The 72,089-nt window shown below is 38.2% G+C and overlaps 2 protein-coding genes across 2 annotated transcripts; both read left to right on the top strand.

Moving 5' to 3' along the window:
• Positions 1–20,106: 20,106 nt before the first annotated feature.
• Positions 20,107–23,136, top strand: LOC122052131 (aldehyde dehydrogenase family 2 member C4-like). Its single transcript, XM_042613535.1, has 10 exons — positions 20,107–20,238; positions 20,372–20,514; positions 20,630–21,013; positions 21,086–21,175; positions 21,355–21,528; positions 21,623–21,760; positions 21,835–21,972; positions 22,053–22,114; positions 22,257–22,594; positions 23,004–23,136. The coding sequence occupies exons 1-9, from the start codon at positions 20,160–20,162 to the stop codon at positions 22,528–22,530; spliced, it is 1,482 nt and encodes a 493-aa protein (XP_042469469.1). The 5' UTR covers positions 20,107–20,159; the 3' UTR covers positions 22,531–22,594; positions 23,004–23,136.
• Positions 23,137–57,625: 34,489 nt separating this feature from the next.
• On the top strand, positions 57,626–60,345 carry LOC122052145 (aldehyde dehydrogenase family 2 member C4-like). Its single transcript, XM_042613538.1, has 10 exons — positions 57,626–57,821; positions 57,951–58,093; positions 58,197–58,580; positions 58,683–58,772; positions 58,890–59,063; positions 59,160–59,297; positions 59,379–59,516; positions 59,598–59,659; positions 59,802–60,095; positions 60,178–60,345. Exons 1-9 carry the CDS (start codon positions 57,743–57,745, stop codon positions 60,073–60,075), a joined length of 1,482 nt encoding a protein of 493 aa, XP_042469472.1. The 5' UTR covers positions 57,626–57,742; the 3' UTR covers positions 60,076–60,095; positions 60,178–60,345.
• The last annotated feature ends 11,744 nt before the right edge of the window (positions 60,346–72,089 follow it).

A 72,089-nucleotide genomic window follows, 5' to 3' on the forward strand; every position in this document is an offset into this window, starting at 1 on the left:
TGATCCGTTACAACAGTATATCTTGACAACCTCATCAAAGCCCTAAGTCATAAGTGACAAAAGAAGTACATCTGTGAGTAGTAAAAAAATTCCTCGGACTATCATTGTCGATCACCTAAACTGTACTCTTTCCATCACCTAACAAACTCTGACACAAGGGGTCACCTCACGATTACGGAGGTTATGAGAGGTGGTATATAAAGGGGATCCTTTCTGTTGGCAGGGTACGTAATTCGCATAATCCAGAACTTACTCTAACGTATATCCATTACTGTTCTTCTTTTTCACCCATTCGCCAGAAAGTGTACTGATTTGAGTGTCGGAGGGTCTTGTCAATGATATTTTCTTGGTCTTTGTGTTAGTTAGAGCCCTAGAGCCAATCATTTGATGATTGTTATATGGACTCGTTGTATCATATGCTTGTATATAAATAAAGGCATTTGTTTTGGTTATTATACTTACTTGTATTGGTGCCAAATAACTAAGTATAATAGCGTCCTTGAGTAGAAGGTTCTTACCTATATCAATCGATTGGTTGAATTGATAGTGAGATGATATAAGGAACACTACTCTTAATCATTCCTAGTCAAGTATTAATATTCAGGGGCAATGTTAATGCGACGAGACTAGCATGTAGGTCAACTCGATGACTTGATCTCACAAGTCATGGATATGGAGATATCAAGTTGAAACATGGGTATGCATTGAAAAATGTATACTGAATGACCCACCATGAGAAAGTATCATGGATCGTTATATGAGTGTTATATACTTTCTCATGTGGCTATTAGTATGACTACTAATCCTTGGACTTGAAGTCACCATGGTTCCCTACATAAGGAGTTACATACTTTGACTTCGTCAAACGTCACCCGTAACTGGGTGGACTATAAAGGCGATTACTGGGTATGTAACAAATTATGCGGAGGGATGTGAGTGATGTAGATGGGATCTATCCCTCATATATGACGGGAGTGACATCGATATTCTTGATAGAGTGAGACCACTAAGTGCATGGCCATGCCCAAATGAGTCAATATGAGATATTGAGCTCATTTGATTGAGTGAGTCTACTTGGAGTTCAAGATTTAGATTGATTAAAGGATGACACGGTCTATGCCTCATATTGATCAATCTAGATGTCTAGGATAGAAGGACACTTGTCATATATTGTGAAGAGTCACAATTAGTAGTCACAAGGTAATGTTGGATCTCAACATTCTTATAACTTGGGTAGTAATGATGTGTTGTTAGATACCGCTCATTACTTATGCTTCTAAATGGGTTTAGGAGCATTGCCAACGTTATAAGAACCTATAGGGTCACACACAAAGGGCAATTAGATGGAGATTAGGTTCATTTGATGAACCTAAAGGATTAGGTCCATGTGATGAACCAAATTGGATTAAGAGTAATCCAAATTGAGCTAATTGAGTTGGACTCAATTTGGTTCATATGTTAAGTGAGTCTAATTTGGACTTAGACTCATTTAATTAATTTAATTCAATGAATAAAGATTCATTAAATTAAAATTGACTTGAACTAATGGTTAGATTAGATCAACCAAGGGAGAGAAGTGGTCAAGTTTGACTTGACTTAAGTAGGAAGATGAAGAGTCAAGTTTTGACTTGACTTTGACTTGACCAATGTCACATCATCAAGACTTCTTCATTTGGTCAAGTTTGACTTGACCAAATGCCACCTCATGGAGGAGATCAAGAGACTTGACTCTTGATATTCCATGGGAGTTAATAAGCCTAAAGTGGCCAGCCACTTGGGAGTTACACAAGGTGAGAATTCATTCTCATTCATTTCTTCTTCTTCCTCTCTAGGTTTCTTCTCTCCCTCTCCCTCCTCTTTGGCCGAGCCTTACAAAGGTCCTCTCTAGGTTTCTTCTCTCCCTCTCCTCCTCTTTGGCCGAGCCTTACAAAGGTGCTAGCACACCTTTGTGTTAGGTTTCTCCATCTCTTGCTTGTGTGGATACACATAGAGGAGTATCTACTTTGATACTCTCGAGATCCGGCGAACCGTGGACGAGCGGGATTAAGCGAAGGGCTTCGCATCAAGGGTAAATTCTTATCTTGTAGATCTAAAGTAGATCTAGGCTTTGGAAACTCGTACGTGAAAGTTTTATGAAATTTTATTTCTTCGCATGGATCCGTGGCATGGGAATTTCGGGGTTTCCGCAACGCAAAAAGTGGTTTTTGCGGCCCAAAAAACCCAATAATGGTATCAGAGCCACGTGCGAAGCGCGTACAAGTTTTATTTTGAATTTTATGAAATTCTACAGATCTGTAAGTTTTTGTGTTTTTATGATTTTTATAAATTTTATGGGTAATTTTCTCGTAGAAGCGAAGCACAAGTGTTTAGACACTTGTAGGCTTCGACTACCGAGAAAATATTTCCGAAACGGCAAGGTTTCGCCCCAAATCGTTTTGGGACAGCGGGCTAAGACGCTATAGGATCGCTTAGGAACACTTGCGATGATTATATCGCGGGTAGGGGTGCTGCCCCTAACCCCGCAAGAGGCTTCATTCCGCGATTGCGCCCGAAAACCATTAAACGGGACCGCCGGGAATTTTTACTCATAAAAATTGTAAGAAAAATTACAGAAATTTATAGAAATTACATAATTTAGAATTATGTATTATTTTGTGATGATCATGGCCCAAAAGACCTAATTTGATTGGATATTATGTGTTATAATTCATAATACGGCCTGTGTGCCGTCATGTGATTATACGTGTTGTATATTTGATACGCGACCTGCGCGTCATGCCTTTCTATTTATTTATTCTTGTTGTAAATAGTTTAGACTCGAATATAACTCGAGTTTCACTCTTTGTAATGTACAAAATCAAGGTGGTGGAAGGTCCACTCGAGACGGAGTTACGAGGAGGGCGCGAGCAACACAAGGTGGTCAAAGGAAGGAGCTTGAGAAGCTGTTGACCTTAGGTTGACCATCCGATCTTCTCATTGGCTTGAGAAGATCGTAGTAGGGCCATGACTAATCACAAAATATTTAATTAATTGCTTGTGTGTGTATATGTGATGCATGCTAGATTAGTAATTAATTAGTGCCTTAACGATTAGATTAGATCTAAGTCGCGCACATGATGCACCTCCACGATTAGATTAGATCTAAATTGAGTATATGATACACATCGTCGATTAGATTAGATCTCAATCGCGTCAACTCAAAATGCCTACCATGCCGTGATACCCATCACTACCTCGATCACATGTTGTTGTTGAATCTGCCAAAGCGGAGCAACACATATTATCTTGGTAGGGTGCGGAGGGACAATCTTAGTCCCACCTATCAACGCATGGGTGAGTACAACTCAATTAGATTGAGTAACTAGTTAACTCAATTGGATCGAGTTTAACTATAGGCATTTTTCAATGGTTGGTAGATAGGTCAAAATCACATTTATATTAACTCTTGGGCGTATTAGCCAAAGCTAACTCGAGTTTTAATATAAATGTGGATCTTGATCCTATAAACAAGAGTTGCATAGAGACGTAATTGGTAATTAGTTACCTACCGATCATACTAAGTCTTGGGCGATTTAGCCAAAGCTAACTCAGGGCATAGTATGATGTGGATCTTTTTTCACATGAATTATAGAATTCAGTGGGAGCATCATTTAATTAAAAGCTTAATTAGATGATTAATAGAATATGATATTTATTTTTCTGTATTTTTCTGTCGTAGATAATCATGACGTCAAATACGAACTCTTTCTCCCTGCGTTCCGTCCTTGAGAAGGACAAGTTCAATGAAACTAATTTCCTGGACTGGTACAGAAACCTGAGAATCGTTCTCACACAGGAACGAAAACTGTACGTCCTGGAGCAGCCCATTCCTGAGGCACCTCATGCCACTGCCACGCGAGCTGATCGAGATGCTTACAAGAAGCATCAAGATGACGCATTAGATGTGTCCTGTCTCATGCTCGTGACCATGAACTCTGAGCTTCAGAAGCAACACGAGTTGATGGGAGCTTATGATATGGTTGAACATCTTCGTCAACTATATCAAGGACAAGCGAGACACGAGAGATTCGAGATCTCTAAGGCACTATTTCAGTGCAAGATGCAAGATGGGACTCCCGTAGGCCCATATGTACTCAAAATGATTGGGTATATAGAAAACCTACAGAGGTTGGGATTCCCGCTTGGCCAAGAGCTGGCCACTGACCTGATCTTGCAATCCTTGCCGGATAGCTATAGTCAATTCGTTCTAAATTATAATATGAACGAAATTGACAAGCCACTGCTTAGCTGCTTAACATGTTAAGAAATGCTGAGCTAAACCTTAAGAAGGTTAAGCCCAACTCTATTATGATGGTTCAGAAACACAAGGGTAAGGGCAAGCCTAAAGGTAAGGGAAAGTCCCAAGCCAAGGGCAAAGGCAAGGCACTGAAACCCAAAGGAGGGGTCACCAAGGATGCTACCTGCTTTCACTGCGGTCAGACCGGGCACTGGAAGAGGAACTGCAAAATCTACCTAGAAGATCTTAATAAGAAGAGAAGTGAGACTTCCACTTCAGGTATATATATTATAGAAGTCAATCTATCTATTTCTTCATCATGGGTATTAGATACCAGATGTGCTTCTCACATTTGTACTAATGTGCAGACACTGAGAAATAGCAGGGCATTGACGAAGGGCGAGGTGGACCTACGCGTAGGCAATGGAGCACGGGTTGCTGCTGTCGTTGTAGGAACTTATTCTCTATCTCTGCCCTCTGGGCTTGTACTAGAATTGGATGATTGTTGTTATGTGCCTGCTTTGACTAAGAACATTATATCAGTTTCTTGTTTAGACAAGAAAGGCTTTTCATTTATAATAAAGAACAAATGTTGTTCAGTTTATTTAAATGATATGTTCTATTGTAGTGCACCTCTGATGAATGGACTCTACATTCTAGACCTTGAAAACCCTATCTATAACATAAGTACCAAGAGGTTCAAGTCAAATGACATTAACCAAACCTATATCTGACACTGTCGCTTAGGTCATATAAATGACAAACGCTTATCCCAACTCCATAAAGATGGTTTGCTTGACTCATTTGATTTTGAATCATATGAGACATGCGAGTCATGCCTTCTAGGCAAGATGACCAAGATTCCCTTTAGTGGACACAGTGAGAGAGCGACTGACTTGTTAGGTCTTATACATAGTGATGTATGTGGCCCTTTCAATGTCACTGCTAGAGGTGGTTATAGATACTTCATTACATTTACTGATGACTTCAATAGATATGGTTATGTGTACCTGATGACACATAAGTCAGAATCCTTTGAAAAGTTTAAAGAATTCAAGAATGAAGTACAAAACCAGCTTGGAAAAAATATTAAGATATTTTGATCAGATCGAGGTGGTGAATACCTTAGCCATGAGTTTCGTGACTATCTAGCTGAGTGTGGGATTCTATCTCAACTCACTCCTCCTGGAACACCACAGTGGAATGGTGTATCCGAAAGGAGGAATCGTACCTTATTAGATATGGTACGATCTATGATGAGTCACACAGATCTTCCTATGTATCTTTGGGGCTATGCTCTAGACACAGCAGCCTTCATTCTCAACCGAGTTCCATCTAAGGCTATAATAAAGACACCATATAGGATATGGACTGGGAGAGATGCCCAGGTGTCTTTTATGAGGATTTGGGGTTGTGAGGCTTACGTTAGACGTCAAGTCTCGGACAAATTGGGACCCAAATCTAATAAGTGCTATTTTATTGGATATCCCAAGGAAACGAAGGGATATTACTTCTACATTCCCAGTCAACACAAGATAGTTGTGGCTAAGACTAGGGTATTTCTAGAAAGGGATTTTGTTTCTAGAAAGACTAGTGGGAGTACATTCGATCTTGAAGAAGTTCAAGATGTGAACAATAGCACTGAAGCCTCGATGGAAGTTGAACTGGAACCACAAAGTGTTGTGGATGATGTTCCACAAGGAGTTGAGGAACAACAACCAGTTCTAGTAGACCTACCTCTTCGCAGGTCTGATAGGGTACGTCGTCAGCCTGAGAGATATTCATTTCTCTTGTCTGACCATGATGACGTTGTGCTCATTGAAGATGAGCCTACCTCCTATCAGGAAGCTGTGATGAGACCAGATTCCGAGAAATGGCTAGAGGCCATGAGATCCGAGATGGAATCCATGTACACTAACCAAGTATGGACTTTGGTTGATCCACCTGAAGGGGTCAAACCCATTGGGTGTAAGTGGATCTTTAAGAGAAAGACTGACATGGATGACTTATTTATAAGGGTCGTTTAGTAGCTAAAGGTTTCAAGCAAATTCATGGTATTGACTATGATGAAACCTTTTCTCCAATAGCGATGTTTAAGTCCATTCGGATCATGCTTGCTATTGCAGCGTACCACGATTATGAGATTTGGAAGATGGATGTCAAAACCACATTTCTGAATGGAAACCTGCTCGAGGATGTGTACATGACACAACCTGAGGGTTTTGTAGATCCACAGCATACTGGCAGAGTATGCAAGCTGCATAGGTCCATTTATGGACTAAAGCAAGCTTCTCGGATCTGGAATCTTCGATTCGATGATGCAATCAAACAGTTTGGTTTTATCAAGAATGAAGATGAACCTTTTGTCTATAAGAAGGTTGTAGGGAACATAGTTGTCTTCCTCATATTGTATGTGGATGACATAATACTCATTGGGAAAGACATCTCTTTGTTGCAGTCTGTCAAGACTTGGCTAGGGACTTGTTTCTCAATGAAGGACTTAGGTGAAACATCCCACATTCTAAGCATACAGATCTATAGAAATAGATCTAAGAGATTTCTTGGCTTAAGTCAGAGTACATACATTGACAAGGTATTACTTTGATTTGCCATGCAGAACTCCAAGAAGGGATTTCTGTCGATGTCACATGGTGTGAGTCTTTCGAAGACTCAAAGTCCTTCTTCTAGAGAGGAGAGAGACCGCATGGATCAGATCCCTTATGCTTCAGCCATAGGATTTATCATGTACGCCATGCTATGTACTCGTCCCGATGTCTCGTATGCTTTGAGCATGACGAGCAGATACCAGTCAGATCCAGGTGAAAGTCATTGGATAGCGGTCAAGAATATTCTTAAGTACTTGAGAAGGACTAAAGAATATTTCTTGATATATGGAGGTGATGATGAGCTAGCTGTAAAGGGTTACAATGATGCCAGCTTCCAGACCGACCAAGATGATTATCGATCGCAGTCAGAGTTCGTGTTTTGCATAAATGGTGGTGCTGTGAGCTGGAAGAGTTCGAAGCAGGACACAGTTGCTGATTCTACAACAGAGGCCAAGTATATTGCTGCATCAGAAGCAGAAAAGGAGGCAGTTTGGATCCGCAAGCTCATTACTGAGCTTGGAGTGGTTCCTAGCATAGCTGATCCCATAGAGCTCTATTGTGACAACAATGGAGCAATAACACAGGCTAAGGAACCTCGATCACACCAGCGGACCAAACACATACTACGGCGCTTCCATCTCATTCGAGAGATTATCGAGAGAGGATATGTGAAGATTTGCAGAGTACCCACAGAGGCAAACATCGCAGATCCCTTGACCAAGGCTTTGGCACAGAGAAAGCATGATGGTCACACTAGGTCATTAGGCCTTAGAGCCTATACTGATTGGCACTAGTGCTAGTGGGAGATTGTTAGTTAGAGCCCTAGAGCCAATCATTTGATGATTGTTGTATGGACTCGTTGTATCATATTCTTGTATATAAATAAAGGCATTTGTTTTGGTTATTATACTTACTTATATTGGTGCCAAATAACTAAGTATAGTAGCGTCCTTGAGTAGAAGGTTCTTACCTATATCAATCGATTGGTTGAATCGATAGTGAGATGATATAGGGAACACTGTTAGAGTGTATACTAAAAGCCTAGCTTTTGGTATAAACATTTATCTAGAAATAAGAATCACATTGGTCAAATGTCTACATTTATGATAAATGTAGTTGTTCAATTAATTTATATTGTAGATGACATGGTGTGTGGTGTCACACACAGAAGATCATGTTATCAATACCTTATAAATTATAAACAGTAGCTCACGACCATGATGGAAAGGAACAAACCATTAGAAGGTCGTAGTGTACTTAGGTATTAGTTTATCTTGACTATATAATTACACTAGTACACTCAGAGTGTATTGAGTAGGACCATTTGAGGTCGTTTCTTTTATACTGACTTTATAAAGAAACAAAGACCTCGGTTATTATGGAAGTGTGTGCTCTTAATCCTAATATAATAACAAGCACATATATTTGATATTTATTTCTTTAATTTATCAATGGGTGAGATTTAGTTCGATAAATCAATAAGCCCGATAAGTTGGGAAATGGTATCACTTATAGTGTGTGTTGTTGATTATAGAAGGAAACTGTGTCCTAGAGATACTAGGTTGATAATGTCCTCAAGAGGAGCTCATAAGGATTGTCATGTTAAACCCTGCAGGTGGACTTAGTCCGACATGATAATAAGGTTGAGTGGTACTACTCTTGGACTTAGATATTAATTAAATGAGTTGTCAGTAACTCACTTAATATGTGGACATTCGATATCTTAAACACAGGGAGACTAACACGCTCATAATAAGAAGGAGCCCAAAAATGTAATTTGGGATTGGTGCGGTAGTTCAATAATAGTTCTCTAGTGGAATGAATTATTATTGATAAAATTAAGTTGTGTGTTCGGGGCGAACACGGGATGCTTAATTTTATCGGGAGATCAAAACCAATTCCTCCTCTCGGTCCCTATCGTAGCCTCTTATTTATAGAGTTCTATAACCACCTATACCCACCTTCTATACCCACCAATAGGGGGCCGACCAAGCTAGCTTGGGAACCAAGCTAGGGCCGACCTAGGTATAAAATTGGGTGGCCGACCCTAGCTTGAACCCAAGCTAGTGGGGGCCGGCCATATTAAATTAAAAAAGAATTTTAATTTTAATTTTTATTATGTGGAAGAAATAATTTATTAAAGAGAATTTAAATTAAAATATCTCTCTTATAAAAGATCTACAAAAGATTAAAGAAAGAGATTAGATCTCTTTCCTTATTTGTAGATTGGTGAGATATTTTATTTTCTCTCTAAAAAATTATTCACATGTTGTAAAATTAAAATTATAGAAATTTCCTTTTATCAACCATGAAGAGATTTTTGAAGAGAAATTTTAATTTAAAATTTCCGGAGATAAATTAGGAAGTTTTAATTTGTTGATTGAAATTCTCCTAATTTTTCTCTATTGATTGTAGCCGGCCAATACATGGATAAAAAGGAAGTTTTATTTAATACTTCAAATTAATTCATGTCAAGGAAAATTAAGGAAATTTTATTGTAATTAAATTTCCTAATTTGCCTAGGCCAAGGAATATAAAAGAAGGGGTGAGGGTGCCTTCATGGGTAACAACCTCTATTATTTTTCTCCCTTTTTTCCTTGGTGTGGTCGCCGGCCCTTCCCTTTCTCTCTTCTCCTCTTGTTGGCCGAAACCTATCTTCTTGGTGGAGTTTTTGTTTGTGGCCGGATCAAGGAAGGAGAAGAAGGAGAGAAAGCAAGTCTCATCTCTAGCATCCCTTGGAGCATTGGTGGTGGCCGAAATTCTTCATCCTTGAAGAAAATTATTGTGGCCGACCATCCTCTTCCTTTCTTCCTCTTTTGTGGTGGCCGAAACCTATCTCTTGCTTGGAGTTCTTGTGGTGGCCGGATACTACTTGGAGAAGAAGAAGAAGAAGGAGAGAAAGCTTGTATCCCTTGGAGCTTGGTTGGTGTTTTATTCTTCGTCCTTGGTGAAGCTTCTTTCTTTGTGGCCGAACCTAGCTAGGAGAAGAAGAAGGTGGTTGGTGGTTTCTCATCTCGGAAGATCGTTACCCACACAACGTCTGAGGTTAGAAGAGGAATACGGTAGAAGATCAAGAGGTTTTTCTACAAGGTATAACTAGTAATTTTTCTTTCCGCATCATGCTAGTTATTTATGGAAATAATACCAAATACAAGAGGCTTACGTTCTAGAATTTCGAATATGTTTTTCGATGTTGTGTTCTTTTGTTTTTTTCTTTTCCTTGTGATTTGATTGTTCTTTTTGGTTAACCTAAAGTTATTTTAGGAAATTAAATATTAGATTTCTATAAAAGGTTTTGTCTAGTCGGTGGTGGTTGCTCCCATATCCAAGAAGGCCGTGTGCCTCGCCACGTCAGTACTAGGAACCAATTATGGAAATTAATATTTAATGGAATTAATAACTTAAGGTGATTTGGGTCGAACGTGTTAAGTTCCCCAGGAGATCCAAGTCAAAACCTAAAAGAACAAATAGATTAAGTTTTGGATCAAACGTGTTAAGTTCCGCAGGCGATCCAAAATTTAATTTAAAAGAACACATGGTAGCTAGGAAAAGGTTCAGACCTTTGTACAAAATTTTTGTATAGTGGAACCTCTAGGTTTTCCGAGTAGCAACCAAAAATTGGTATCAGAGCTAGGGTTTTGCCTCTGTGGATTTGGTATTAGTTTAATTATGCACATGTCATACATAATTTAGGCAGGTTAATAGTAGGATGTGCTAACTTTGTGGATACAAGGATCCAACTATTATGGCTTTTAGTTATTATGTGTGTGATTGGACCCTTGGACATGTCAAGGGTATTTATATGTGTGTGCATGATTGTATTATAAAATACAGCAGGAGCTGTATTTAGTTTTTTTAGGATTTTATTTTTGATCTAGATACATGTACATTCCTTTTATGGAATATAGGATCAAAAAAATGTAAAATTCTATTTATGTCGCGGATCGAATCTTGCAAAGCGTAGAACCTTCTAAGGACCAGAGGCGCAGCGGAACTAGGAGCAAGATGGATGTGACAGCTAGTCCCGGTGGCGGTGGCCAAATATGGCAGCAGCTTGGGATGACAAAACACGGAGGGCAACTAGAGATAAAAGCCATAATAGTTGAAAATTAGATTTTCTATTTATTGCTTTTATATTGTGCTGTGTGTGCATGTTGGTTTACATATTTAGTAGGCTAGCATAGTTAAAATTCCTCATTTATAAATAACTAAGTGAGAGAGGGATTTTTAAGTAAATCCCATGGTCTCCATTACTGGTTTGTAAGTGATGCAAACAAGCTTGCGCGTTGGCTCTGAGTGCCTTCCTCCATAACGGATGAGCTTGTTTGTGGATCACTAGAACAGACTTCCATTTTTGGATGACTATAGGAAGTTAATTAAGAGCGTGTGATCTTCCCCAACGGAAGGGGCATAATCTTATTAATGGACTTAGTGTCAAGTAATGGTATACACTTAGACAAATTTAATAGTATCCTCCCCAACGGAGTCACTACTATCACTTGTGTGACCAAAGGGAAACCAACTATTGATTTGTCATAAAACTAGATTGGTAATATAATAAAATTAATAAACCTCTCTTACAAATGTTTGAATTTGTATACGTCCACACTAACGTGGCATACAAGATTCATGGTGTTTGAGGTAATTTTATTTGTCAAAAAGTTATATTGACAAGATAGTCAATGGGTAAAACCCTCCTCTTACAAATGATGAATTTGTATACGTCCACACTAACGTGGCATGCAAAATTCACGGTGTTTGAGGTGTTGGTAAATTTAAATAATATTGTTTGAGGAATCAATGTTATTTTAAATTCAAAGAGTTTTGACCAAATATTTGATCAAAGACAGATCAACTATTAATTTTATTCGTCATAAAGTAAAGTTGACGAGATAATAAAATTAATGAATAAAATCTCCTCTTCGATTTTGTATACACAAAATTCATGGAGATTTTAAGGAGTTGATCTTGACCAAATATTTTTGTGATTCTTAGGATGTTTGTCAATCCCTAGTAGTCATACTATAGAAAAGACTTAGTAGTCCCAATTGTAATGATTGGAAATAGGACTTGGACATTAAGGTAGACTGTCTTCTTAGAACTAAGAACAATTTAGGTGTATTTAATTCATTAGTTGAAACATGTCTAGTGGTGTTATCTACCAGAACCTGGAGTGTAGATACAAGATGCCATTAATCATGTCTGCAATTCATTGCAGGGTTCCAGGAAACCCGACAACTAAATGAAAGGTAAATCACCGTCCACATGGGCACTACTGTAAAAGTGGTAGCTGTTGCAGTGGGAGATGTTTATCCTTTGATAAGAATATAATATGGATTTTAAGTAATTGTCTTTACGTACCAAGTTTAGAAAGAACCTGATTTCAGTTTCTAAACTATTATAGATATTGTGTCTATTTTGATAACAAAGTTGTTATTAAGAAAAATAGGAAAGTTATCTATTCTGGTATGATGGTTAACAATTTATAATCCAATAACTCCCACGATGCAACAAATGGAAATTAGTAACACATCTTCTAATTTTAAGAGAAAGCAACCTTCGGAAATGAACCAATTATATCTTTGGCATCTAAAGCTAGGTTATACTTGAGTAGGATTCATTGGTAGCTGATGAACTTTTGGGTTCATTGGTAGTGGAAATCTTTCCAACCTGCGAGTCTTACTTGGAAGAAAAATAACCAAGAAGCTTTTAAGTCCAAGGGGTATGGAGTCAAAGATATGTTGAAATCGGTTCATTCTGATTTGTGTGATCCTATGACTATCCAGACAAGAGGTAGTATTGAATATTTTGTCTAATTTATAGACAACTATTCAAGATACAAATAAATTTACTTAATGTACCGCAAGACTAAGTACTTTGATTAGTTCAAAGAGTACAAGGTTGATGCGGAGGAATAAAGTAAAAAGTCACTATGGAAGATCGTAGTGGCAAGTACCTCTTGAGAGATTTTTAGGAGTCACTTACCAGAAGTTGGATTTCAATCCTAACTAACTGCATCTGGTACACCCCAACAGAATGGTGTAGTAGAAAGAAGGTAAAGAACTCTTATGGAATAATTAGATAGATGATGAGTTATTCAGAAAATTACCAAATTTGTTTTAAGGATAAACTCTGAAAATGAAAGTGAACATAGTGCCTTCCAAGTCATAACTCTCTACTCATATAGAATTGCTGAATAGACGTAAGCCTATTTTGAAGCATATTCGGATTCGGGTAATCCAGCACATATGTTAAAGAGAGATAATGATAAGTTGGATAGGAGTTCACTTGTTTGTAAGTTATCCTAGATAAACAAAAGTAAGTTTATAGTCTTAAAAATCAGAAGGTCATTGATAACATCAATGACTGATTTTTAGAAAAGGACTATATAATGAACCACATGCTCATAAGTAAATTTGTTCTTAAGGAAATAATAAAAGACATGTCTAATCTAGTACCAACTGTACAAGATGAGATACCACAAGAAAACTGCAACACGTATCACAAATGATACACAATTGCAGAAAATGTCTTGTCGTAGTGGGAGGGTTGTTAAGCAACCTTAAAAGATTCATGTTTTGGGAGAGTTTTTGAACTCGATCCCTGAAGGACATGAACCTGATTTCCGGACATATGACGAAGCACTCCAAGATAAAAATGAAGCATCTTGGCAAAGAGTAATGAATAATAAAATTAGAATATATGTATTCTAATTAAATCTGGAAGCTTGTAGAACCACCAAGTGGTGTAAAAGCCTTTGGGTGTAAAAGGTCTATAATAGAAAAAGAGGGATAGACAGGAAGGTAGAAACCTTCAAAGCAAGGCTTGATGAAAAAGGAAACCTTTTTCACTGGTAGCCATGCTTAAGTCTATCCGGATTCTTTTATCTATTTGGCAAGTGGATATCAAGACAGCATTCCTTAATGGAAGTGTTGAAGAAAGCATCCATATAAAGCAACCAGAAGGGTTCATTGCAAAGTGCTAAGAGCCTCTTGTGTGCAAGCTAAATCAGTCTATGGACTGATACAAAGCTTCAAGGTCTTGGAACATCCAGTTTATCAAAGTAATCCAGACCTATGGATTTATTGAGTAAACGGATAAAGTCTTGTGTATACAAAAGATGTGATGGAAACGTGGTGGTATTTCTTGTACTATACGGAGATAACATTTTTGGTAGTTGGAAACAATATCAAAATGTTGTCAGAAGTAAGGGTATGGTTGTCCAAATAATTCGATATAAAGGACTTGGGAGAATGTATATATTTTTGAGATCAAAGTAATAAGGGATCGCAAGAAAAAATATATTTATCCCAAGCTTGATACATCAGAAAAATCCTTGCTCGTTTTAAGCATGCAAAATTCCTAGAAAGGTTTCTTACCTTTTAAGCATGAAGTGTCTTTATCTAAAGAGATGTCTCCGATGACATCAAAGGAGATTGAGGACATGTAGGCAGTTCTTTATGCTTCGGCAGTTAGACAACCTAATGTATGTTATGCACGAGATCAGAAATCTATTTTGCTAAGGGCATAGTTAGTAGATATCAAAGTAACCCTAGACAAGGACATTGGACTGCAGTAAAGCATATATTAAAGTACCTTAGAGGCACTAAAGATTATATGCTAGCTTACAAGGCAGTTAATTTGGTTCCTATGGGTTGTATGGATTTTGACCTCCAATCGGATAGGGACAATAATAAGTCAACCTCGGAGTTTTGTGTTTATTTTAGGAGGTAAAGTCATAACTATGGAAGAGTGATAAGCATAGGTGTTTTTCTGGACTCCACCATAGAAGCTTAGTATATGGCAAGCCTCTGAGGTAGCCATTAAAAGCTGTATGACTCAATAACCTCAAGATAGACTTAGATATGATTTCTGGTTTGTCCAAAGATTATTACAATTTATTGTAATAATGTTGGTGCAGTAGCAAACTCGAAGAAACCATAAGTCTATAAGGCAAGTAAACACAATAGAGCGTAAGTACCACCCAATACGAGAAATCGTATAAACGAGGAAAAGTTGTTGCTGCCTAGATTGCATCAGGTGATGACCTATTGATCCTTCCACTGAGGTCCTTAAGGCAAGAGCTTTTGATGGACATGTTGAAGGGTTAGGAATCAGATGTATGGCAGCAGATATAGCAGCTTAGTCTTTTAGTATAAGTGGGAGATTGTTAGAGTGTATACTAAAAGCCTAGCTTTGGTATAAACATTTATCTAGAAATAAGAATCACATTGGTCAAATGTCTACATTTATGATAAATGTAGTTGTTCAATTAATTTATATTGTAGATGACATGGTATGTGGTGTCACACACAGAAGATCATGTTATCAATACCTTATAAATTATAAACAGTAGCTCACGACCATGATGGAAAGGAACAAACCATTGGAAGGTCGTAGTGTAATTATGTATTAGTTTATCTTGACTATATAATTACACTAGTACACTCAGAGTGTATTGAGTAGGACCATTTGAGGTCGTTTCTTTTATACTGACTTTATAAAGAAACAAAGACCTCGGTTATTATGGAAGTGTGTGCTCTTAATCCTAATATAATAACAAGCACATATATTTGATATTTATTTCTTTAATTTATCAATGGGTGAGATTTAGTTCGATAAATCAATAAGCCCGATAAGTTGGGAAATGGTATCACTTATAGTGTGTGTTGTTGATTATAGAAGGAAACTGTGTCCTAGAGATACTAGGTTGATAATGTCCTCAAGAGGAGCTCATAAGGATTGTCATGTTAAACCCTGCAGGTGGACTTAGTCCGACATGATAATAAGGTTGAGTGGTACTACTCTTGGACTTAGATATTAATTAAATGAGTTGTCAGTAACTCACTTAATTAGTGGACATTCGATATCTTAAACACAGGGAGACTAACACGCTCATAATAAGAAGGAGCCCAAAAATGTAATTTGGGATTGGTGCGGTAGTTCAATAATAGTTCTCTAGTGGAATGAATTATTATTGATAAAATTAAGTTGTGTGTTCGGGGCGAACACGGGATGCTTAATTTTATCGGGAGACCAAAACCAATTCCTCCTCTCGGTCCCTATCGTAGCCTCTTATTTATAGAGTTCTATACCCACCTATACCCACCTTCTATACCCACCAATAGGGGGTCGGCCAAGCTAGCTTGGGAACCAAGCTAGGGCCGGCCTAGGTATAAAATTGGGTGGTCGGCCCTAGCTTGAACCCAAGCTAGTGGGGGCCGGCCAAATTAAATTAAAAAGGAATTTTAATTTTAATTTTTATTATGTGGAAGAAATAATTTATTAAAGAGAATTTAAATTAAAATATCTCTCTTATAAAAGATCTACAAAAGATTAAAGAAAGAGATTAGATCTCTTTCCTTATTTGTAGATTGGTGAGATATTTTATTTTCTCTCTAAAAAATTATTCACATGTTGTAAAATTAAAATTATAGAAATTTCCTTTTATCAACCATGAAGATATTTTTGAAGAGAAATTTTAATTTTTAAATTTCCGGAGATAAATTAGGAAGTTTTAATTTGTTGATTGAAATTCTCCTAATTTTTCTCTATTGATTGTGGCCGGCCAATACATGGATAAAAAGGAAGTTTTATTTAATACTTCAAATTAATTCATGTCAAGGAAAATTAAGGAAATTTTATTGTAATTAAATTTCCTAATTTGCCTAGGCCAAGTAATATAAAAGAAGGGGTGAGGGTGCCTTCATGGGTAACAACCTCTATTATTTTTCTCCCTTTTTTCCTTGGTGTGGTGGCCGACCCTTCCCTTTCTCTCTTCTCCTCTTGTTGGCCGAAACCTATCTTCTTGGTGGAGTTTTTGTTTGTGGCCGGATCAAGGAAGGAGAAGAAGGAGAGAAAGCAAGTCTCATCTCTAGCATCCCTTGGAGCATTGGTGGTGGCCGAAATTCTTCATCCTTGAAGAAAATTATTGTGGCCGGCCATCCTCTTCCTTTCTTCCTCTTTTGTGGTGGCCGAAACCTATCTCTTGCTTGGAGTTCTTGTGGTGGCCGGATACTACTTGGAGAAGAAGAAGAAGAAGGAGAGAAAGCTTGTATCCCTTGGAGCTTGGTTGGTGTTTTATTCTTCGTCCTTGGTGAAGCTTCTTTCTTTGTGGCCGAACCTAGCTAGGAGGAGAAGAAGGTGGTTGGTGGTTTCTCATCTCGGAAGATCGTTACCCACACAACGTCCGAGGTTAGAAGAGGAATACAGTAGAAAATCAAGAGGTTTTTCTACAAGGTATAACTAGTAATTTTTCTTTCCGCATCATGCTAGTTATTTATGGAAATAATACCAAATACAAGAGGCTTACGTTCTAGAATTTCGAATATGTTTTTCGATGTTGTGTTCTTTTGTTTTTTTCTTTTCCTTGTGATTTGATTGTTCTTTTTGGTTAACCTAAAGTTATTTTAGGAAATTAAATATTAGATTTCTATAAAAGGTTTTGTCTAGTCGGTGGTGGTTGCTCCCATATCCAAGAAGGTCGTGTGCCTCGCCACGTCAGTACTGGGAACCAATTATGGAAATTAATATTTAATGGAATTAATAACTTAAGGTGATTTGGATCGAACGTGTTAAGTTCCGCAGGAGATCCAAGTCAAAACCTAAAAGAACAAATAGATTAAGTTTTGGATCAAACGTGTTAAGTTCCGCAGGCGATCCAAAATTTAATTTAAAAGAACACATGGTAGCTAGGAAAAGGTTCAGACCTTTGTACAAAATTTTTGTACAGTGGAACCTCTAGGTTTTCCGAGTAGAAACCAACAAACACTACTCTTAATCATTCCTGGTCAAGTATTAACATTCAGGGACAATGTTAATGCGACGAGACTAGCATGTAGGTCAACTCGATGACTTGATCTCACAAGTCATGGATATAGAGATATCAAGTTGACACATGGGTATGCATTGGAGAATGTATACTGAATGACCCACCATGAGAAAGTATCATGGATCGTTATATGAGTGTCATATACTTTCTCATGTGGCTATTAGTATGACTACTAGTCCTTGGACCTGAAGTCACCATTGTTCCCTACATAAGGAGTTACAAACTTTGGCTTCGTCAAACGTCACCCGTAACTGGGTGGACTATAAAGGCGATTACTGGGTATGTAACAAATTATGCGGAGGGATGTAAGCGATGTAGATGGGATCTATCCCTCCTATATGACGGGAGTGACATCGATATTCTTGATAGAGTGAGACCACTAAGTGCATGGTCATGCCCAAATGAGTCAATATGAGATATTGAGCTCATTTGATTGAGTGAGTCTACTTGGAATTCAAGATTTAGATTGATTAGAGGATGACACGATCTATGCCTCATATTGATCAATCTAGATGTCTAGGATAGAAGGACACTTGTCATATATTGTGAAGAGTCACAATTAGTAGTCACAAGGTGATGTTGGATCTCAACATTCTTATAACTTGGGTAGTAATGATGTGTTGCTAGATACCGCTCATTACTTATGCTTCTAAATGGGTTTAGGAGCATTGCCAACGTTATAAGAACCTATAGGGTCACACACAAAGGACAATTAGATGGAGATTAGGTTCATTTGATGAACCTAAAGGATTAGGTCATGTGATGAACCAAATTGGATTAAGAGTAATCCAAATTGAGCTAATTGAGTTGGACTCAATTTGGTTCATGTGTTAAGTGAGTCTAATTTGGACTTAGACTCATTTAATTAATTTAATTCAATGAATAGAGATTCATTAAATTAAAATTGACTTGAACCAATGGTTAGATTAGATCAACCAAGGGAGAGAAGTGGTCAAGTTTGACTTGACTTAAGTAGGAAGATGAAGAGTCAAGTTTTGACTTGACTTTGACTTGACCAATGCCACATCATCAAGGCTTCTTCATTTGGTCAAGTTTGACTTGACCAAATGCCACCTCATGGAGGAGATCAAGAGACTTGACTCTTGATATTCCATGGGAGTTAATAAGCCTAAAGTGGTCGGCCACTTGGGAGTTACACAAGGTGAGAATTCATTCTCATTCATTTAATTTCTTCTTCTTCCTCTCTAGATTTCTTCTCTCCCTCTCCTCCTCTTTGGTCGAGCCTTACAAAGGTCCTCTCTAGGTTTCTTCTCTCCCTCTCCTCCTCTTTGGCCGAGCCTTACAAAGGTGCTAACACACCTTTGTGTTAGATTTCTCCATCTCTTGTTTGTGTGGATACACATAGAGGAGTATCTACTTTAATACTCTCGAGATCCGGTGAACCGTGGACGAGCAGGATTAAGCGAATGGCTTCGTATCAAGGGTAAATTCTTATCTTGTAGATCTAAAGTAGATATAGGCTTAGGAAACTTGTACGTGAAAGTTTTACGAAATTTTATTTCTTCGCACGGATCCGTGACATGAAAATTTTAAGATTTTCGTAATGCAAAAAGTGATTTTTACTATCCGAAAAATTCAACACTTTGGACACTAATACTTTATCGGATTATCTGACTATGTGCCATATTAGAGGAAGATTTTATTTTAAATTAAAGAAATTTTTTGCCGATTAATAAATCATCTATCAGAATTAGCACGTCATCTTCTAGTCTCCAGGTATGATCAGAAGGGATGATGCAGTTTTTGTCAGGAGAAAATGGCCTACTGTGACTGGAACATATCTTAGACGCAACTGCACTTAGTAAAAAGAAAAAAAAAATGCACCAAACAAGGCTTCGCTGCCGTTGAGTGTAGCGCTATTCAATCTCGACTAACAATAATGCTACGCTTCTAGAAAAAAATATAAAATTAAACCTGGACCCGTCTAATGGTTAAATAAGTCTTTTTGTTTTTTTTTTCAATTGGTTTGTTCGTGAAAAGAGCTGTATTTTAAATTTGTTTTTCCCGTATAGTGCCATTACATCATCCAAATTGACTGTCAATGGAGAAAGGATAAGAAGTAACTTTCCACAATTGCAGAATAGGTATCTATAGCTATATATACAGACAACGTTCCTGGCAAGATAAGCACTCTTCGAGCCACGATGCTATCAGAAACTTCGAACAGAAAAGAAAAGTTTTTGAGATTAGCTAAAAGCGAATCCAGGAGGAAAAATATAACGCCGTGATTGACCGACCAAATACGCAGTTGAAAAATATTTCCTTGCCACGTGCGTTGTGCATGGCGCGATGGTCGCCTCGTCCATCGAAACCCATTTGCACCTCCCGGCCGCCCTAATTATTAAAGCAGGACTTGTCCAAGCCGACATGCACTCTCCTTCCCACACTAGCTGCTCTGCACGGCCCTTGTGCTTCAGGGAATACAATGGGCAGTGAACTCAAGAAGCCAGAGATAAAGTTTACCAAGCTCTTCATCAATGGCGACTTCGTCGATGCCGTCTCAGGTAATTAATGAAGCTGGGAATACTGAAACATGCTCTCCGTATATCCTCCAAATTTGGTCATAGTAGTTTGTTTACATTTATATGCAAGTATTTGAAATCGAAAGTGAGATCGATAGTCTCTGGATTAATTCAGGGAGGACGTTTGAGACGATCGATCCACGCACAGGGGATGTGATAACCATGGTGGCCGAGGGTGACAAAGAGGACGTGGATTTAGCAGTGGATGCTGCAAGAGAAGCCTTTGACCATGGAAAGTGGCCTCGCCTCACTGGATGCGTAAGCAGATCTACAGACACATCCGAACAATTGCTGTTCTGCTTTTCAGACTAGCTACCAAGCAAATATTGGTTTACTGATCCAATCATTCGAGCCTGAATCATTTTCTTCTTAGGAACGAGGAAAGATTATGATGAAGTTTGCAGACCTGATCGAACAACACGTAGAGGAAATAGCGACGCTAGACGCCTTGGAGGTGGGGAAGTTGTTCCTCCTCAACAAGCTTTATGATGTTCCAAGTTCTGCCGACATGCTTCGCTACTTTGCCGGCGCTGCTGATAAGATCCACGGTCAAACACTGAAGATGTCTGGTGCGATGCACGGATACACCCTCAAGGAACCCATCGGGGTGGTCGGGCTCATAATTCCTTGGAATTTTCCCGCCGCCATGTTCTTCTTCAAGGTCGCACCTGCTCTGGCTGCAGGTTGCACCATGGTTGTCAAGCCATCGGAGCAAAGCTCACTATCTGCGCTCTACATCGCTCACTTAGCTAAACAGGTCAGTAAACGTTTAACAGAGATTCATATTTCATTTAACAAAACTGAAATAATTCACATTTGACTATCACAGGCAGGAATTCCAGATGGTGTTCTGAATGTTGTGAGTGGTTTTGGCCCAACTGCGGGAGCTGCTATCGCTTCTCACATGGACATCAACCATGTAAGTTCCCTGCAAAATAACTAGGAATGTAAAATTCTAGACTGCCATATCTTCACTGATAGTATAAAAAACTTATTGAGCATGCAATTAATAGTCAGCCCAAATTTTCCACCTTCCAGTCTAACCTGCAATACCAGACAGCATAGTTTTAATGGGAATAGCATTCTTAATGGTCGCAGGTTAGCTTCACAGGATCCACCGAAGTCGGACGTTTGATCATGGAAGCCGCAGCGCGAAGCAATTTGAAACCCGTATCCCTTGAATTGACAGGGAAATCGCCATTGATCATCTTTGACGACGCAGATATTAACAAGGCTGTTGAGCTTGCCATGGGAGCAATATTCTACAACAAGGCAATTCCAAAATTTTCATAGTTTTGTTTTTCAAAATTGTTCATTCAAAGAAATATCTACAAGCCAGTAACCATTGGTGGCCTGATGTCTCTAGGGCGAAGTATGCGTAGCGGCATCGCGAGTCTATGTACAAGAAGGAATTTACGATGAGTTTGTGGAGAAGGCAGTGGCGAGTGTTAAATACTGGAAGATCGGTGACCCTTTTGATCCAGAGGTTCATCAAGGACCTCAGGTACCTTTTATAACTGTCCTTTGTAACCTCTGCCCCCCTTCAATTCATACTAACCCAAGTATGCCTCTGTCAAGGCCGATAAGAAGCAATTTGAAAGGATCCTTGGCTGCATTGAGCAAGGTAAGAAAGAAGGAGCAACCATTCTTACAGGCGGCAAGGCCTGGGGTGAAAAAGGTTACTATATAGAACCCACAATATTTGCAAATGTCACGGTGAGACTCTCTTCTTGTGCCGTCTAGCTAGTTGACACTCTGTTTGCCAGCGTATCAAATGTGCCTCGACATGTTGACAGGAGGACATGGTGATTGCCAAGGAGGAAATATTTGGACCAGTCATGTCCCTCATGAAGTTCAAGTAAGTGTCGTCCAGTTAGCATGAGAGGAGGTTGCACAGATCTAAGTGATAAAGAATTGAGTGAAGTTGCATTTGTTGAATTGCCTCGCATAAAGAAAGATGACAATTCCTGACAACATTTGCATTTATTTTTATGCATTAGGACGATTGAGGAGGCGATCCAGAAGGCGAACAATACAAAATATGGATTGGCAGCGGGCATTGTGACGAAGAACTTGGACATAGCAAACAGGATGTCGAGGTCAGTTCGCGCAGGCAACATCTGGATCAACTGCTATTCTGCTTTGGATAGGAACCTTCCTTTTGGTGGCTTCAAAATGAGTGGGTTTGGGAAGGACCTGGGCATCGATTCAGTCGAGAAGTACATGCAAATCAAGGCTGTTGTCACTCCCCTCTATGATTCCCCTTGGCTGTGAGATTCGCGCATGGACTCCTGATATGCCAATCCTTCTATTTTATTTGTGGAGAATACAACATCTCGTAAGTTTGTCTTTCTAATTAATGTAGATTGGTTAATTAGTAGATCTTAGTGTCTTAATCAGAAAACAGTTTGCCACAATGGTCAGAATTATGAAATAAGAAAGATAGATAGCTAACAGTGGGAAATTGAAGACGACTTCTGTTAGGTTAGCTGTAGATAATAGCTTTGATATTAACATTAGATTAGGCCTTGCAACGATGAAATTTAGAACAATTTTATCCTCACAAGAACTATGATGAACTTGTTGGTGTGTGTGGAAAACTCCTACACTCGCTTGGAGTTTTTCAAATCAACCACTAGTTAAGTTGTCTCAAGTGTACAATTATGCCATCCTCTTTAATTGCCTCTTAGTTACATGTATATGTTAAGGGCTTGTTCCTGAAATCTTGGTGTTTGTCAATTTTTCAGATTCAAATAAGCAGCCCAAAGAACCCGTTGCCAAGAAGAATAATATAATTAGAATAGTTAAGATATTGCATTGGTTTATCATATTCTGTAATCGATGGTTGCGTTTAAAGGATTGGTTCAATGTGGGATGCAATCTTCTTTGCTGACTGTCATTGTGTTCATAATCCCCATGTCTCGTTATATTTCCACATCCCTCAATCATTCTGGAGCTATTGTCCATCGTATATAAACCAACTAGCTATATTACATGTCTCGTGTTATTCTTACATTCGGTGATTAATTAATGTGGGAGTTATCAAAAGAAGTCATAATTAATTGTACATAAATTTATGGAATCTACAAACTAATTAATTTGCCGGATGTATGGAAAAAAAATTGGACAGAGCATACTTTTCAGAGGGTAATTTTAGGAACAATACAGAAGCAACACAGTTCACTAGATTCAGCTAAACTAAATTCTGAATGTAATTTTTGTTATTATTTTAAAATTGTTTTAATCTTTTATATTATTAGAGTTTGAGTCTATTTAAATACTTATTTATTCAAGTTGAAGGGAGTTTTTTTATTTTGAATCTATTCTGTTCCATCTTACGTCAGTTTTTCCAGGTGGAAAAGAACTCAACCTTAAATTTATAGTAATCTCATTAGTATCTACCGAATAAGGAGTCAAATGATTCATATTGAAGATATTAGAAGTCTTCAAATGATTAGAAAATCATAACCTACCGGCATTGTCATTGGTCTTCTATAATATTTCACATGGTCCAATCTTTAGATCCTTTAGCTTATTATACTCGCAAACCGAGAAACAATCACAAGTTAATATACAGTCCCAACAAAATCTTTGACTTCAAACAGTACCTTACGACGATGACTATCAAGCTAAGTCTTGTACTTGATATTGCTCTCTAGAATTGTTAGTTTACCTATTCATGAATATCTCAAAGATGTTTTATCATCTCATCTGCTTTAGAATATGGAACAGGGGCTAAGTCTAGAAACACGGATGACTTCCGCCCATAGACAATCTCAAAATGACTCAAACCTATGGCTCTGTTTCTTGATCTGTTGTAGACAAACTCTACATGAGGTAACGCCAAGTTCCACCGCTTTAGCTTAGTTCCTGTGAGACATCTCAAAAGATTGACCAAACTCTGATTACCACATCGGTTTGTCCATCTATGAGGGTGGTAAGCTCTGCTAAAGTTCAACTGTGTGCCTAATTTTCCCTATAAGCTTTTTCAAAAATGACTGATGAATTTGGTATCTCGATTTGAAGTCATTGACCAAGAAATGTCATGTAAATGCACAATCTCTTTGAAGCAAAGATGGACAATCCGAGTAGTATCCATAGTCTTCCTACAAGCTATGAAATATCCTATTTTTGAAAATCCGTCAACCACAACAAGAACCGAAGCTAAGGTTTAGTGGGTGCGGGATAATCCTAATATAAAATTCATATTGACATCGAACTAAGAAGCTTTAGGAACAGATAAAGGAGTGTACAAGTCTGCATTGGTGAGAACTTTCTTAGACCGATGACATACAGAACATCGGTCTACAAAGTGAGTTACATCGCTAGTCAACTAGGGTCAATAAAAATCGACAGAGATGAAGGTCAACGTCTTATCACATTCGAAGTGCCCCTCATTATGAAGTTCGCTCATGATTTGTTATCTCGGAGAACAATCTAGAACGCACAACTGCAACCCATGAAATAGATAGTCATTATGCAAAATAAAATCATATCGGTGACCATCATGTACCTTCTTGAATATCCTTCTGAATGAAGGGTCAGCTGTGTACATATCTAGAAAAACCTCAAAACTTGCAACGCTAGTACAAATAGTGGTGAGTAATGAAGAACGACAACTCAAGGCATCTGTGACATAATTCAAACTTCCAGCTTGGTGTCTCAGTGTAAAGGTGAACTTTTGTAAGTAAGTCATCCACTTGGCATGTTACCTGCTCAGCTTGTGTTGACCATTGATGCACCTCAATACTTCATGATCAGTAAACAGAATGAATTCTCTCTATACTAGGTAGCGACGTAATGCTTCAAGGATTGAACAATGACATAGAACTCCAAGTCATAGGTAGGATAATTCCTCTTGGATCTGGACAATTTCTCACTGAATAAAGCAACTAGACGCCTAGACTAACTCAGAACACCTCATATACCAATGTCAGATGTATCATAGTTGACCTCAAACACTTGGTCAAATTCAGAAAGTATCAAAGCGGGTGTATCAATCATCTTCTACTTGACTAGTTAAAAACTAGCCTCTGCTTCTTTGGACCATTTAAAATCTCATCCCTTGAGACACTCGGTGATAGCAGTAATCAGAGTATTGAAATTTTAGATGAACTAACAGTAGAAAGAAACCAAGCCATGGAAACTCCGGACATCATGCATAGTCCTCGGCTGAGGCTGTAACGACCCGCCTTCTACTAACTAGGCTGTAAGGCCGGACCATCACAATGTGCTGTGCTAAACTATATCCATGACCATCACTAAGTCTAGGTGCAGAAAACTGTACCAAATTAAAACTTTACTAAGTTAATCCAAGTTTTTAGCCCTACATGTGCTAAGGGATGCAATCTAAGGTATACATGACATATCCTGCATCCCCTATGGTCAAGGAGCTGAACTACAAGGTCTCTTGGTCGAAACCCAGCTTCCCAATCGATCCAGATTGAACTCAATCGATTGCAAGCTATTGAATCGATCCGTGGATCGATTCCGATGGCTAGTCTTCTTGGATCGATCGGTGATCGATCCAGATCGCCAATCGATCCATTGATCGATTCCGTAGCTCTCTGGAGCGATTTTCCGATCGATCGAACGATCGATCCCCAAACTCTATGTTCGATCGATCGATCGATCCAGAGCTATTCTGTGAGAAAGCTTGATCGATCGATCGATCCGATCTCCGGTTGAACCAGGCTCCCAATCGATCCACCGATCGATTGAGGGATCGATCCACCGATCGATTGGGGTTTCTGATTTCAGCACTGTTTCGTGCCAAACTCACATACACAAGTTCTAAAATAACTGAAAAACATTCTAATAGCAAACAACTAATATTCTAAACATGGTTACTAACAAGCTAAGCAGATTTTCTATAATTTCATGCATTTAGATAACTAAATAGGCAAAGAGTAACATAATAAGAAGCACTAAGTTCTTGAATATTCTAGTTCTTCCAAGGTCTTTATTCCAGGTTCCATCCACACACATCTTCCTTGCATTGACCTCCAGCCTCCACTAGTCCATCTTTCCTTTACCTTTATCTGCAGTATAAGGAAAAGAGTATCTGTAAGCTTTAGAGCTTAGTAAGAAACCATCTACCTCACAAAACATGCATACGATACGATTTATGCTTTGAAAACATACTATTTGAAATACACACTGAATATGCTAAAGCATGGCATGACAGACAAAACATAGAAATGAGAAACTGATCATGGCAATAAGTGCTAATCATAAAATATCATGTTGTATCAATAGAAACTAACATGATACAAGAGCTGAGCTAAGCTAATATTAAACTGATGCTAAAGCTGTACTGAGTTCACATAACTATGTTGTGAAGTTTTGAAAACCATATTCATAAGTAGATTAAAGTAGTAATCATGCTGCTGATGGACCCGACATCTGTACGTGCTATGCGCGCATCCCTAACTAGACCCGGGTTTGCAAGTCCCGAATTTAGTAGGGTTTACTAGGTTATCTAAACCTAGGGACGACTGTGGGAGTCCAACCCAATGGATATCTGATCCAGTACAGTGCCACTGCTAAAATAAAATACTGGTTATAGCTAAATTTTCTTATCTTGCTATTTCTAGGTTATCTGAACCTAGAGCTAGGCTATCTGAACCTAGAGGCGACTGTGGGAGCCCACCCATTGGACCGTAGTCCCATATAAGCTGTAGTAAAGCTGGATATACTAAATAAATGCTTCTATTGCATTTAACTGAGCTGTTAAACTGGTTAAAACTATACCCGTTATTTTATCGAACACTTGGTGTACGTCAACCCTCCCCTCTATTAGGGAGACCACCCCTAGGCACCCGACAACGTCTAAAACCTCCAACTGAAGGGGAAAAACGTGTCCGGCCCATCTAGAGATGCTCGACTAATCCCTAAACCTGTGAGGAGGGTTAAATACACCCTGTATGTCGACAAAAATCTGCATATAGCTAATTTAAAGGCACACAATCATACGAAAGCTACTTATACTGTAGGTGAGGGGTTTCTTACCTTCTGCTCTAATTTTCTTACGATTCTAATCGCTAGATTTCCGGAGAAGATGATCCTTTCGACGTTCTTCTCGCGTCTATGCGTTCCTCTCACGGAGGGGAGCGTTCTCGTGCTGAAGTCATCGCCGGAAGGTGATCCTATGGCCCTTGGAATGGAACCCTAGGTTCCTTGGTCTTGGGCGCCGAGAGGGTGAGGGAGAGGGGTCGGCGGTGTGTGAGGGTTTGAGGGAAAAGTTTTCTCGTTTAAGAAAATAACAATTCCTCACTTAAATCCCCTATTTATATTAAGTGGTAATTCGTCCCAACTCAAATATAAATATAATTGTTCCCCTTTCCTTTCAGCACGGCCCTGCTGGGTTCACTTGGTTACTAAAGCTATCTAAAGGTTATCGGACCCGATAGGTCCCGGGTTTGATTCCCGCTTAAGCTATTTTACGTTTCTATTTCTTTTTGCTACTTCCGCTACTCTAAAAATTTCATAAAAATATCCTAAAATTCCAGAAAAATCATAGAATATTTCTAAAATTAATTTGAGAATTTTTGGGCGTTACAGAGGCCACTCTAAGATTACGCTAATCTTTGCTTGATGTGCATGCACACCATCAATACAAACAACCAAGTCAAGGAAAGAAAGAACACTTGTTCATGTTGACAAATAAGCCTTTGTCTTCAATTTTTTAAAAATAACACGGAGATGATCAAAGTATGATGCATATATCATATTGTAAACGAGAATGTCATCAAAGTAAATCACCAGAAACTTTCCCATGAAAGACTACATGATCTGATGTATAAACTTCATGAAAGTGCTAGGCGCAATGGACAATCCAAAATGTATGAACATCCACTCATAAAACCCATGTTGAGTCTTGAATGTCTTCCATTCATCTCCAAATCTTATTCTGATATGGTGATATTTGATTTTAAGGTCAATTTTTTAAAAGACCTTTGAATTGGATAGCTGATCCAACATGTCATCCAAGCGGGGAATCAAAAACTTATACTTCACTGTAATCTTGTTGATGGCTCGGCTATCAATGTACATATGCCACGAACCATCTTTTTTAGCACTAGTAGGGTTGTAACTGCACATGGGCTCATGTTCTCACGGATGTAGCCCTTCTCCAGTAATTATTCCACCTGTCCCTGTAATTCTTCAGCCTCATTGGGACTGAGATGATATGCTAGTTGATTAGGCAAACTCAACCCTGGATTAAGGTCAAGTTGATGCTGGATATCATGCATAGGTGGTAGCCTAGAAGGAAGATCCTCTGGCATCAGCTCATCAAAATTCGCTTGCAGATGCTGTACTTGGCAGGTAACTCAGTGTCCACGACTAGGACATCGCTCTGGTATGGTAGCTAAGCAAAGACAATGCCTCTATGCTCCATCTCATCTAAGAACCTGGATATAGAAAGCAACCCCTATGGCTTAGCACAAATGGTAAGTGAATGGTATTCTGTCCAGATCCGGTAGGGGTTGATCCTAGGGTTTCACCGTCTACAGAGGCCCCGTCATGCACTTGCCACCTATGCTCTTGTTGAACCTCCCTCCAAGACTTAGGGTCATTGTAGGGGGGCACTAATGTAGTGGTTCTACATTTTTTTCTGGATATAGAAAGCAGATTAGTAGTTTTGGCTATTAGAATTAGGATGGTTTCTTGCCATCGCGACGCCAACACAATCTTCTTTCTCTTGACGTGAAGGGTGTAAGTATTCTTCCATCTATCATGGATAACGTTGCAATAATACTACCAAGGGTGCTCCAACAATACATGACATACATCTATGACCGCCACATCACACCAAGTACTATCAAAATATTTGCTACCAATTGAAAAAGGTACAAGACATCGCCTTTCTACTGTTACGTCGTTGTCTTTATTCAGCCATGATAACTTGTATGACTTAGGATGGCATTCCATCTTCAACCGCAATTTCTATACAACCTCTTTAGATACTACGTTCTCACAACTATCATTGTCAATGATCATCTTGTAGACTTTATCAACAATAATATAGGTAATGTGAAAAATATCGGTTCTCAACCACTTATCCCCTAAATTGCCTTTGGGAGTCAGCAAACTCTTGCACACTACCAAAGTCTCATGGTCATCACTGTAAATCATGTTGTCAAGTTCATGCACTGGTTCATCAATTGTTGTTGTATATTCTATCATGTCCTCCTCATTCAGTAAATTTTTCCCTTCAAATCAGCAAGAGTAGGTTTCCTGCATTGGTTGGCCCTATGTCCATGTTCACCATATTGATAACATCCGATAAAGGCTTTGGAATTAACCTATGGTAACTACTGTTGCGGTTGCTATTGTAAAAGACAAGAATTCTGAAAGTAAATTGGTCAATTGTTGTAGTTGCTTCTCCCCACTAGTTCTTGATTCTGCTGCTTTTTAATTATCGGTGTAGGCTAGTAGGCCTCTAAAATCGTTAACAATTAATGAAGGCTAACGACATCTTGCAAGACCAAGCGCAACTCCCTAAATATCGTGCCACCATCTACTCCTCAGACTCGGATAAGTCATTTCGAGCAACCAACTAGAAGAACTTATCCGTATATTTGTCAATTGATCTCGTGCCCTGTCTTGACAAGTGAAATCACTGGAATAGAGCTTAACTATAGTCGAAAGGAAGTGTTCCCTTATCTTCTTCTTCTTCTTTTTGTAGTCAACTATTTAGGATTTACCCTGTCTATCCCGTGAGTGCCGCATCTGCTCCCACCACGACGATGCTCACCCCTTGAGTCTGATGACAATTAACTTCACCTTTATCTGATCTGGAATTTACTTATAGTGGAAGATCCACTCCACTTCATTGATCCAATCAATGAAGCCCTTTGATTACAACGTGCCAAAAAAATTGGGTAGTTCAACTTGAAAATCGAGGTCTCCATAGGGCTCTTCCTGATCATGGTGTTCCTAGTATCTAGCTTGTTAGTGATATGGGTTCTCGAAGGTTGACTCAGATCCACAATCTAAGATCTCATGATCCTCCAGGTTTCACGTCGCCTAAGCTAGACATTGGGTTAAATCTGTAACATGTCTCTGTAAATCCTCAATCGACATTATGTCATGAATGCTATGACTACAGTGCTCGACTTTGTCCATCAAAACTTACCTGATGTTGCGACCGTGACCACAACCATGACAAACATCCATTAAATCTGATTGGCTATGATACCAACTGACGTCGGATAGAATATCAATTATCCTGTGGGCTGACTAAAAAGTAGAATTGAGAAGAAGGCAAGAAGAGAACCTGAAGAAAACAAAGAAAAAACTCACTGTTTGCCAAAAAAAGAAAACTTTTTAATAAAAAAATGAATCCTCATACAACTAAATATGTGTTTATATAGACTCTAGACTCTAAGACTAAAAGAAATGAAAGAAATCCTAATATATGGATCTCAATTCCTATCTTGCAAAGAAAGAAAAAAATTCTACCAAAAAATGAAATTCTTAACAAAAATCTTAATAGAGAGAAATTAACAAAACATGCTAATATAGACAAACCTTAACTCATAAATATCTAAAATATCAAAATTACCGTAAATATTATAAAAATTAAAATTACTAAAAATAGTAAAAAGATCTTCGAAGGCTTTGAATAGGGCCTAAATAATTTTTTTTTCAAAAGCTTAATTAAAATCAAAAGTCGAACCTTTGTTTCTCTCTTCACCGACACCTTTCTTTCTCTCCGTCAAATTTCTCTCTTCTTTTTTTCCCTTCTCCTGTATTTTCTTCTTCCACTTCTAATCCCCTTCCCTTTTTTCTCTCCCGTGTTCTTTTTCCTCTCCTAAATTCTTTACCTAACCCTAATTTTTGCCGTCAAAATCCTCTGCCGCACATTGTTATTGTTGCAATCCATGTTTGTCGATGCATGCTATTGCTACCAGTGCCGCTGTTGTTTGTTGCCAGTGTCATTGTCGTTTGTTGCTAGCACCGCCATCGTTGCTTCACCGACGCTCAATAACAAACGCTTTTTGATTGAGGTAGAGTTTCTTATGTATACTCTCTTTTGATTACGGATTTAAGTGTTGAAAAAATATGTAGTATTAATTTTTTCATATATTCATATTTTTGTTTGCTAGTTAAGTATGTCAAGTGTTTATAAATATTGAGATCTTCCTTGTATTTAATGTTTGATTTGTTATATGAAGGTGATCAATTTGTTTGACAATCATTTGAAAATTTGATCAATTGAATTACATCATTTATTGCATGGATATACTCATCGTATAATTTACACGAACATCTTATAATAACCAGATGAATATGAAAGAAATCTTCTTTAGGATAAAAATTAAAATTAGATAGTTATAACTAGAAAAGTATGTTAAACATTTGACTTAGTACCTCTATCAATATTTATATAAAATAAGGGATCATTAACTTTCAAGTTAGTTCTATCAATTTCGTTGTTATTTATTTTTTAATTATTCGAAAAAATAGTCATTAAATTAGGTGATTATGTTTCTAAAATATTATGTTGATGGTAAATTAGGTGAAATAGGTAGCTTAAAAAAAATATGAGATGAACCTACTTCCAACGAAGAATCTCCCCTTCCACCATCTCCTCCGCCCCCTTGAATGAAAATCTTGGCTATGCCATTGCCAGTCATAAACATATATTTTTAAATTTTACACACGTGAGTGCTGACAAAGCCTTATTCTGAGTCCTGAATTAAAAGTTATGACCCTTTAAAATTAAAGGAGTGAGTCATATTGGGTTGGCCTTGTATTACCTAAATAGTTTCTCTACATTTATTACCTAAAACTCCTATGAGGAAACGAGCCTCTAAAATAGTCACTAGTCTATCCAGTGTCTATTGGTATAAGAGCATATCAAATCCGTTGGATGGTCTCGTGATTGCAAGAGGCAAGTTTTGATTGAGAAAACCTTGCACCGTAATCGTAACATCTAAGATGAGAGGTTTGAAGATCTACATAGACAAGTCACAAAATTAACTTAAGATCTGGTGCCATAAGTTCTCTTATCTTAATTTTGATTCCACTTTTAAAAATTCTTATCACAATCGTGAAAGTCATGGTCAAGAGGAACGATACGGAGATATGGGATTTCTAATTGATCTTCTTGAGTTTTTTGGTACGTTACAGATTGAGGATTCTTTGATTACTTAACAAAATAGAAAGGATTTAGTATTATAAGGAAATACCCGATTGTGTAAAAGTAAAGTTGGTTGCAATCAAATTCAAGGATCAAGTATTAACATGGTGAGAGCAGCTAGTTATGATGATCAACAAGACATATAAAGAGTCAATTTTTTCCCTCAGTTACACTCAAATTTTATTCCAAGCACACTCTTCGGTTATATTCAAATGTTGTTCAAGGCACAACACGAGTGTACAATATGGGCGTGCACAATGTTTTGAGCTTTAGCTTCCTTTTGCAAATACTTATTTTATTATGATAAACCCAGTTAGTCTTATTGACTATCTCTGAGATGATAACCTGGGTGTCATACCGTCGTACCATAGCCCGAGGGCCTTACTTCTTTTATTGATTTTATAGTTTCTATCATTAATCAAATATAATAGCGAAAATTATTTATCAGCTGATGACATTGGACACGACGATGATACATGTAATTGTCTCTTATTGTACATGTATATTATTTAATTAAAAAGATAGACCCTTTAATAGCAGACTATCAATTGATTTGATGAAGCTTAAAATTAAGTTATATTAATATCTTTTTTTCACGTCGAAAATAATTTCAAGACTTATTATAATAATTTTAACTTCTTATATTTCTTAAATCACACACAAATAATCTAATTTCTACTATTTACATCATCTCTTTTCACTGCCTCAATCCTCAATGATTCTTTATTGTTCTCTCCTTCCCTCTCCCTCTCCAATATTTTCGTTACTGCTTTCTTCTTCTTATCCTTTTTATATCACAACACATCAATCCATCTATTTCGACTTTTCTGCATATCGATACAGCCACATCAATGCATCTGTTTTAGCTCATCTGCATATCGATACAGCCGCATCAATCCATCTATATCTCATTGATTCTTCGGGAAAAATCACAGCCACATCTATCTATCTTTGTATCTCATCAGTTATCTCATTGGTTTTTCGAGTGATATAAGATATTCTCGCTACATTCTTGAGGTATGAATAATAATATAATTTCTACATTATTTTCATATTAAGATTTTTATAGAATAAATCATACTAATATTGAATAATATTATTTAATTACTTGACGATAAATATTTATTTTATATAATTTATATGTATTAATTACATACATACTGTGGGTGCACGATAACTAATTAGATGTCTTCTCGGGACGGTCTAGTGGTTAGCGCATGAGGTGTTGCCACCATGAGATCTGAGATTCAAGTCTCGGCAAAGTCGAGAAAAATATCTCCCTTATGTGCTAGTCACTATTCTAAAGACTAGTAGTCACCCATGATTTATCTTCTCCTTGTTAATCCTGAGACAAATTGACGGGAGCACCAAGAACGAATATATTCATCTTTTACCACCTCGATAACTAATTAGATGAAAGACTCAGGTAACTAGGTAAATTTTGATCACTTGCTAGTCATCCAAAGGGTCCTTATTGCTAGTGGATACTGACCGTTACTTGTATTTGTGAAATATATATATTTTTATCAATGACCTGGGACAATATCTAATATTATTGCATTGACAATCTCTAATATTATTGCATAGATCGATTGTTTTCTTAGACCGCCGTTGAAAACCAAAAATTTCCATTCGAATTCAATTTGTTTTCCTAATAAATAATGATTTTATCATAACCATGCAGATTCATTAGTCATCATTTGATTTTGAGGCGGTTATGAAATCATAGCGAAAAGTTAATATGCTAATCCAGTCGTATTCATTGACTAACTCGCATTATTTTTTATTTTTATTTTTACTTTGAGTGGGTCCTATTAATTTTTGGATGGTCGGACTAATTATATAGAATTTTTTTATCGCCCATAGAATAAATTGAGAAAGTGCAAATGGACCCTCATCCTGATAACAAATGTTCTCGGATCTACTATTTATTAAGGAAAAAAATCTGAAATAATACATGCAACTTAGTCTCAAACTTCATATATCTGATTTATCGTTAGAGGGTTTAACCAGAACACCCTACCTAGGATGACTAACTCGCATTATACTACTCGTGACAGGAAGTTGAAAACCAAGATTTGAATCCTAGACATAAAATTATGAAGGCCAACAGTCACGTGTTTATAGAAAGTTTAGCCGAGGGGAAAAAATTCTAATTAGCTCAATTTTGAATTTCTAACCAGTACTATCTAAGAACTTGACATTGCGTTTACTGAAAGAAAGATAAGATAACATGAATAAGATGTCTTACATATAATTTAATTTAGAAATAAAATCTATCATACTATATTTTTTTACCAATAAAATACTTTTTTTGTACTCCATGTTTGCTTTTTCGGTAGGCTTAGAAAGTTGGGCAGTAAAATTTCTTTTCATTTGCTGTTTAGTGTGATCTGTGAAAGGCTCCAACTTCTGTTGGCCTTTTGTGTAACAGACACTCCTTAAATGAAGCTACTACTTCACGAAAACCTTCAAATTTAAATTATTTCCTCCTAAATATAATAACTTTTGGGATAAAACTTCGTTTTAATTTCATAAAATAAGATTGGCCCTGTTATCTGAATGGGAAGGGATGAAGCAGTTATTGTTCCGCATGGATCTCCTGGTCCGCAAATTATGGATCAGAGGATGGTCCATTGATCTGGACCTTTGATTTGAATGGACCTCATCTTTAAATAAGTGGGGTTTATTCAAATCAAAGGTCCACATGTAGTGGACCATCCCCTGGTCCGCAATTTGCGGACCAGGAGATCTGCTCCCGTTATTGTTAGAAGAAAAAGGCCTATTGTGACTGGACCAAATCTTAGGCCCAACTGTACTTCATAAAAACTAAGAAAGCTTCACTGCCATTGAATGTACCGCGTGCGATTCACTCGTGACTAACAATAATGCTGTTATGTCAAATTTGATTATGTACGTAGAATTTGAAAATCTACATTTATTATCAGTGAAATTATAATCGTTAATTTTCAACTCCAAATTCCGATGTTTAAATCTTTTTTAGGGCATTTTTGCTAATTTTGCTAATTTTTATTTTTTTGAGTATTTAGGATAATTTTCATATTTTTAGTAATTTTAAAGAGGATTTATCTTGATCCACATCTTGATTTGAGTTAAGATCATTAAATTAATTACTATTCTTTTTGGATAAAAATCTATTTCCTTTCTTTATAAGATTGGAATTAAGATTTGTTAATTGTAATTATTATAATTTCTTTCCTTATTTGAGTCTTAGGTTGTGATCTATATAAGAGTTATATTTAGATATTGAGGGATTAAACCCTCAAGTTTTAATATAAACTTTCCTTTTTGGAGATTCCTCTTCTTGTCTTCTTCTCAATTTTCCTTTTGGCGTCAACCCGCAGGATAATCACTATCCTGCCCAACGTTAGTTGGTATCAGAGCTCATGAAGGTCATCAACAGATCCAATGGTTTGGTCATCGTGGTCATAGTCATGGTCGCAACAACAGGCAGGCTTCGATGGAGGAAACTGAGCACCGTGGTCATAACGTCTAGGACATAATGACGATTGAGGATTTACGGAGGCAAGTTGCAGATTTAACCTAGCATATGGCGATGCGGGATCTCGAAGATCATGAGATTTCAGATCATGGATATGAATCTTCCTTCGAGAACCCATATCACCGGCGAGACTCACCTCAGGATCGTCGTGGACGAGAGGAGCCTACTGGAGACTTCGAATTTTGGGATCTACCCGAATTTTCTAGTTCGTTGCGAGCAGAAGATTTCATTGACTGGATCAACGAAGTAGAGCAGATCTTCGACTACAAGTGAATTCCAGATTGGATGAAAGTGAAATTAATTGCCATTAGACTCAAAGGGTGAGCGTCAACATGGTGGGAATAGATGCGGCACTTTCTGGACAAACAAGGTAAATCTCAAATAACTATCTGGGAAGATATGAAGGAAAATATGAAGGAACACTTTCTTCCCTTCGCCTACACCCAAACTCTGTTCCAGCGACTTCATGTTAGTATTAGCTCTAAGAGTTAATTATGAGATGATTGACATATCCAGATTAGAATCATTGAGTTAGATTCAAGTGAATCCAACTATATGGATTCAATCTAATCTGAAATAGACTTGAGTTAGACTCAAGTGAATTCATTCACTAAAGAGGATTAATGAAGAGTTAATTTCGAAATTCATTCAATTTCAAAAATTGAATTCAAAATGAAGAGTTTCAAAATGGCCTTAATGCATGGAGTGTTAATGCTCATTAAGTATTTTTATTGGATGAAGTACAAAAGTATTTTTCTATCATTTTTTAGTATGATTTTCCATTCTTCCACCTCTCCTCCCTTTCTTTGGCCGAAACTCACTAGAGAGTTGCTAGCACAACCTTGAGTGTTGGTCTTTTCCATTTTCTTGTGTTCGTGTGGATACCGAAAGAGGCACGGACACGTGATCGTGCTAAGATCCTAGTTGTCGGGAGATCGAGTACATACATCAAAGGTATAACCCTCTCATGTAAAATTTAATATATGTATTTTTCCTTTCGCATGGATCAAAATAATGAGTATATGAACAAACTAAAGAATATAGCATCTTTATACTTGTTATAAACGAGTGTTATAACATATTTCGTTTGATAGAAATATACTTCCAAGGTTTCGGCCAATAGAAGTTGTGAACAGTAAGGTGGTCTCGGCCAAAGTGTTGTGAACAACGTGGTCTCTTGATTTTTTTTGTAGGTTGCAGGGTCTCGGGTATGGCAGCAACTCATACAATGAGTATGAGAAATAATTTTTCGCTGGGGGTGCTACCCCCTTGACCCCCGCCCGCTAATCGGCTAGCAGGACCGCCGTGACATTACGGCTCATAATTAGTTGTTAAAATTATAGTAGATTTATGTCATAAGGATATTGTGAATATATATATATATATATTCACAATATCCTTATGACATGGTGCATGGTTATGACCTTTAATCCCAATGCGATTGAATGTGTGTTGTAATTTATAATACGACCTGCATGTCGTGCCTTCATCTTTTATCACTCTAGTTAAATTTAGATTACCCTTGAATGTAACTTGAAGTTTCTTTAAGTTTTGTAATGTATAAATTAGAGAAGAATTAGTCTACTGGACGATGGTGGAAAAGGGAGAAGGACAACAACACACGACGACCAAGGAAGCACTTAGAGAAGATGCTTTGACCTACGTTGACTTTTCGATCTTCTCATTGCTTGAGAAGATCGTAGATGATGGAGCCATAACCATGTCACGTTTCATTTTTCATATATGTTGTTGTGTGCTATGATTGTGTGCTAAGTGTAGTTTAACAATAATTAGGTCCTTTTAATATATGTCTACCAAAGTTTGGTACTCACATCTAGTTCGATCAATTGTAGTCAGATTTTGCCAAAGCAAAGTGACTCGATTTATTGTGCTAGAGTGTGACAGGACAATTGTGATGTCCGACTATTAAACTTTGGGTGTGACTTAACTAAGTTATATCAATTAGATTGAGAACTTAGAGGCATATCCCATATGATGAAATTCAAATTATACTAGTCTTGGGTGATTAGTCAAAACTAACTCAAAATGAGTTATAATGTGGATTTCATAAGATGGGCAAACGAACAAATAGTCTTGTTCACTGAATGATACAAGAGTTAAATAGGATGTAATTGGTAAATGCTACCTACCTAAGTTATACTAAGTCATAGGCAATTAGCCAAAGCTAACTCAAGATGAGGTATAACATGGATCTTGTCCCACATGAATGTCATCACGATTAGATTTGGAGCCAGTAGTATGGGTAAAACCACATCCATGACTTGTTCCTACCAAGCGTTACAATTCAGTGGGAGAATCATTTAATTAAAGTCCTAATTAAATGATCTAAATATGATACTTATTTTTGTATTTTATTGTTGTAGATTACCATGTTGTCAAATACGTCGAATACCCTCTCTCTATGATCTGTCCTTGATAAGGACAAGCTCAACAGAGCTAACTTCCTGGACTAGTACAGAAACTTGAGAATAGTTCTCAAGCAAGAAAGAAAATTGTACGTCCTAGAGCAACTTATTCTTAAAGCACCCCCACTACTACCACTAGAGATGATAAGGATACTTATAAGAAGCATCAAGATGATGCATTAGATTTATCTGTTGGGGTTGCAAGGTTACAAACATAGTCTCATATTGGAAACACATGGGAAAGATCATGGGTTTATAAGAGAAAAGATATCTCCATTGGCATGAGGCCTTTTGGGGAGAGCCCAAGAGTAAAACCATGAGGGCTTAGGCCCAAAGTGGACAATATCATGCAATTGTGGAGATATCTAAATTCTTTTCGTTCCTACAATTGGTATCAGAGCACGGACTGTCAGAAGGTTTAACCGTCGACTGTGCACAAGAGCTATGGTCTGATTGAGCCATGTGGGTACAATATTGACCTCAAACAAAGAAAGTGGGGGCTCCTATGTTCGGATCAAGAGGACCAGACACTAGGCATGAAGTCCTAGTTGCGACTAGGCAAGGAAGTTCTAGTAGGTCAAGTGGACCGAGGGGTAGGAAGACCTGGTGGGTCGAGGATCGGACGTGGGAAGCCTATGGTCCTTTGTTTGAGAGTGGGATTGTTGGGGTTGTAAGGTTGCAAATATAGTCCCATATTGAAAACACTTGGGAAAGATCATGGGTTTATAAGAGAAAAGATATCTCTATTGGCATGAGGCCTTTTGGGGAGAGCCTAAGAGCAAAATCATGAGGGCTTAGGTCCAAAATGGACAATATCATGCAATTGTGGAGATATCTAAATTCTTTTTTATCCTACATTATCATGCATTATACTCGCCACCATGAACTCTGAGTTTCAGAAGCAACATGAGAACATGGATACTTATGATATAGTTGAACATCTTAGACAACTATATCAAGGGCAAGCAAGACATGAGAGATTTGAGATGTCCAAGGCTCGATTTCAATGTAAAATGCAAGAAGGAAGTCTCGTAGGGTGTTATGTGCTCAAAATGATCGGGTATGTGAAGAATCTACAAAGGTTGGGATTTCTACTAGGTCAAGAATTGAGCACTGACCTTATTTTGCAGTTGTTGCCCGAGAGTTACAGTCAATTTGTCATGAACTACAACATAAATGAAATTGACAAATCATTGCCTAAAATATTAAGTATGTTGAGAACTGTTGAACTCAACCTTAAGAAGGCAAAACCTACTACCATTTTGATGGTACAAAAGGGTAAAAGCAAATGGAATCCCAAAGGTAAGGGTAAAACTCAATCCAAAGGCAAGGGCAAGACCCATGCATTGAAACCCAAAGGTGGGGTTGCTAAGGAAGGAACCTGCTTCCACTGTGGTGAGACCGGACACTGAAACAGGAACTGCAATGTGTACCTAGAGGAACTAAAACGGAAGAGAAGTGAGACCTCTGCCTCAGGTATATATGTTATAGAAGTTAATCTACCTATTTCTTCTTCATGGGTATTAGATACCGGGTGTGCATCTCACATTTGTACTAATGTGCAGGGGTTGAGAAATAGTAGAGCATTGATAAAGGGTGAAGTAAACCTACGGGTAGGCAATAGTGCAAGATTTTCTTCTATTGCTATAGGAACATGTGAAGACCGACCGGATAATGGAAGGTGAAAGTAGTGGGCTTAGTGGGGGATCAAATCCTCACCCCTACCACTATAATGGAGTGGTTGGATAATGGAAGGTGGAAGTAGTGGGGTTAGTGGGGGACTAAATCTTCACCCCCACCACTATAAATAACCTCACACCTATCGGAGGGAAGGTTGGATCGTAAGAGAAGACGGAATCTTGCCAGATTCATGTTGTGCAAGGAAGAAGAGGTCACCGCTGTAGCAACTTCCAAGGAAAGGCTAAGTGGACCTATTATGCAAATTTTGTATTTTTTTAAAAAAACAATGGTCTTTTATTCCCTGCAATTAATTTGTTTCACTTCTGAACATTTTTTATTATTGATTTCCGTTACTTCCATAATTTTGGACACTAGGCTGATCATGAACTAAATGGTAGGAATATGTATTCCGAACATGTCTGACATCTGATTTCTGACTTCTGTGATATTTTTTTATCTCCGACTTCTCCTCTAGGAGGGATAATTCTAGAGGGTTGATATCATTTAAGTCATATGGAACATGATCCAATTTAAGTGCCCACGTGAAAATATGTGTCTAAATTCTGTTATTTTACTACGACCTCTCAAGAATTTCAGTATTTGTGTTGTGTCTCCCACTTGCTGAGTGATTCACAAATCACTCACCCCCTTACAAACCATTACAGATAAAGATGAAAGGGGTGTCAAGAATGAGATCGACAATAGAGAACAAGCCGAGTTCGGGGGATGGTGAACCAACTCAAATTTCGGATAGGACTTCCTGTACTCGTCGAATCTGTTGGAGCTAAGAAGATGAAAGGGCACCCCTTCCCCCTTCATCTTCTAACTCATTTAATCCCTCTATTAATAGAGGGAGAGGAAGATCCATCTTCCTCTAATATATATGCATCCTGTTGGAGCCCGTGGTTATTTTGATGTGATCAACCAAGTTAGGTTAGGTCCTGTTTGGTTTTGATTCCTGTGTCTAAGTGTGCAAGAGTTTAGGAGCACAGGAAGTCGAGCGGAAAACACAGCTGGCGAGAAGGACGGTACGAGAAGAGAGCCGACGGGCTCAGTGCGTCTGAGGGATGAAAGAGCTGCGGAAGAGTACACCGGTGGATGAGAAGAACGTACGCGACATTCGAGGGACGAGAAGCCGGGATGGAAGCCTGCTCGAGAAGAAGGCCAGAAATTGGGCTCGGGTGAGCCCTATTTCGATTGGTCGTAATCACCCAAGCGAACAGAGCAGCGGAAGAACGAAAGGAAAGCTGGAACAATTTATGCCCTGCAGGTTGAGGGTGCCCTCCATGAGATATAGAGGGCGCCCTCCATGAGGTATAGAGGGCATCCTCCATGTGGTATAGAGGGTGCCCTCCATGAGGCATAGAGGACGCCCTCTATAAAGTATGGGAGGCGCCCTCCATGCTTATGGAGGGCGCTCTCGATCCAGTTTTTTAGTCGTTGCAGTGGATAAAACCTTATCCGTTGCTACCAAGTTAGAGGCATCCTCCATGCCCTTAGGAGGTACTCTCAAGCTACGGATAGAGTTTTCAGGAGCTATAAAAAAGGCCCTGGAGTTAGGGAATAAGATATCAACTCTTGTATTAACTTTCTAGCAACTATTCGAGCTTTCATTGTGTGTAAAAGGCATCTCTACCTTTAGAGAAAGAAGATTCTTAGTGAGCTTTGCAACCGCCTTGGATTAACAACCACTTAGGTTATAACCAAGTCAATCTCGAGTCTCTTCCTCAATTTTGTCATTTTTATTTTATTATTGTTATTGCACTTTAAAAAGATTTGAAAGAACGAGGAGGGTATCTTTTTCTATTTAAGGTAATTCACCCCTCCCCTCTTGCCGGCCCGCTGCGCCAACACATCCAAGCTAAAGAAGAAGAGGGGAATTTTGCGGGAGCTTGCTGTGTGTGAGTTTGTTCAAAGTCGGGCTCATCCCATATGTGAAAGGTCTCTATGCAAGGTTCATCCGTGTGCACAAGATTGTAAGAGGGAGTGAGCAAGTAATTGGCAAGGAGAACATCCGGAAGAGAGATTTGGCTCGTGGAACTTGAAGAGCTTTTTGATTCGTTCGTGATCGTTCTTCCGATGGCAAGTTATTCTTCGATATCTTCTCCAATCTCCTTCTCTGAACATCACTGTGAGTTTTTCATTTTGTACGAAAAGTGAAAATTGAGATCTACTACAGGAGATCACTGTGAGTTTTACAATTTTTGTATTTATATATTTTTCATGATTTAGAACTATCAACAATGCTATCAAAGCGTTGCCTTAGTTCTAAGAATGCATGATGGATCTTTTTGCTTGCTATATGATCTGTTACCGTGAAAGCATAAAGATCACAAATATAGATCTGTGCATTTAGACAGTATACACGTGGATCTGTTAAATTGAAATCCCTAAAATAATAAGCCAAGATCACAAATATAGATCTGTTCATGTAGGCAATGTACACGTAGATCTTTTAAATTGAAATGACTAAAATGATAAGCCAAGATCACAAATATAGATCTGTGCATGTAGGCGGTGTACACATAAATCTGTTAAATTGAAATGCCTAAAATGATAAGCCAAGAGATATGTACAAATATACCTTTAGAATTGTTCGAATGGTATACACGTATTCATCGCCGAAGAAATTGCCGACTGAGCTATCATCGAAAGTGAAATCGCGACAGTGTCATGATCTTCCACCATCGCTGGGTGCTGGGAAATACAAGTCACCTCGGAGAAAAAGAACTGGCGACTGCTACCAACCACATGCTTGACATGTAGAAATGGTCGTAAAACACTAGTGACCAAGTCAAGAGGATAGCCATAGGTGTCCTTGGTTGGCTAGCGCTAGAAACGGCGCTGGAAGATCGACAGTTGATTGTAGTAGTTAATAACCTCGCCACTGCATGGGGCGGTAGAAATGACATTGGTGTGCTTGTGGGCGTGGCTTCGGTGGAAGAAGCAAATATGCTTCGGCATTGGGCAGAAGACGTGGTTTCATAAAAAACAAAATAATGTTTGTTATTCATGCATGTTAAATGCATATTAATAAAACTTAATTTGCTTTTATTGCATTGCATGACATATCAATTAATTAACTGAGCCTAGATTTAATTAATTGGTTGGGTTTGACTTAAAACGAATATATTTCATCGAACCAAACTAAATTGGTTTGAACCACTTTAATTCAAATCAGACATAGGTCTGGTTCAAACTATTAGTTGGTTTAACCAAATCAGATTAGTCAAATCAGACCTAGATTTGATTTAAATCATTGATTGATTTAATTAGACCATGATGGTTCAATTAGACTCTGGTCTTGTTCAAACTATTAGTTGGTTTAACTGAACTAGTTTGATCCAAACTAGAATCGATTTGGGTTGATTTTATAGGGCTTGGACTAGATATAATTAAATGACCAAATTTGTTCTATGGGTCAAATTTGATCAAATAAATTAGATTTGTTCTAATGGGTCACTTAATCCAATGGACATTGGGTTGATCAAATGGACTTGAATTTGATCAATAAGTCTGAGATTGACTTAAATGGACTTAGATTAAACAATAACATAACATAGTATAGAAGATCTCTGTCCAATTAGATTATTTCTAACGAGGATATTGGATAAAGCATAGGATCTGGATTCCCAATCGACTGATCAAATAAGTCAGTCGATTTAGACTCCTGAAAATCAAGAAGATTTGTCCTTCTTGATTAATAATGTTGGTTCTATGCCAATATAAATTGAATTAAGCCGATTTTGTATTGATTAGTTGGTTTTGTACTGACTTATTTAATTTTAATTTATAAATGGCACGAATGATTATCAGTCTTAGAAACTCGAACGAGAAGAGTTTCTAATCCTGGATAATTATAGGATATGGGTTGATTCGTTCACTACCAGAGACTCCAAAGGTGGTAGCACACCAGATATGGAGGCTCTTTGAAGGGAGAATCTTATATGCATAGTTGTGTATAGAACTACTTCACCATGAGTTCCTAGAGTAAGATCCTGAAGAATTTGAGAATGATCCAGAGGAGGATCTTGAAGAATCTGAGGAGGATTCTGAAGAAGTTTTGATGATAGATCAAATTAAAAATCTTGAAGTTAGTCTATCTGAGATTGCCTCAAATGAATCCAAGTTGAAGGGGATTATGTTGACCACTATATTAGTGTTTGTTTTAGTAGGAGTGGTGTTAGCTTATCTAGTTTGTTAGAATTCTTTTATTGTTACTGTCATTATGTATGAAAAGTATTAGTCTATTTATTTCATGTCAGTTTGTTATATGATAACAATATGCAACATGTTTATGTAAATGATATGTTTATTCATATGTTGATTACTCTACATGACACATAATAAATGATTAGTTTATTTTATTAAATAATTAGTTCATTTAATTAAAGAAATCATGATAGAATAACGATTAGTTCATTTTATTAAATGATTAGTTCATGTTATTAAATGATTAGTTCATTTAATTAAAGTAATCATGGTAAAATAATGATTAGTTCATTTGTTGGGATATATGTGATAGTATTGATCAATGTTGATTTGATTGGATCATATAAATGATGAGTGGAAACGTAGTTATTACTTGATTTTGTAAACCAACTCAAATTAACAATGAGTCAATCATAAACTGCATGCATATGAATTACACTAAATACTAAATAATATGTTTATTTATGTTACATCATGTCAAATAAGAACATCATAGCTAAACTCAATAGCAAAGAGAAATTATATGAGGATAACTACGAAATCTAGCAACTCAAGATACAATATATTCTTGAGGAAAAGAAGTTCTTGAGGCTATAAAACGGGTTATGGAAAAACCTGTAGATTGTCCCACTACACAGAATAGACGAGATCTTGATGCCTATAAGGCATGAAAGAAGAAGGACTCCACTGCTAAGGGAATATTGATTAGTTCAATAATGGATGACCTAGTTTTTGAATATGAGTTGTATCTTACGGCTCATGTAGTCTGGGTAGGCCTTAAGGAGAAATACAGTGGAGTAACTCTGAGCAAGTTTAACAACTGACGATTAAGTTTGGCAGCAATAAGCAGCGCTCGAATCTTTCAATGGTTCAACACCTTAGGGAGATGTCGAACATGATTCGGGAGTTTAAAACTGCTGGTCATGAGTTGACCGATGAATAATAGGTTCAAACAGTTATTCATACCCTTCCAGATTCTCAGGATACCATGAAGCAGACCCTAACTCACAGTGAGAGTATTAAGACTTTCATTGACATCTCACGCCATGTAGAATTAGAAGCAGAGAGAGTTGAATCCGCAATGATTTTTGGACTAGTCTATGTGGCTATTGGTTCTGTTGGATCATCTAGATCCAAGAAAAGGAAATGGTTCGAGAAGGGGAAGGGAAAGAAGAAAGAAACTGTTACTGTGGGATAGGGCCTAATCAAGAAGAAAGGAAAATCCAAGTGTGTCTTCTTTTCCTGAGCATTTTGTTGCTAGTTCAGTGTTGTTAGTTGATTCTTATCCTTTATAGATTATAGATTCGAGAGCAACCAACCATGTAGCTCGGGAGTGAGTTACATTTGTAGAGTACCGACGGGTACCAGCTGACAACAAATGGATCTATGTAAGAAATAATGCAAGAGTTGAAGTCAAAGGAGTCGGTACTTGCAAACTCAACCTCCGTGGTGGTAGTATTTTGTTTCTACATAATGTCCTATATGCTCCTAAATTCGACGGAATCTTGTTTCCGTTATAGCTCTTTTTGATTTAGGATATTGTATTAATTTTTATAGCTGAAGTGTTGACTTAAGATTGACTCAGTGTCAATCGAATATAGTTTTTTATCAAATGGGTTTATGGTTTTTGATGTAGAACTATATGTCAATTGTGCTATTAATGGTGTTGGATTGAGATGCGCTAGAGGGGGGGGGGGGTGAATAACGCTCGCGGCTAATTCGTTTTTCGAATCGCAAAACTATCGGAGTTAAAACCTCGTTCAGAAAATAATGCAGCGGAAATGAAATAGAGAAACACAGACACAAAGGATTTACTTCGTTTGGACCCTGTGACGACTCCTACTCGAAGGCCCGCAATCCTTGATCGCTTTCGATGGGCAACAACTATAAGCACGATTATTACAAACTAAGTATTACAAGAAGTGTGATAAAAAAAATCTATACCAACGACGAAAAGTGAAATCTTAGAGCTCTGGGTCGTCGGGCACGAGTAGCAGCACATCGAAACGTCGTTTGGAGCAGCACGTAGCAAGGGAATCACTTGGAAATTGATGATTGAAGGTGCTGCTTGAAACCCCCTTATAAAGGGTGTTCAAGGCGCCTTGGAGGCCTCCGAAGGCGCCTTCATGCTGTCGAGTCTCCCGCGTGGATCAAACTTGAACTGGTCGAAGTTCATCTCTTCAAGGCGCCTTATGCCCTATACAAGGCGCCTTCCAAGGCGCCTTATACCTCCTTTAAGGCGCCTCCATGGGTGCTTCGCAGCCAGCACCAGCTTTGCACCCGAGGTGCCTCCAAGCTCCATGGAGGCGCCTTGGACACTGTTCATCCGAGGGAAAACTTCATTATTTTGTACCTGCAAGACATGTTAGTCTCAAACAATATCCTGCAACACTAAAGTTAGCACAATACAACAGAAAATATGATAACCGAGTAATGACAGTCTCCGGACTGTCCGGGTCTGACGTCGGATTTCCGTCCGGAAATCCTAGGTCGATCCGACGCCTACTGTTCCCTCTACGGGGAACGCGTCCTCACCTACTCCACTCAGGAGATTTACCTGCTACCAGTACGATCCTCCAGATCGACTGGACTTTTGCTCAGCACTCGACGCTTCCAGACTTTCTGCTGGACATCCGCTTCCCGGCTAGTCCAGTCTTTCACCTGATTCGCGACACCAGGACTTTCCACCTAGGGTTACTACCCCCTAGGACTTTTGCCTGAAGCCATCGACCTGCCAAGACTTTCCGCATAGGGTTACCACCCCCTAGGGTTTTTCCCTTTGCCTAACCGCAGCTAGGACTTATCTCCACCTAGGGTTACCGCCCCCTAGGACCTAGGGTTACCACCCCCTAGGGTTTTCACCTGCCTGACCGCAGTTAGGCCTTTCCTGAAACACTCATTGAACATGTTAGATAACAACAAGACTTAACTTTGAACACTTTGTCATTATCAAAACTTGGGTTCGATCGTCGGATGCTTCCCGCACCAACAATCTCCCCCTCTTTGATTATGGCAACCCAAATTCAAAGTTAAGTAAAACAAATGCATAAGTATATTAAAAAGTTTTAAGTGAACAAGCTTAAGTATATAAATTCAAATGAACGCCTAACTTAAGCTAACACTTAAACTTTTGTGAAGCTCCCCCTTAATACAGGGTTTCCTTTTTTTTGAATTTAAATAAAGTTTTACTTTTGAATTACCTACTCCCCCCCTTAATAAACTCTCCCCCTTAATAAAACACTTTTTACTTTTGATTTTGAATTTCCTACTCTCCCCCTTTGCCATATATAAAAAATAAGCCAGTTGGAAGGCATGTTTTAAGTTAAAAAAAAAAATAGTTTTAGTCTTTAAAAACAATGCTTGTGAAACACTCAGCTAGTAACTGAAAAATTTGTTAGTTATTTTTCTCCTAAGTTAAAAAGGCTAATATGTGGATGACTTGAAGGATGGCTTTAGCCTCTTTGTAAACTTAGTTGGTTTTAGAGGAGAAGAGAAAAAAATATGTAACTAAGTTAAATTTTTGAAAGCCATGAGTTAAATTTTGCAAGTAAAGGAATATGTTTTTAATACTTTTGGCTAAGTATAGAATGAATCTAATAGGTAACTCAACAAAAATTCATAAAGATGGCTAAGTTTGAAAGTTGCTATATGAGTCACTTAGCTAAACCTTTTGCAAACATTAAATTTTGAAAATATAGCTTAAGTGAAAAATGGACTTAGCTTAATTTTGAATAAAATAATATTTATTTTTGAAAAAGAACTTGTTAATTTTTAGGTTGAAGAGAGAGAGTAGCTAAAATTTTAATTTAGGTTATTTATTCAGTTGGTCATTAAGTCCAAGCATGTGTCAAGTTAAATAACAATCAAATTATTTAATTGGTGTTGATCAGGTATCAAAGCCCTAAAGTGCAAGCATGTTTAATCTTAATATTTCCATTTCCTTTAGTTTGAGAGATACTTTTAGCTGAGATAAGGTTATTATTTTTTTCTTTAACAAGTAACTAGGCAAATTTTTGTGATATCACAATACTTAAAATTCTTATTTATTTTTTTTTTAAAAAAAAGAGGGAGTTTTGAAAAAAATTTGATCAAGACTTAATTTAGCTAAGATTTTTACTTTTAAAATACTTTTTATCAAAGACTTAGTTTAAAACATAAGTTTTGAATTTCAAAACAAGATTCTGAAATTAAGTTTGAAAAGATTTTAAAATGATTTTGAAATTAAGTTTGAAAAGATTTTAAAATGATTTTTAAAATGATTTTTAAAATTAAGTTTGAAAAGATTTAAAATGATTTTTAACATTAAGTTTTGAAAAGATTTTAAAATGTTTTTTAAATTAAGTTTTGAAAATATTTTAAAATGATTTTTAAAATATTTTGAAAGAATTTTGAAATTAAGTTTTAAAGAGATTTAAAATGATTTTTAAAAGATTTTCCAAAGAATTTTAAAATTAAGTTTTAAAGATATTTTAAAATGATTTTGAAATTAGGTTTGAAAAGATTTTTAATGATTTTGAAATTAAGTTTTTAAAATAATTTTGAAATTAAGTTTTTAAAATAATTTTGAAATTAAGTTTTAAAATAATTTTGAAATTAAGTTTTTAAAATAATTTTGAAATTAAGTTTTTAAAATAATTTTGAAATTAAGTTTTTAAAATAATTTTGAAATTCAGTTTTTTTAAAAAAAATAATTTTGAAATTAAGTTTTTAAAATAATTTTGAAATTCAGTTTTTAAAATACTTTTGAAATTAAGTTTTTAAAATAATTTTGAAATTCAGTTTTTAAAATACTTTTGAAATTAAGTTTTTAAAATAATTTTGAAATTAAGTTTTAAAAGATTTAAAATGATTTTTAAAAGATTTTGAAAGAATTTTGAAATTAAGTTTTAAAAGATTTTTCAAAGAATTTTGAAATTAAGTTTTAAAAAATTTAAAATGTTTTTTAAAAGATTTTTCAAAGAATTTTGAAATTAAGTTTTAAAAGATTTAAAATGATTTTTAAAAGATTTTGAAAGAATTTTGAAATTAATTTTTAAAAGATTTAAAATTATTTTTAAAAGATTTTGAAAGAATTTTGAAATTAAGTTTTAAAAGATTTAAAATGATTTTTAAAAGATTTTTCAAAGAATTTTGAAATTAAGTTTTAAAAATTTTAAAATGTTTTTTAAAAGATTTTTCAAAGAATTTTGAAATTAAGTTTTAAAAGATTTAAAATGATTTTTAAAAGATTTTTTAAAGAATTTTGAAATTAAGTTTTAAAAGATTTAAAATGATTTTTAAAAGATTTTGAAAGAATTTTGAAATTAAGTTTTAAAAGATTTAAAATTATTTTTAAAAGATTTTTTTAAAGAATTTTGAAATTAATTTTTTAAAATAATTTTGAGTTAATTAATTTTGAAAAGATTTTAAAGTTAATTAAGTTTTGAAAATAATTTAAGTTAATTAAATTTGAAAATAATTCAAGTTAATTAAATTTGAAAATAATTCAAGTTAATTAATTTTGACTTAAGTTCAAGTCAATTTTTAATTTTAATTTCTTTGTCATCTCACCCAATCTAAATTTTCAATCAGGGAACCCTACAATTGTTGTGAGATGAATTATGGTTGAATTTTAGGGTAAGGTTTAACGTTGTGTTAAATTCAGGTTTAGCTTTGGGTTCAACAAGTAAGCATTCTTTGGATAAACTTCTGGGCTATGGTGAGTCACAAGGAACTCATTAAAGTAACCATGCCTTCGAAGTTTTCCAAATAGTCCTACCCATTGAACTTAATACTAAACCTTGGTCTAACTGGTTAGGATCCGTTTAAGGGTAGCTTCGGTCAGTTCCACTTGGCCAAATGCACCAGGTCGAAGCCATATCTTCCTAGACATGCGATGCCCAAGCTTCCCTAACGTACTATCATCCAAAAACTTCACCAGTACCGTGGGTCAGGTTAAATCTAGCCCATTTTTTTTTCTAACCTTAATTACCCTGCCAGGTAGTCTACTCTTGTGTACCCATTTCGGGTAGATTACATTCAGTTATTCAGTCGGGTAGTTTAGTTAGGGGTGCCAGCTATTCTGGATCCTCCTTCTAAATTTTTATTTGATTTAAATTGAATTTTTGAATTTTGATTCAAGTTTGAATTTTTAATTCAATTTTGAATTTTGAATTTATAATTTAATTTTAATTTTAATTTGATTTTGAATTTTAATTTTGAAATTTTTAATTTAATTTTAAATTTTAAATTTTGAATTTATAATTTAATTTTGAATTTTGAATTTATAGTTTAATTTTAAATTTTTAATTTGATTTTGAATTTTGAATTTATAATTTAATTTCGAAATTTAAATTTTGAATTTATAGTTTAATTTTGAATTTTTTATTTGATTTTGAATTTTTTAATTTCTTTTTATTAAGATTGTTTTTCTTTTTGCTCCCCTTGGATCATAGCCTCGATATGGTCTATCAAGGTAATAGACTTGATCCTTGGGGACCCAGTATTGTCCAGGTCCAACTTGATTAACCAAGTTTGACTTGGGGACCCATGCTTGTTTTACATTTCTATTATTTCTATTTACTAATGACAGGTATGATTTATATTTTGTTTTGTTCTTAAATCCAAGTCTGGCTTTGTTGTAAATGGCTCGCTGTTTTCCAAGAATCAGATCCAGATTCTTGGAACCCATGGTAAATCGTTCCAACGTGTCCTTGAGTTTTTTAATTTGAGTTTTCAAATTGGAATTTTCTTCCTCAAGTTGTTGGACTTGAGTTGAACTTCCAATTTGAGCTGGCTCAGTTAAAGAACTCGAGTCAGTCGCTTCCTTAAGGGTTGTTACCTCCTTTTGGAGCGACTTAACTCGGACGTTGGATTTAGCCAACTTTTTTTAGCAAGTAAGGGACTATATTTTTTAAATCGTCTAATTGAGTTTCGGCGAGTAAGGCACTTACAGTGGGGTTAGGTCCTTCAGAAACGAATGCGGATTCGTGGCTTCGCTCGGACTCTGTTTCTGACTCGCTCTCCATTTCGGATTCGAACTCAGACTCGGTGTCGATAATGTTCACTAGTACTGGTAGAGTGAGAAGGCTCGCTTGCTCTTCTTCATCCGATTCGGATTCGTCTGATGACTCGGACCAGGATTTGCGCCTTGACGTTGGTTTACGCGTCCTGCTAGTACCTGCAACCAAAGCAACACCTTTCTCGACCGGGCGTGCATTAGTCTGCTCATGCAATTCTAACTCGGAAAACAATTCATCTAGTTTTATAAAAGATAAATCTTTGGAAACTTTGTAGGCATCAATCATGGATGCCCACAAAGTGTTCCTCGGAAAAGGGCTTAGCGTGTACCTTATTACGTCGCGGTTTTCCACCTTTTGGCCGATCGCATGAAGCCCGTTGAGTAGGTCCCGGATGCGTGCGTGAAGCTGGTTCGCCGTCTCACCTTCCTGCATTTTAATATTATACAATTTATTTAAAATTAAATCACGCTTACTTACTTTAGCATCTGGCGTGCCCTCGTGTAGCTCGATTAGTTTGTTCCACAGCTCCTTCGCACTTGAAAATGGTTCGAATCTATTCAGTTCTTCTTTTGTCAATCCGCATTGCAGCATACAGGTTGCTTTAGCATCAGCTTCGACCTTCTTTCTTATGCTGGTATCCCAGTTAGTGCATGAAACGAGTTCTCCAGTGCCATCAAGTGGTAGCTCAAGACCGGTTTGGATGATGATCCACATCTCGACTTGTGTCTTGAAATGATAGATCATCCGGTTCTTCCAATGGGCAAAGTCTTCGCCGGAGAAGAGCGGGGGGCGAAAAGTGCTAAAGCCTTCTTGGAGGGCCATTTGTAATATGTAACAACAAAAACGTAAAGAATGTTCCAAGACTAGGTCTTGGATTAGCAGTGTGGGAGAAATAAGAAAAAAAAACGAGCTCGAGTGGTATTGTACCAATTTCAAGCAAAACCGATTCGATAAAACAATTAGAACGTAGCTAGCAAGCTAATTTTAATTTGACTCCGAAAATCTGAAAATACCACGAAAAAGATGCGTGATTTGTGGTTGCACCAGATCAACGCGACCCCGCTCTGATACCAATTGTTGGATCGAGACGCGCTAGAGGGGGGGGTGAATAGCACTCGCGGCTAATTCATTTTTCGAATCGCAAAACTATCGGAGTTAAAACCTCGTTCAGAAAATAATGCAGTGGAAATGAAATAGAGAAACACAGACACAATGGATTTACTTCGTTCGGAACCTGTAACGACTCCTACTCGAAGGCCCGCGATCCTTGATCGCTTTCGATGGGCAACAACTATAAGCACGATTATTACAAACTAAGTATTACAAGAAGTGTGATAAAAAAAATCTATACCAACGACGAAAAGTGAAATCTTGGAGCTCTGGGTCGTCGGGCACGAGTAGCAGCACTTCGAAACGTCGTTTGGAGCAGCACGTAGCAAGGGAATCACTTGGAAATTGATGATTGAAGGTGCTGCTTGAAACCCCCTTATAAAGGGTGTTCAAGGCGCCTTGGAGGCCTCCGAAGGCGCCTTCATGCTGCCGAGTCTCCCGCGTGGATCAAACTTGAACTGGTCGAAGTTCATCTCTTCAAGGCGCCTTATGCCCTATACAAGGCGCCTTCCAAGGCGCCTTATACCTCCTTCAAGGCGCCTCCATGGGTGCTTTGCACCCGAGGCGCCTCCAAGCTCCATGGAGGCGCCTCGGATACTGTTCATCCGAGGGAAAACTTCATTATTTTGTACCTACAAGACATGTTAGTCCCAAACAATATCCTGCAACACCAAAGTTAGCACAATACAACAGAAAATATGATAATCGAGTAATGACAGTCTCCGGACTGTCCGGGTCTGACTTCAGATTTCCGTTCGAAAATCCTAGGTCGATCCGACTCCTACTGTTCCCTCTACGGGGAACGCGTCCTCACCTACTCCACTCAGGAGATTTACCTGCTGCCAGTGCGATCCTTCAGATCGACTGGACTTTTGCTCAGCACTCGACGCTTCCGGACTTTCTGCTGGACATCCGCTTCCCGGCTAGTCCAGTCTTTCACCTGGTTCGCGACACCAGGACTTTCCACCTAGGGTTATCACCCCCTATGACTTTTGCCTGAAGCCATCGACCTGCCAAGACTTTCCGCATAGGGTTACCACCCCCTATGACCTAGGGTTACCACCCCCTAGGGTTTTTCCCTTTGTCTAACCGCAGCTAGGACTTATCTCCACCTAGGGTTACCGCCCCCTAGGACCTAGGGTTACCACCCCCTAGGGTTTTCACCTGCCTAACCGCAGTTAGGCCTTTCCTGAAACACTCATTCAGCATGTTAGATAACAACAAGACTTAACTTTGAACCCTTTGCCATTATCAAAACTTGGGTTCGATCGTCGGATGCTTCCCGCACCAACAAACGGTTGTTTTTCAAACATTACTCTAACTAGTAATGCAGATATCACTAATGAGATTTGGCATACTAGATTAGGACACATTGGACAAGAACGTATAAATCGGTTGGCTAGAGAGGGTCTATTGGGCACTTGGGCTAAGATTCACTTATCTATATGTGGGCATTGTCTTGCTGGAAAAGTAACTAGGAAACCATTTGGTAAGACTATAAGAGTTGAATCATCATTGTAATTAATTCATTCGGTTATTTGTGGTCTAATAAATGTGAAAGCTAGGAATGGAGCTTCCTATTTCATTACATTTATTGATGATTTCTCTCATTTTGGTCATGTATATTTGATTTCTCATAAATCAGAAGCATTAGATTGCTTTAATCATTATATGAACGAAGTTGAGAATTAAATGAAACGTAGAGTTAAGACTTTACGTACTGACCATGGAGGAAAATATTTGTTTGATAAGTTCAAGACAATGTGTAATGATAGAAGGATTATTGGAAAGCTAATCATCACAGGAACTCCACAGCAAAATAAGGTTACTGAAAGAAGAAATATAACTCTTCTAGATATGGTTAAGTCTATAATAGTGTAGGGTAATTTGCTGATCTCTTATTAGGGAGATGCATTATTAGTTGCGGCCTATATACTTAACAAAGTATTTTCAAAGTCAATTCCATCCACTCCATATGAATGTTGGACAGACAAAAAATCATATTTAAGTAATCTGAGACCCTGAGGTCAGCTGCTTATGTTCATGATAGTTTTCACAAGTATAGAAAATTGGGGCCTAGGGGTAAAAAGAAATGTATCTTTATTAAATATCATGAGACCTCCAAAGGTTATGTTTTCATAGGTAAGCAACTAGATGGAACCATCTCTAAAATAGATTCGAGAGATGCGACTTTTCTCGAAACAGATTTCTCAACCAGAGGTGATGTTGATAAAAGTGTTCTTTTTTTTTTAAGAGGATGAGATATTATCAACAAGAGAGGTGTCAAAAGAGATGTTTGAGTCTAGTCAATTCAGTGGGAGTGATTTGCCAAGTCATAAGTTGACTTCTCAATAACCCAACTTATGAAAAAGTGTTCGTAAGATTAAACCTCAAAAATGGTTTGATATTGAGAATAAGACATTAATAACACTCTCAATTGACACAATGAACCTCAAACGGTTGAGGAAGCATTAAGATACTTAGTTAGAGAAAAAAAAAGGTACGTTGCAATGGATGAGGAACTGGAGTCAATGAGAAAGAATCAAGTTTGGGATTTAGTCGATCTTCCTCTGGGCCGAAGGGCTATTGGGAATAAATTGATTCTCAAAATCTACAAGAAAATGGATGAATCGATTAATCGATACAAAGTTCGACTAGTTGCAAAAGGATATACCCAAATGAAGAGTATTATTTTTGAAGAAAAACTGAGTGCATCTTAGGAGTGAAGATCATGAAAGATCGATCAAAAGGCTTTTGGATTTGTCTCAAGAAACTTATATCATTAAGATGTTGCAACACTTCAATATATCAGATTGCAACATTGAACAAACACTTGTAGCGAGAGGTACTGTTCTGAGCAAAAGTATGTATCCTAAGACTCATGAAGAAATAGCTGAAATAAAAAAAACATATGTCAGCGCTATTGGTAGTTTAATGTACACTATGTTATGTACTCGCCTTGCCATAAGCTATGTTGTTGGCTTTGTTAGTCGTTTCCAGTTAAAGCTAGGATCGAGACATTGGAAAACGATGAAGAAGCTATTAAAATACCTCAAAAAGGACAATAGATTATTGTATCTGTTTCCAAGGATCTATGATGAGCCTGAAGGGTTGCACAGATGCAAATTGGGCAGGATGTCTTAATTATAGAAAATCCACATCTAGCTATACCTTCTTGTTAAATGGTGGCGTCATCTTATGGAATAACAAGAAGCAGATTTATATAGCGCCCTTGTCAACAATGGAAGTTGTGTGGCTTAACTTGTGTAGCATTGTCGACAATAGAAGCTATATGGCTAGTCTTGTGTAGCATTGTTGACAATGAAAGTTGTGTGGCTTGCGCATCAGTTATGCAGCAATCTGTTTGATTGAAAAAGTTTCTGAAGTATTTGAAAATTGTTAAGAACCGTGGGAGTCCTGTTACACTGTATTGTGGTCGTTCTTCCAACGACAAGTTATTCTTCGATATCTTCTCCGATCTCCTTCTCTAAGCATCACTGTGAGTTTTTCATTTTGTACGAAAAGTGAAGGTCAAGATCTACTACGGAAGATCACTATGAGTTTTACCATTTTTGTATTTATGTATTTTTTTATGCTTTAGACCTATCAACAGAATCACTGACGATCACTTGTACAGGACGATGAGAAAAGAGCTCGAAGGAAATTCATTCCAAAGATTTATAAATCTACTTGAACCCAATGATAAAAAAGGACAAAGAGGATCGAAATCAAAATCTTTCGTGCCTGGGGCTCCGCGGTTGCGAGGAAGATTGAGGAAGGCGGCGGCACCAATTGCTCATGCGGCGTGAGGTGCGCGTGGCGTGTGATAGATAGAGCACCATGCTGCAAAAGGTTGGAACCGCCAACCCAGCGGCCCCCTCACCCCGGCCCCACAAGTATGAGAGGGAGTAAATCACGGTGAATACGGGTCCAGCTATGACATGGCGGTCTCAGGGTTTAGCACGGACAGATATTGATGTTATCGTATTTGCTGCCGCAGACTCTCGACCTCTTGACCTATGCTGCAAGAATCCATGTCATAACCAGTTGATCCTGCCCGTGGGGGCGATAGATAGAGCACCATGCGTGGGGGTGAGGAGGTGAAGGGCCGTGTGAAATTTTTTATTTAATTTAAATTCCGCGTGATTGCAGCCACATCAAGGATGAATTCAACAAGCGCATTAGTTTGCCTACGTCTGTACCGTTGCTCTATAATTGAGATTATAAATGAAAAAGATGCCTTACATCTAATTTCTTTTAGAAATAATAACTATCATACTATATTTTTCACAAATAAAATACTTTTTCTCTAAACAGAAAAAACATTTGTACTCCATGTTTGCTTTTTAGATAAGACTTAGAAAGTTGGGCAGTAAAATTTCTTTTCATTTGCTGTTTTGTATGATCTGCGAAAGGCTCCAACTTCTGTTGGCCTTTTGTGTAACAGACTCTAGCTCCTTAAATGAATTTAGTGCTACAGATGGTCACTCTCCTTAAATGAAGCTACTACTTCACGAAAACCTTCAATAACTATTTCTTTTTAAATATAATCATTTTCGGGATAAAACTTAGTTTCAATTTCATAAAACAAGATTGGCCCTGTTATCTGAATGGAAGGGATGAAGCTGTCATTGTTAGGAGAAAATGACCTAATGTGACTGGAACAAATCTTAGACGCAACTGCACTACATAAAAATTAAAAAAAAAGAATTGCATCAAGGAAGCTTCGCTGCCGTTGAATGTAGCGCGATTCAATCTTGATTAACGATAATGTTATGCTTCTGGCCAGTCTAATAATTAATAAGTCCAAGCTGTTTGATCGTGGAAAGAGCTGCATTTGAAATTTTCCCATATAGTTGTCATTACATCATCCAATTGATTGTCAATGAAGAAAGGCTCAGGAGTGAACTTATAAGTACTCTTCCAGCGACGATGCTTTCAGAAACTTCCAACAGTAAAGAAGAGTTTTGAGATCGGCTAAAAGCGAATCCAAGAGGAAAATATCAATTCTCTAGTCATTATGGAGAGGATTAGTTTATAGCCAACTCCAAATGATTGGGAAGTAAAAGAATTTTTTTTTTTTAAATCATATACCCTAAGAAAATTTATCATCTGTCTAAAGATAGATTAGCTAAATGCCACTTAAGATGATTGCTGCTCTAGATCTAGAACTGTTTGAATATAACGCCGTGATTGACCAACCAAATACGCAATGGAAAGATATTTCCTGGTCACGTGCGTCGTGCGCGATGGTCGGATCGTCCATCGAAACCCATCTGCACCTCCCGGCCGCCCTAATTATTAAAGCAGGAGTTGTCCAAGCCGACAGGCACCCTCCTTCCCACACCTGCTGCTCTGCACGGCCTTTTACTCAGGGAATACAATGGGCAGTGAACTCAAGAAGCCAGAGATAAAGTTTACGAAGCTCTTCATTAATGGCGAATTCGTCGATGCCGTCTCAGGTAATTAATGAAGTTGGGAATACTGAAACATGCTCTCCGTATATCCTCCAAATTTGGTCATAGTAGTTTGTTTACATATGAAAGTATTTGAATTTGAAAGTGAGATCGAAAGTCTCTGGATTAATTCAGGGAGGACGTTTGAGACGATCGATCCACGCACAGGGGATGTGATAACCATGGTGGCCGAGGGTGACAAAGAGGACGTGGATTTAGCAGTGGATGCTGCAAGAGAAGCCTTTGACCATGGAAAGTGGCCTCGCCTCACTGGATTTGTAAGCGGATCTATCCGAGCAATTGCTGTTCCGCTTTTCTCACTGCAAAGCTAATATTGGTTTACTGATCCAATCATTCGGACCTGAATCTTTTTCTTCTTAGGAACGAGGAAAGATTATGATGAAGTTTGCAGACCTGATCGAACAACACGTAGAGGAAATAGCGACGCTAGACGCCTTGGAGGTGGGGAAGTTGTTCCTCCTCAACAAGCTTTATGATGTTCCAGGTTCTGCCGACATGCTTCGCTACTTCGCCGGCGCTGCAGATAAGATCCACGGCCAAACACTAAAGATGTCTGGTGCGATGCACGGATACACACTCAAGGAGCCCATTGGGGTGGTCGGGCTCATAATTCCTTGGAATTTTCCCGCTGCCGTATTCTTCTTCAAGGTCGCACCTGCTCTGGCTGCAGGTTGCACCATGGTTGTCAAGCCATCGGAACAAAGCTCACTATCTGCGCTCTACATCGCTCACTTAGCTAAACAGGTTAGTAAACGTTTAACAGAGATTCATATTCCATCATATGAAGAGAAGACTAGGAAAATTTTATTTAACAAAACTGAAATAATTCGCATTTGACTATCACAGGCAGGAATTCCAGATGGTGTTCTGAATGTTGTGAGTGGTTTTGGCCCAACTGCGGGAGCTGCCATCGCTTCTCACATGGATATCAACCATGTAAGTTCCAAGCAAAATAACTAGGAATGTAAAATTCTAGATTGTCCAATTGTTCCACCTTCCAGTCTAAATAGCAGACAGCATGGTTAATGGGAATAACATTCTTAATGATCGCAGGTTAGCTTCACAGGATCCACCGAAGTAGGACGTTCGATCATGGAAGCCGCAGCGCGAAGCAATTTGAAACCCGTATCGCTTGAATTGGCAGGAAAATCGCCGTTGATCATCTTCGACGACGCAGATATTAACAAGGCTGTGGAACTTGCCATTGGAGCAATATTCTACAACAAGGCAATTCCGGAATTTTCATAGTTTAGTTTTTCAAAATTGTTTATTCAAAGAAATATCTACAAGCCAGTAACCATATCGGTGGTCTGATGGCTCCAGGGCGAAGTATGCGTAGCGGCATCACGAGTCTATGTACAAGAAGGAATTTACGATGAGTTTGTGGAGAAGGCAGTGGCGAGTGTTAAATACTGGAAGATCGGTGACCCTTTTGATCCAGAGGTTCATCAAGGACCTCAGGTGCCTTTTATAACTGTCCTTTGTAATCTCTTTTTCCTCCCTTCAATTCATACTAACCCAAGTATTAATTCCTCTGCGAAGGCCGATAAGAAGCAATTTGAAAGGATCCTTGGCTGCATTGAGCAAGGTAAGAAAGAAGGAGCAACCATTCTTACAGGCGGCAAGGCCTGGGGTGAAAAAGGTTACTATATAGAACCCACAATATTTGCAGATGTCACGGTGAGACTCTCTTCTTGTGCCATCTAGTTGACACTCTGTTAGCCAGTGTATCAAATGTGCGGTGCCTCGACATGTTGACAGGAGGACATGGTGATTGCCAAGGAGGAAATATTTGGACCGGTCATGTCCCTCATGAAATTCAAGTAAGTGTCGTCCAGTTAGCATGAGAGGAGGTTGCACAGATCTAAGTGATAAAGAATTGAGTGAAGTTGCATTTGTTGAATTGCCTTGCATAAAGAAAGATGGCAATTCCTGACAACATTTGCATTTATTTTTATGCACTAGGACTATTGAGGAGGCGATCCAGAAGGCGAACAATACAAAATATGGATTGGCAGCGGGCATTGTGACGAAGAACTTGGACATAGCAAACAGGATGTCGAGGTCAGTTCGTGCGGGCAACATCTGGATCAACTGCTATTCTGCTTTGGATAGGAACCTTCCTTTTGGTGGCTTCAAAATGAGTGGGTTTGGGAAGGACCTGGGCATCGATTCAGTCGAGAAGTACATGCAAATCAAGGCTGTTGTCACTCCCCTCTATGATTCCCCTTGGCTGTGAGAATAGCGTATGGACTACTGGTATGTCATTCCTCCTATTGGTTAATCATGCATATGTTGAGGGCTTGTTCCTCAAGTCTTAGTGTTTATCATTTTTTTTCAGATTCAAATAAGCAGCCCAAAGAACCCGTTGGCCGTTGCCTAGAAGAATGATTATAATTAGAAGCCATCCAGATCTTTGTAGTCGGAATATATTTTGTTGTCGGAATAGTTAAGACATTGTAATGGATGGTTGCGCGCGTTTAAAGGATTGGTTCAATGTGGGGTGCAATTTTCTTTTCCATGTATAATGGGTCGGTGATTTGGAATTGGTCATGGCTTTTCTACAGCCCAGTGTTGCTCCAAGAGAAAACTAAGACGAGAAAATTGTATCGATTCGCTAAATTAGCCAGTTCCAGGTCCAATTTCCTAACCGCTGATGTACTTAGGAATTGCTAGCTACCATTGTGTTCATAATCGACACGTCTCACGATATATCCTCATTCCTCTACGTCTTACATAGTTAATAAATATGAATATATGATCGTATAATATTTTGGTATCCAAACATGTCACAGATCAAAAGAAATCGCTTGCGGGAAGGCTGTCAAATAGCTACACAGTTCACTAGATCTTTGTTAGGTGCTATATACAACTAAACTAAACTCTAACTTGCCGTCGCAAAGAAGAGGTACGGTGGCCAAAACTAAACTCTTAAAAGCTGGCTGATGGAAACATTTGACCATAACCAAAATGAGTAATTAGGTCATAAGTTCCACCTCTGATTAATCCCTATAACATGAAGCCTTCGTGAAAGTTGGTGTTTGATTCGGGTAAAAAACTCAAGTCGCATGAGTTCTAAAATATGATGAACTTATATATAGAAATACAAGAACAAAAAAAATCTAGTTTCATCAATTAAATATTGCAAAAGAAAGTAATATATGTTGGTGCTGGAAGCACCAAACGATCGAACCTGAATTTTGATTATGTCAAAAGGTCTAAAGTTAAGTTGTTTTGTGGTCTAACATGTTTGAATGAGTTTACAGGAAAGTCCTAAGTGTTAGGATGTATACTAAAAGTCTAGCTTTTGGTATAAACATTTATCTAGAAATAAGAATCACATTGGTCAAATGTCTACATTTATGATAAATGTAGTTGTTTAATTAATTTATATTGTAGATAACATGGTGTGTGGTGTCACACACAGAGGATCATGTTATCAGTACCTTATAAATTATAAACAGTAGCTCACGACCAAAATGGAAAGGAACAAACCATTGGAAGGTCGTAATGTAATTAGGTTTTAGTTTATCTTACCTATATAATTACACTAGTATACTTAGAGTGTATTGAGTAGGACCATTAGAGGTCGTTTCTTTTATACTGACTTTATAAAGGAACAAAGACCTCAGTTATTATGGAAGTGTGTGCTCTTAATTCTAATATAATAACAAGCACATATATTTGATATTTATTTCTTTAATTTATCAATGGGTGAGATTTAGTTCGATAAATCAATAAGCCCGATAAGTTGGGAAATGATGTCACTTATAGTGTGTGTTGTTGATTATAGAAGGAAACTGTGTCCTAGTAATCTAGGTTGAGAATGTCCCCAAGAGGAGCTCATAAGGATTGTCATGTTAAACCCTGCAGGTGGACTTAGTCCGACATGATGATAAGGTTGAGTGGTACTACTCTTGGACTAAGATATTAATTAAATGAGTTGTCAGTAACTCAATTAGTGGACATTCGACATCTTAAACACAGAGAGACTAACACACTCATAATAAGAAGGAGCCCAAAAATATAATTTGGAATTGGTGCGGTAGTTCAATAATAGTTCTCTAGTGGAATGAATTATTATTGATAAAATTAAGTTGTGTGTTCGGGGCGAACACGGGATGCTTAATTTTATCGGGAGACCAAAACCAATTCCTCCTCTCGGTCCCTATCGTAGCCTCTTCATTATAGAGTACTATACCCACCTATACCCACCTTCTTACCCATCCTATAGGGGCCGGCCAAGCTAGCTTGGAGACCAAGGATGGGTAAGAAGGTGAATTCATGTGGCTGGCCCTAGCTTGAACTAAAGCTTAGGTGGCCGGCCCTATTAAAATAAAAAGGAATTTTAATTTAAATTTTTTTTCTTATGTGGATAACATGATTTAAAATAGAGTTTAAAAATTTAAATCTTTCCTTTTATAAGATTCTACAAAAGATTAAGAGAAGAGCTAAATCTCTTTCCTTATTTGTAGATTAAAAGGTTGATTTTAATTTTGGTAAAAACTTTCCTTTTAATCATGTTCATGATTTAAAAGAAAGTTTAAAAATTAAAAATTCTCTTTTATTAGTTTCTACAAAAGATTAAGAAAAGATTTAATATCTTTCCTTATTTGTAGATTGAAAGGAGATTTTAATTTTTAGAGATAACTTTCCTTTTTGGAAATTATCCACATGTTTAAGAGAAAGATTTTAATTTATAAAATTTCCTTTTTATTAACCAATCATAAAGGGATAGAAATTATTAGAGAATTTTTATAAATTTCCGGAAACAAATTAGGAAGTTTTAATTCTTGTTTTAATTAAAACTTTCCTTGTTTTGGGGAGAAGAGTGGCCGGCCAAATAAATTGGAGAAGAGAAAATTATTTTTAATTAAATAAATTTTCCTTTTCATGGCAAAAGAATTAAGGAAGTTTTTATTTAAATTTCCTTATTTCCCAGACCAAGGATTATAAAAGAGGGGGTAGAGGTGCCTTCATGGTGAACGACTCTATTCTTTTTCTTCCTCTCTTTTCTTCCTAGGTGTAGCCGGCCCCTTGAGGTTCCCCTTTCCCTTCTCTCTTCTCATTCTTGTGGCCGAGACTTCATCACCTCTTGGAGACATATAGTGGCCGAATCTAGCTTGGAGAAAAGGAGAGAAAGGAGGCTTGTTTTTTGCATCCCTTGGAGCTTGGTTGGTGGAAAAAGTTCTTCATCCTTTGGAAGTTTTTGCTTGGCCGAAACTTGAAGGAAGGAAGTAGAAGGTACCTTGGTGGTTCTCATCTCGGAAGATCATTGCCCACACAATGTCCGAGGTTAGAAGAGGAATACGGTAGAAGATCAAGAGGTCATTAAAAGTTCACAAAGAAAGGTATAACTAGTAATTATTTTCCGCATCATACTAGTTCTATTTCTTTATAAAAATACCAAATACAAGAGGCATGTGATTCTAGATTTCGAATTAGTTTTCGATGTTGTGTTCTTTTGTTTTCTTTTCGAACTTGTGCTTCGATTGTTCTTTTTGGTTAACCTAGAGTTATTTAAGGAAATTAAATATTAACTTTCCTTAAGAGGCTTTGTCAAGGCGGTGGTGGTTGCTCCCATATCCAAGAAGGCCATGTACCTCGCCATGTAGTCCTGGAAGCCAAATTTGGAAATTAATATTTAATCAACTTTGTGACCTAGGTGATTTGAATCGAACGTGTTAAGTTCCGCAGGAGATCCAAGTCTAAACCTAAAAGAATAAATAAATTAAACTTAAGATCAAACGTGTTAAGTTCCGCAGGCGATCCAAGTTTAATTTAAAAGAACACATGATAGCTAGGAAAAGGTTCAGACCTTTGTACAAAATTTTTGTACAGTGGAACCGATAGGTTTTCCGAGTATCAACCAACACTAAGTATACTTAGGCAAAAGTCCTAGCTACGGTTAGGCAGGTGGAAACTCCTATGGGGTGGTAATCCTAAGTTCTAGGGGGTGGTAACCCTAGACGGAAAGTCTTGGCAGGTCGAGTGCTTCGGGCAAAAATCCTAGAGTCGAGGACTCTAGGTTGAAATCTTTGTGTCGCGAACCGGGTAGAAGTCTGGGCAGGTCGTGGAGTGGACGTCCAGCATGAAAACCGGAAGCCTCGGGTGTTGAGCAAAAGTCCAGTCGATCTGGAGGACCGGACTGGGAACAGGTAAACTCTCCTGAGTGGAGTAGGTGAGGACGTGTTCCCCGGTGAGGGAACAATAGACATCGGTTCGACCTAGGATTTCCAGATGGAAATACGAAATCAGAATCGGACAATTCAGAGACTGTCAAAACAACTTATTATTTCTTATATTATTGTGCTAAACTCTGTTTTGCAGGATATGTTTTTATTTTCGACTAACATATCTTGAAGGGAGTGAAAAAGCCTTAAAGCCTCAGATGAACAGTACCGAAGGTGCCCTCCATGGAGCTTGGAGGCGCCTCGGGTGCACTGCTTGAAGACTCCGCGCAGTAGAGCAAGAGGCGCCCTCTATGGAGCCGAAGGCACCCTGAACGCTGGGTGGACGGCGCCCTCCATAGGCTTGGAGGCGCCCACAGGTGGATAAGCTACGAGCAGTGCGGAGCTCATCCATACGCGCCTGGCCTGGAGCTTAAGGGCACCCTCCATGCAGTTGGAGGCGCCCTCAACTGCCTACTTAAGGCCGGTTCGAGCAACAGTAAAGACACATCTCTGGAAACGCAATCTTTCTTCCGTGTGCTGCTCAAAGGACGATCCAACAAGCTGTAACAAGACTCCGACGACCCGAATCTTCGAATTTACTGTTGTAGTCGTTGGTATATTTTACTGCACTCAATTTCTGTATTCTAAATTGTAAAATTGTGAATTGATAGAGATTGCCCAAAGTAAACACTCAACGAGTGTGGGCCTTGGAGTAGGAGTCGTCACAAGCTCCGAACCAAGTAAATCTTGATGTTCGAGTTTGCAATTGTTTCTTTTATTTCCGCTGCACAACTTTTACTCCGATCAATTGCATTAAAACGATGTAAAAGCCATGAGCGTTATTCACGCCCCCCTCTAGCGCTTTCGATCCTACAATTGGTATAATAGCGGGGTTGCTTTGAATTGGTGAAACCACCATTCAAGCAATTTTTCGTGGTAATTTTTAATTGTTGGATCGAAAAGAATTTAGATATCTCCACAATGGTATGATATTGTCCACTTTGGGCCTAAGCCCTCATGGTTTTGCTCTTGGGCTATACCCAAAAGGCCTCATGCCAATGGAGATATCTTTTCTCTTATAAACTCATGATCTTTCCCATGTGTTTTCAATATGGGACTATGTTTGCAACCTTGTAACCCCAACAATCCCCCCCTTAAACAAAGGACCATAGGCTTCCCACGTCCGATCCTTGACCCACCAGGTCTTCCTGCCCCTCAGTCCACCCGACCTACTAGAACTTCATTGCCTAGTCGCAACTAGGACTTCCTACCTGGTGTATGGTTCTCTTGATCCGAATATAGGAGCCCCCACTTTCTTTGTTTGAGGTCAATATTGTACCCACATGGCTCAATCAGACCATAGCTCTTGTGCACAGTCGACGGTTAAACCTTCTGGCAGTCCGGGCTCTGATACCAATTGGTGGTGCAGCGGAGGCCGACAAGAGGGTGGTGAATTGCCTAAAAAAATAAAGTATACCCTCCTCGGAATTTTCAACCCAAAATAAAAGCAACTAAGAATAAAATAAAAAGGAAACAGAAATAAATCAGAGACTCGGGAGTTAACCTGATTACAACCAAGAAGGTTGTTAATCCAGGGCGATGAAAATCGCGCACTAAGAAAGTCCCCTTTACTGTAGGCGGAGAAGCCTTTTTACACACTGAGAAAGCTCACAAGTTGCTAGGAATTGCTTACAGAGTTGAATACTAAATTTTTAATGAATTCCTAGTTCCAAGGGCCTTTAAATAGCCTCTGAAAATTCTATCTCGGAGGTCCAAGGCGCTTCCAACGAGTGTGGATAAAACTTTATCCGAAAGCTAAATGGCCAGTTTGGCCTGGTCTGAGGCGCCTTCAACTTGCATTGAAGGCGCCTTCAAGGTGAAGGGGCCTTCACTGCCTAATGAAGGCGCCTCCATCAGTGTAGTGACTCCAGTTGCTCCTTTTCTTTTGCTTCCGAAGCTCCGTTCTTTTGGGTGATTTCGGCCAACCGGAATAGGGCTCACCCGAACCCAATTCCCGGCCTTCTCCTCGAGCAGACTTCCGTCCTGGCTTAACATCCCTCGAACGTCATGCACATTCTTTTCGCCCACCGGTGTACTCTTCCGCAGCTCTCTCATCCTTCGGACGCACCGAGCCCGTCGGCTCCCTTCCTGTGTCGTCCTTCTCGCTAGCTGCGTCTTCCGCTCGACTTCCTGAGCTCCTAAGCTCCTGCACACTCAGACACAGGGATCAAACACAAAGCAGGACCTAACCAACTTGGTTGATCACATCAAAACACACACGGCAAATGGTAAGGTTGAATTTCATTTACTTAGTGTTCTACCTATGCAGGAACTCGAAAAGATCGGTGACTATACATGTGCAAAAGAACTTTGGGAAAAGTTCTTAGAACATCACGAAACATCAAGAAAAGAAGAATCTGACCCTTCGATGAACATCAATTCGTCATCAGAGGAATCTGAGATCGAGGAGATCCACAACATAGCACTAATAGCTGAATATCGAACTAAAGATGACGAAGAAAGCTGCTCCAAGATGAGCATAGATGAAGGGGGAGGAACATCAGAAGAGGAAAGCTGCAGTGAAGGGTGAGCCTCACCAAGTCAGATAAGTAAGGTACGTAATCTAACCCCAACTCAGTCTTTTCGCTTTATTAAAGCCCTTTCTAAAGAGTTAAATAAATTAGAAAAGAAAACTGAATATTTGAAATTAGATAATGCAAAATTGAAAGATGAAATTAAAAATTTGAAAACTGATGCATGTTTTAAAACAAAAGTTTTTCAAAAGCCAAAACTTAGGATTTATGAAAAATTAAACTGGTATGTTAAACATCATCAAAGTCAACTTAGGAAAATTTCCAAGAACTATATACCCCCTAAGTTTCTAATTAATCCAGTAGGAAGGAACCTCTATTGGGTTTCAAAATCTGTGATAAATTAAATTTTTTATCACCGATCTTTTCGAGATTGTTGGACCCCGTGGGTGTTTTGATGTGATCAACCAAGTTGGTTAGGTTCTGCTTTGTGTTTGATCCCTGTGTCTGAGTGTGCAGGAGATTAGGAGCACAGGAAGTCGAGCGGAAGACGCAGCTAGCGAGAAGAACGGCACGAGAATGGAGTCGACGGGCTTGGTGCGCCCGAAGGATGAGAGAGCTGCGGAAGAGTACATCGGTGGGCGAGAAGAAGGAGCACGGTGTTCGAGAGGCGTTAAGCCGGGACGGAAGTCTGCTCGAGGAGAAGGCCGGGAATTGGGTTTAGGTGAGCCCTATTCCGGTTGGCCGAAATTACCCAAAAGAACGGAGCTTCGAAAGTAAAAGAAAAAGAGCAACTGGAGTCACTGCACTGATGGAGGCGCCTTCATTAGGCATTGAAGGCACCTTCACCTTGAAGGCGCCTTCAATGCCAGTTGAAGGCGCCTCGGACCTGGCCAAACTGGCCGTTTAGCTTTCGGATAAAGTTTTATCCACACACTTGTTGGAGGTGCCTTGCACCTCTATTGGAGGCGCCTTGGACCTCCGAGAAAGAATTTCCAGAAGCTATTTAAAGGCCCCTGGAACTAGGAATTCATTAGAAATTTAGTATTCAATTCTGTAAGCATTTCCTAGCAGCTTGTGAGCTTTCTCAGTGTGTAAAAAGGCTTCTCCGCCTACAGTAAAGGAGACTTTCTTAGTGTGCGATTTTCATCGCCCTGGATTAACAACCTTCTTGGTTGTAATCAGGTTAACTCCCGAGTCTCTGATTTATTTCTGTTTCCTTTTTATTTTATTCTTATTATAGTTGCTTTTATTTTGAGTTGAAAATTCCGAGGAGGGTATACTTTATTTTTTCAGGTAATTCACCCCCCTCTTGTCGGCCTCCGCTGCACCACCAATTGGTATCAGAGCCCGGACTGCCAGAAGGTTTAACCGTCGACTGTGCACAAGAGCTATGGTCTGATTGAGCCATGTGGGTACAATATTGACCTCAAACAAAGAAAGTGGGGGCTCCTATATTCGGATCAAGAGAACCATACACCAGGTAGGAAGTCCTAGTTGTGACTAGGCAATGAAGTCCTAGTAGGTCGGGTGGACTGAGGGGCAGGAAGACCTGGTGGGTCGAGGATCGGACGTGGGAAGTCTATGGTCCTTTGTTTGAGGGGGGATTGTTGGGGTTGCAAGGTTGCAAACATAGTCCCATATTGAAAATACATGAGAAAGATTATGGGTTTATAAGAGAAAAGATATCTCCATTTTGCGTTTCCAGAACTCGAAGTCTCCGTCAAACTTCGGGGGATCAATGCTTGTTTCGACCATCGTATTGATCTTTGTGCTTCAGTCGGCGGTTAGTCCTTCTGAGGTGGTCTGGCTCTGATACCAATTGTTGTATCGAAAAGAATATATAGATATCTCCACAATGGTATGATATTGTCCACTTTGAGCCTAAGTCCTCATGGTTTTGCTCTTGGGCTCTACCCAAAAGGCCTCATGCTAATGGAGATATCTTTTCTCTTATAAACCCATGATTTTTCCCATGTGTTTTCAATATGGGACTATGTTTGCAACCTTGCAACCCCAACATTAATTTTTCGGAGTCGATCAGAATTGGTAAAATTGTCGCATTCAGATCTGTTTTTATCGCAATCGAAATTTTCCCTCGAAACTGGTGCAACACCACTCGAGTTCGCACATTTATTTTTTCCCGCACTACTAATCCAAGACCAAGTCTTGGAACAAAGTTTCTTGTTTTTGTTTGTATGAGATTTTACTTCTACAATATCCCACCAAGAAGGCTACAACATAGTCCAACGAGCACTTCGGCTACTGGAAGGGCCAAATGGAGTCCTACCTCCAAACCCAGTTTGAGATGTGGATGATCATTAAAATCGGCATCTCACTCCCACTCAACGACACGGGAAAACAAGTATCATGCGAGAACTAGGACGCAAATATAATAAAGAAGGTTGAGGCCAACGCCAAAGCAATGTGTACTCTTTAATGTGGTCTAACAAAGGAAGAGTTGAACCGAGTTGATTCATTCTCAAGCACGAAAGAACTATGAGAGAAGCAGATCGAGCTGCACGAAGGCACCTATCTGACTGGAAGTTCGAATCCGTAAAACCCATAGGGAGCAAATCATTTGCCTGGGAAACTAGCATATAATCTCTAGTCCTTTTTAGGTACTTCAATATATGTTTTACGGCAGTCCAATGTCCTTGTCCTGGGTTACTTTGATATCTGCTAACCATGCCCATGACAAAACAGATATCCGGTCTTGTACAAAGCATCGCATACATTAGGCTTCCTACAGTCGAAGCATAAGAAACTGCCTTCATGTCCTCTATCTCCTTTGATGTCTTAGGACACATTTCTTTAGATAAAGGTACTCTATGCCGAAAAGGTAGAAAATTTTTCTTGGAGTTTTGCATGCTAAAATGAGCTAGGATAGTATTGATGTATGAAGCTTGGGATAAGCACAACATTCTTTTCATACGATCCCTTATTACTTTGATCCTAAGAATATGTCCATATTCTCCCAAATCCTTCATATCAAACTGCTTGGACAACCATACTCTTACGTCTGACAACACTTTGACATTGTTGCCAATGAGCAAAATATCATCTACATATAGTACAAGAAATAGCACCACGTTTCCATCACTCTTCTTGTATACACAAGATTCATCCGGACACTTAATAAATCCATAAGACTGGATTACTTCATTAAACCGGATATTCCAAGAACTTGAAGCTTGCTTCAGTTCATAGATAGACCGATTGAGCTTACATACAAGATGCTCTTTCCCGTTCATAATGAATCCCTCTGGTTATTTCATATGGATATTTTCTTCAAGACTTCCATTAAGGAAAGCTGTCTTGACATCCATTTGCCAAATCTCATAATCCATATGAGCGGCAATAGATAAAAGAATCCAGATAGACATAAGCATGGCTACCGGCGAAAAGGTATCCTCATAATCGATTCCCTCTTTCTGAGTATACCATTTTGCAACAAGCCTTGTTTTGAAGGTTTCCACCTTCCCGTCTGTCCTTTTTTTTTCTTTTGTAGACTTATTTACATCTAATGACTTTTACATCATTTAGTGGTTCAACAAGCTCCCAGACCTGATTAGAGTACATAGATTCTATTTCAGAGTTCATTGCACTTTGCTAAGATGCTGCATCTTTATCTTGGAGTGCTTCATCATATGTCCAGGGATCAGGTTCATGTTCACCAGGGATCAAGTCCGAAGATTTTCCCAAAAACATGAATCTATCAGGTTGCTTAACAAACCTCCCACTACGATGAGACACTACTTGTAGTTGTGCATCACGTGTTACAGTTTCTTATGGTATCTCATCTTGTACCGTTGGTACTAAAGTAGATGTATCTTCTCTTATTTCCTCAAGAACACTTTTACTCATGGGCTTATAGTTCATTACATAGTCCTCTTCTAAAAATCGGGCATTGATGCTAACAATGACCTTCTGATCTTTAGGACTATAAAATAAACCACCTTTCGTTCCTTTAGGATAACCCACAAATAAGTGAACTTCTATACGTGATTCCAACTTATCAACGTCTCCCTTCAGCACATGTGTTGGACTACACCAAATCTGAATATGTTTCAGACTAGGCTTATGCCAATTCCATAATTCCATGGGAGTAGAGGTTACTGACTTAGAAGGTACCAAGTTCAGAATGTACACTGCCATTTCCAGAGCATATCCCCAACATGAATTTGGTAATTCTGAATAACTCATCATTGATCTAACCATTTCCATAAGAGTCCTATTCCTTCATTCTGCCACACCATTCTATTAGAGTGTACCAGGTGCAGACAGTTGGGATTGAATCTCGGCCTCTGATAAGTAACTCCTAAACTCTCCTAAGAGGTACTCGCCACCACGATCAGATCGTAGTATCTTGATACCTTTACCATGACGTTTCTCCACATCAGCCTTGTATTCTTTGAACTTATCAAAGCACTTAGGCTTGCGGCGCATCAAGTAAATGTACTCGTATCTTCAATAGTCGTCTATAAAAGAGATAAAATATTCGAAACCACCTCTTGCCTGGATAGTCATAGGTTCACACAAATCAGAATGAACCAATTCCAACACATCTTTGGCTCTATATCCCATGGCCTTAAAAGGTCTCTTGGTCATTTTTTTCTTCCAAGCAAGATTCGCAGGTTGGAAAATTTTCCACCACTAATGAACCTAAAGGTCTATCGGGTATTAGCCTTTTGAATCCTACTCAAGTTAATATGACCAAGCCTTAGATGTCAAAGATATGTTTGGTTTATTTCTGAAGGCTGCTTTCTCTTATTAGAATTAGAAGATATGTTATTAATTTCCATTTGTTGTATCGTAGGAGTTATTGAATTTACAGTATATAAATTGTCAACCAATATATCAGAACAGATAACTATCCTATTTTTCTTAACAACTACTTTGTCATTAAAAGAAACATAATATCTATCCATAAATAGTTTAGAAACTAAAATCAAGTTCTTTCTAAAACATGGTACATAAAGACAATTTCTCAAAATCAATGTTTTATTTCTATCAAAAGATAAATAAACATCTCCCACTGCAACAGCCGCCACTTTTGTAGCATTGCTCATGTAGACGGTAATCTCCCCTTCATGTAGTCGTCGAGTTTCCTGGAACCCCTGCAATGAATTGCAGCCATGATCAGTAGCTCTCGTATCTATACACCAGGTACCGGTAGATAACACTACTAAACATGTTTCAACCACTAGAGAATAAGATATACATTTATTGTTCTCCTTTCTGCGATGATAGTCCACTTTCCAATGTCCAGACTGCTTGCATGTGAAGCACTTACCCTTCGGCTTCTTCACACCATTCATGCGGCCCAGTCCCTAGAGATAGATTCACTTTCTTTACTGAACCAACTTGTTTCTTTTTCTTCTTTCTGTCTTTCGGCTTAGAAGCGGAAACATTTTCAGCAATGTGAATTTGAGAACTTTGACGAAATAGCCCTTCTGCTGCTTGAAGTTCTGTCAGAAGTTCCACCAATGAATAAACTCTTTTGTTCATGTTGTAATTTAGGCGTAACTGCTCAAAACTTTTAGGCA

This window comes from Zingiber officinale, chromosome 1B (genome assembly GCF_018446385.1).
Source record: "Zingiber officinale cultivar Zhangliang chromosome 1B, Zo_v1.1, whole genome shotgun sequence".
In the NCBI taxonomy this organism is placed as follows: domain Eukaryota; kingdom Viridiplantae; phylum Streptophyta; class Magnoliopsida; order Zingiberales; family Zingiberaceae; genus Zingiber; species Zingiber officinale.

Excerpts from the sequence above, each read along its gene's own strand:
- LOC122052145 (XM_042613538.1), top strand. The coding sequence starts at position 57,743 with ATGGGCAGTGAACTCAAGAAGCCAGAGATAAAGTTTACGAAGCTCTTC. Across the intron at positions 59,064-59,159 it reads GAGCAATATTCTACAACAAG|GGCGAAGTATGCGTAGCGGC; the intron begins GCAATTCCGGAA and ends TGATGGCTCCAG. Across the intron at positions 59,298-59,378 it reads AGGTTCATCAAGGACCTCAG|GCCGATAAGAAGCAATTTGA; the intron begins GTGCCTTTTATA and ends TCCTCTGCGAAG.
- LOC122052131 (XM_042613535.1), top strand. The coding sequence starts at position 20,160 with ATGGGCAGTGAACTCAAGAAGCCAGAGATAAAGTTTACCAAGCTCTTC. Across the intron at positions 20,239-20,371 it reads CTTCGTCGATGCCGTCTCAG|GGAGGACGTTTGAGACGATC; the intron begins GTAATTAATGAA and ends GGATTAATTCAG. Across the intron at positions 22,115-22,256 it reads ATGTCCCTCATGAAGTTCAA|GACGATTGAGGAGGCGATCC; the intron begins GTAAGTGTCGTC and ends TTTATGCATTAG.